Genomic DNA, 72089 nt, shown 5'->3' on the forward strand with positions numbered 1-72089 from the left:
GTATTCAGAAATATCTTTAATATTTTGTGAAAGATGTTATTTATGATGGCATGATTTACAAATATAGAAATGGTTCCAAAAATTGTGGTACCTATATACAATGGAATATGATGCAGCCATTAGAAAGGACAAAATAATGGTATTTGCAGGGGAATGGATGGAACTAGAGCAAATCATTTTGAGCAAGGTAAGCCAAGAGCAAAGAGACAAATATCACATGGTCTCCCTGATATGTGGATGCTAAAGCCAAAAGGCAAGGAGATATGACAAAGTAAACAGGACTTGAGAACAAAGGACTTTCACTCATTTTGTCGTATCATTGCTAAATGACTCCATGCTCTTGACCACATATATATATATATATATATATATATATATATATATATATATATATGGGTACAACTGAGGGAAGCTAGGAGGAGGACACAGAATCAGAGGGAAAGGGGAAAACATACAACAGAGGAGCCCATCAGCTGCACTGAGCTAAGCAATCCAAAGACAGTGATGGGAGAGAGAATGAAAGGGAAAGAGGGAACAGCTAACACTAAGCAAAAGGAAAGAAATGTAAATATCACCTGATGTGGAAGAAATAGTTCTATTGTCAAAGCTCATAGAATTCAAAAATTTTATAGAACATGATGACAATTTGCTTTGTGACTTTGTGACTTTAAGTATCACTATTCAACAATACTGTGAAATATGTGAACTTTATTTAATCACCTAACCTCAATAAAAAAAAAACCTTAAAAAAAGATAACATGGAAATTAATTCTTTTGTTAAGCATGGTAACGAAACCTTTATTTGCAAGCCCTAAGTACAACATAATGAACAAAGTAATAAACTGCTGGAACATGAACAAAAAGATACAGGAAACTAGTTCTATATCAAGAAATAAGAATTGATTACAAATCCATAGATGAGTGTATTATTGTGCATAAAATATGTGGCTACTAAAAATCATATGAAGTATTTTTACCTATGTAAGATAGATTGCAATAAAATGACTGTTGTGTAAATACCATGGATAAAGCATCATATTGTGAGTATAAGACATTCAAATATAAACTAATGGAGGGATGAAATAGAGTGATGTCCAAAACATTTATACAAGGGTAAAACTGGTATTTTTCCATCAAATAAATAAAGTTATGTATATTTTATTTTTCAATTACTATTATCCTTTGTTTGGCTAGCATGGATTCATTTGGAAATGAGTAAAAGTAGAAGCCATTTTAAATATAAAACATATATATTAGAGCATGTTATTATGTGGATTTGAAAACAACTTATTTACTTAATAAATGTAATTAAGTTTGTGAAATCGTTGGTTAATTCTGCAATAAGGGCATGATATAGGGCTAAATTTAGCGAATGAACTCTAAGTCTTAAAAGGACCAACGTGTGAAGAATATTCTATCTGGATCCACAGGAGATAAAAAGCAGCTAATGAATGCTGCCCAGTAATCTTCCCCAAAAGAGAAGTATTTGCCTTCTCCAAATGATATGCATACTCATTTGTCATGAAATTTCCCTTCTGTGTTTTCTAAAGTGTTAACGATGGAGGCATATTTTATAGGCAGTTTTTCTTCCTTTATACAATGATAGTCTCAACTTTTGCCTATTATAAATAACTTTGAAAATAACAACACATAATTATTTTATAAGAACATTAAAGCATTACGGACAAGAAATTGAGTAATGTATATATGGAAGAAGGTTGTAGATTTTGTAACAATGATAGTTACCACTTTCATGATACCATTTTGTTCTGGCTTCAGAGGAACAGTTTAAGCCATAATTAGGATTTGTGAGCAGATTTAATGCATAGCATATTCTAATTGTTATGATTTGAGTACAAAATGTGCCCTATAGGTTTATGTGTTGTGTCACAACTAACAGAATGATTTTGGAAATTGGTGAAAACTGGCTTATACCTGTACCCATCCTTGCCCCACACTCTGCTTCCTGTCTGGCCATGAAATGAAAAACCTCTCTCCAGACTCTTACCACCATAATGCTCTGCCTCACCAAAGTCAAAAATAAACAGATAAACTAGAGTCTGAAACTGAGAGCCAAAATAAACCCTTCTCCCCTTAAGTTGTTTCTGTCAGAAATTTTGTAACAGCAATGACAGAACTAAATAATACAGTGGTACCCAAATTAATAAACTCAGAGATGAGAATGGAAACATCACCACGGAAACAACCAAGATTCAGAACATTATAAGGGAATACTTCTCAAAACTTTATGCTAATAAGTTTGAGAACTTGACAGAAATGGACCTTTTCCTAGCAAATATTGACATGCCAAAACTAAACCAAGATGAGTTAAACCAGCTTAACAGGCCCATATCAAGCATTGAAATAGAAACAGCAATAAGAGACCTCCCAGCTAAGAAAAGTCCAGGACCAGATGGTTTTACAGCGGAATTTTACAAGGCCTTCAAAGCAGAGCTCACACCAATACTCCTCCAACTCTTCAATGAAATTGAAAGAGAAAGCTCACTACCGAACACATTCTATGAAGCCATCATAACCCTCATCCCAAAACCAGGCAGGGACTCATCAAAGAAAGAGAACTATAGACCCATTTCTTTGATGAACATTGATGCAAAACTTCTCAACAAAATTTTGGCCAATCGACTTCAACAATTCATCCAAAAAATCATACACCATGATCAAACAGGATTCATTTCAGGCATGCAAAGCTGGTTCAATATACGCAAATCAATTAATATTATTCATCACATCAACAGGAGCAAGAATAAGAACCACATGGTTATCTCAATAGATGCAGAAAAAGCATTTGACAAGATCCAACACCCCTTTATGATGAAGGTTCTGGAAAAATTAGGAATCCATGGAACATTCCTCAATACAAGAAAGGCTGTATATGACAAACCTACAGCCAGCATTATACTCAATGGTGAAAAACTAAAGCCATTTCCTCTTAACTCAGGAACAAGACAAGGATGCCCACTCTCTCCACTTCTCTTCAATCTAGTATTAGAATGCCTAGCTACAGCAATAAGACAAGATGCAGACATAAAGGGGATCCAAATAGGGAAAGAAGAAATAAAACTCTCCCTCTTTGCAGATGACATGATCTTGTATTTAAAGAATCCCATAGACTCCACTCCCAAATTACTCAAGCTGATTCAAAACTTTGGCAAAGTAGCAGGTTATAAAATTAACCCCCAAAAATCAATGGCTTTTCTATATGCCAACAATGAGAAAAGTGTGGCTGAAATTAGGAAAGCAACTCCATTTGTAATGGCCCCACAAAAAATAAAATACCTAGGAATTAACTTAACCAAAGAAGTGAAGGACCTCTATGATGAAAACTTTAAAATCTTGAAAAAGGAAATCAACACAGAACTTAAAAAATGGCAAAACCTCCCATGCTCCTGGATTGGCAAGATTAACATTTTGAAAATGGGAATACTTCCCAAGGCTATCTACAAATTCAACGCGATACCTATCAAAATTCCACCCTCATTCTTCAAGGAAATAGAAGAGGCAATCCAAAAATTCATATGGAACAATAAAAGACCCCGAATAGCAAAAACGCTCCTCAATGGAAAGAACACTGCTGGAGGAATATCAATACCAAATTTCAAACTCTACTATAAAGCCATAGTAATCAAAACAGCTTGGTATTGGCATAAGAACAGACCTCAGGACCAATGGAATAGAATTGAAAACCCAGAAATGAACCTACAGACCTATAGCCATCTAATTTTCGATAAGGAAGCTAAAACAATAGAATGGAAGAAAGACAGCCTCTTCAGTAAATGGTGCTGGCAAAATTGGTTAACTACATGTAGAAAACTAAAGCTAGATCCTTATATACCACCCTGCACCAGAATCAACTCCAAATGGATCAAAGACCTTGAACTCAAAGCAGACACTCTGAAAACATTACAGGATGGAATAGGAGAAACCCTAGGTCTCCTTGGCTCAGGTCGAAATTTTCTGAATAGAGACCCGGAAGCACAACAAATCAAAGAAAGGTTGGACAAATGGGATTGCGTAAGATTGCAGAGCTTCTTCAGGGCAAATGACATAGCTGGCAAGATCAATAGAAAGCCCACCGATTGGGAGAAGATCTTTACTAGCCATACAACGGACAAGGGTCTCATATCTAAAATATACTTGGAACTCAAAAAAATTAAACCACCCAACAACAAATCCTCAAAGAAACAACTGCCCAATAAATAAGTGGGCGAAAGACTTAAAGAGAAGCTTCTCTGAAGAAGAAAGAAGGATGGCCAATAGACACATGAAGAAATGTTCAACATCCCTAGCCATAAAAGAAATGCAAATCAAAACAACATTGAGATATCACCTCACTCCAGTTAGAACAGCAAAAATCAAGAACTCTAACAACAACAGATGCTGGAGGGGATGTGGACAGAAAGGAACCTTACTTCATTGTTGGTGGGAATGTAAACTTGTTCAACCACTTTGGAAAGCAGTATGGAGGTTCCTCAAAAGACTTCACATAGATCTCCCCTATGATCCATCAATCCCACTTTTGGGCATTTACCCAAATGTTTACAAACAAGACCACACTAAAGCTACCAGCACAACTATGTTTATTGCAGCATTATTTACCATAGCTAAGATATGGAACCAACCCAGATGCCCCTCAGTAGATGAATGGATCAAGAAAATGTGGTATATATACACAATGGAATTCTATGCCTCCATCAGAAAGAATGACATTTCCCCATTTGTTAGGAAATGGAAAGGTTTGGAAAAAATTATATTAAGTGAAGAAAGCCAGGCCCAAAGAAGCATAGGTTCCATAGTTTCCCTTATTTGCAATATCTAGTATAGGTATGAGTCAAGCGGAAAAGGTCAGATAATGTGATGTTAGGAAAATGAACCCTTAAATATGTATTTTAATGTTTTCGTTTCTTTCATGCATGTGTTTCTAACGCATTTATAAGATTATTTCTTTGTTGCTTTGTATGTCCCTCCCCCACAGTGTAACCCCCGCTTTCACTATATTTGATGTCAGTATAACATGTGGAGGAGATGGGGACAAACAAGTCGTTTAAGGATTCAGGTGGACCTGTTGCAACAATGAGAAGTACAAAATGTCATGTCAAAACCAGCTTTACAATGTCGGTGTGGGGGGGGGAGGGGGGTATAATTGGGTGGGGGGAGGGGGGTAAAATTGGGTGGGGGGAGGGGGGAGGCGGGGAAGGGAAGTGAAGGGTAAACAAAGGAGGAGGCTGCAATGCTTGGTAAGAAATGTATGCATTATCCTGCCCATGTAATTGTAGCCCCTCTGTACAGTATGTTCTCAAATAAAATAAAATACAATTAAAAAAAATAATACTTGGTCCCAGTTTTCAGTGCCTACTCCATTCATCCGTCAGGCAGATGAGAGTCTGCTGTGTCAGCATTGTGCTGAGGTGTAATAGAGAACAGCTATCACCTGCAAGGAATTCACAGTCTTACTGAAGAACAGAGGATTTCCTTTTGATGTCTTCTGATGTACAGAGGGGTTACAATTACATAAAGAAGGTAATGAGTACATTTCTTGTCAAACTTGTTACCCCATCCCTCAGTGTCTCCCTCTTTCCCTTTCCCCCATCCCCCCAAGTTGTACAGATCATTTCCAACATAGTCTCTTGTGGATATCACTGTTTTTACTATCAGTGAGCCACCTCCCTTCTCAGCATATTACTATGGACTTTTTTTTATTATTATTTGCTTGTTTGCTTCTTTATACCATGGTTCCTTGTACTAAAATTAAAAAAACAAATAGACAAGTATTACAAGATTATCAGGGCAAAGAACAATTTGTGAATTGGAGCATGCAACATGAAAACACATTCAGAAGGCTCTGTTTGGAGCTAGGTATGAGAATATTTACAGATAGCAAAGTAAAAGTGAAGTAGGAGAATAGATGTACTGGTTGCAGCCTGGCATTTGCTTTGTGGGACACACGCTCTTGATGGACACTCAGCTCCTTACAAATATATCCTCAAATAAATTTTGGCTTAATAACTTAGGAAATTAGACTATAGTTTTTAACCTAGGATCTCTAACTGGAGATAGACTCAGGCCAATGACTTCCTCCTTATTGAACACTTTGGAAAGAGGTAGAGTATTATAGGATTTCCCATGATTATTCAGAGAGGTCACAGAAAGGTCTCTAGACAGGGCCTTTATAAATCTGAAATGCCTGGCTGGGCATGGTGCTGCATGTCTGTAATCGCAGCACTAAGGAGACTGAAGCACAAGGATCAAGAGTTTGAGGATAGCCTGGGTTACATACTAACACCCTGTCAAATATTAGGTATCTGAGCATCCACAAAGGGCTTTTTGTGGCTGAGCTTCCTCAGAATCCCTTACACTAAGCTAACTCAGACCTCTGTGTCATACATGTTTCTACACTCTGCACAATGTACATATCCCATGAAGAACATCCCAGTGCACTAGGCCCATTTACCCACAGTTTCACTCTGCCCTGCTCCGGAGTACATCCTACAGACGTTCTCCACAGCTCTGGTCACCTAACTTCTAAGTCAATGCTGACAGCAGACCTTTCATTAGGCCATTAACATCAACTTCTTGCCTCCATTTACCCAAACCCCACAGATCCTTGTGAATACTTAGCTTTTTTTTTTCCCTGCCCCTACTGCAAATACTTTGGGATTATTCCTTCTACAAGCCCTTAACGTATGTGGTACTTAGCAAACCACTCTCTTGTCTTTAGTGATTAAAAACAAACAACCAAATATCATTTTCTCCTCTTTACTGTATTCTTTATTTTTTTATCTTTGGAATACCATTGCTGTTCATTTTGTATGGCACTTCCTTTGCTTCTCTCATACCACATTGCTAGGTAATTTTACTTACTGCCACAACATCCATTTCTACTTATATAAAAATCCCAATTCTTAGCATCCCATTTCCTTTATGGAGAGCAGAAAATATTTCTCTCTCTCTATCCATGCTCTAAAGCCATCTAGCTCCACCTTGCCATTTCCCTTAGTGGTATACTCTTTCTCTATGAAACAATGTGCTGTGCTACTTTTAAAAGAACTGGAGGTAAAAGGGTGGAAAAGTGCAGCAGTGGAGTGTACTGGACATTGATGAAAATGAACAATACAACACATGGGTGGAGATGGGAAGGAGGGAATGGGAGAAAATGAGGGAACTGAGGACACTCTAAGAAAGGAAATGCACTTATTACCTGATTCATGTAAGTGTAACCCCTTGTATATCACCTCTAGCATAACAATAAAGTACTTTTTTTAAAGGAGTACCTACTCCCTCTCCCACTCAGAGCTTTCTGATCCTTAGTCATAGCAATGATTTTAGCTATAAATATCTTTCTTCATGTTTTTATATATTGTCTACCACATCTATTAAATTAGACTGCCATCTTCATTAGGATAGCAGTCATGTTCACATCCACTATGAAATCTCTTCTACATAATTTTTAGGACATAAAGGAGACACTTTGTAACTACATTTTTGTGTGTGAGAGCCAGTACTGAGACATGACCTCGGGGACTGAATGCTGTCTCTGAGATATTTTTTTTCTCAAGTCTAGTACTCTATCACTTGAGCCAAAGTTCTACCTCTAGCTTTTTGTTGGTTAATTGAAGATAATAGAATCACACACTTTCTTGACCAAACTGGCTTCAACCCATGGTCCTTTGAACTCAGTCTCCTGAGTTGCTAGGATTATAGACATGAGTCTCTAATACCCTGTTTGTAACTATTTTTAAATAAAAAAGGCACCAACTAACTGACTAACTACCCCCACCCTCTCAGAATGTTCCAGTTGATTATTGGCAAAACTTTGTTTGGTCTTTTCTGAAGCACATGTTAGTTGACCTCTGTAAGGTACATGATTATCTCTATCATCAGACATTCCAGAGTATTTATGCTGCTTTCCTGAGCAGTTGACTATGAGTAGATCAGTTCTGTTTACAGTATTTGAATATATTACTGAAATACAATATTTAGTTTTAAAACAAACTCAAAGAGGTTAATGATCTTCTCCAAGGTCACTACTTAAATTTGAATCAGTCTGACATTAACATTCTAATTGAAACCATGCCAAAGCAATTCTGGCTGATGTAATGAAACTGATTTTCTTATCTGTCAACTTAAATCCTAACTGACATTGTATTTTGCACCTCTGCAAGGAAAGGAAAATGGGAGGGGAAGGATTGCTAGGCAACCAAGGCACCAGGATGTCTTGGTGCAGCATAATCAGTTGGGATCTGGCAAATCTCCCAGTGTTGGAGTAACAGGGATAATTATTTATCTGGTCTTTAATATCTTATCAGATTGCTTTGGCTTTCTAGGCTCATATTAAAATTGTAAACATTAGTTTCAACGTTATATCATAACGTTATATCATAAAATGCAATATACAGTTAAAGATCATTTACAATTTTATCAGCTAATTAATCTATTCACAAATTTATTTATTGATTGGTATTATAGCATCAATCCTAGAAGTATCTTCCAGAATGATCTTTTTTTCAAAGTAATTTTTTTCTGATTTTCAGTTTTATCTCACCTGAATGAGGTCCCATCTAGACAACTAAGCAATCTGACGTATAACCTATAATTCCATTGTTTTAGTGGTAGACTTTAGATTGTAACCATACAGTGTTTCATTCTTAAGGAAAATATGAGATGAGCCATGGAGAATTTTCAAACAGGGGTTCAAGAGCCCATTATGCAATATGTAGACACTCACTGAAAGCATCATATGTTTGAAAGTAAAATAGCTAGGACAGGAGAAATTTACTGAGGCTTTCTTTGAAGAGAACAGGCTGCCTGTTTATATCCTATGCCACACTGAAGAAGGATATATATTTACCTCAAGACTAGTGAAGGGTTTTGATTGACTACTAAAAGAACTAGCTATAGGACCCCTTTACTTATAGGACAAAGTGAACCCATGGCTTATACTTGAAGCATGGCAACTGTGAGCACTTTCTGAAGTGATTTATTATTAGAGACTCAGGGAGATGTGTTTTTAAATATAACTTCTCTGCCCCACTGATAACAGTTCTAGGTATGTAGATCTAGAGACTGTCCAGGGGACATGCAGAGGTGTTATTGTAAATCTTGGGCTGAATGTTCACCTGAAGGGGCAGAAAGATACTTGGGAAAAGATGCCAAAGGTTGTCAAAATTGAACACACAAGAGCTAAGAAAAAGCTTTGCACTGGTTCATACCTGTAACTCTAGCTAATTGGAAGATTGAGAATATTGAGAAGCCAGTTAGAGCCTAGATAGGGCAAAAATAAAATCAGTTCATGAGATCATATTTCAGTAGATAGCCAGAGGAGGGGCTGTTATCCTAGCTACTGGGATGCCCAATGTAAATGGATGGTGCTCAGACTAGAAGTAGAATTCTATCTCAAAAAGAAATTGGCAAAATCAGGGCTGGAGGTGTGACTTAGCGCTAAGAGTGCCTGCCTACCAAGTATGAGGACTGGAGTTCAAACCACAGTACACACACACACACACACACACACACACACACACACACACACACACACACACACACACACACACACACACACACACACACACACACACACACACACACACACACACACACACACACACACAGAGCTGAGAAAGATCATTAAAAGCAAGCTGTAAATTGAATTTCTTTTTACAGTCATTAGAGTCAAGGGAAATATCTCCCAAAAACTCAGAAAAGGCTATGTGAAAGAGAATGCCAGAACTGGAATGAGGCAAAAGAAAGAAGACAACCACAGGCCTTTTCTCATGCCAGCTCTCTGCTGAAGCAGGCCTAGGCATTCAGAGATGAGATTATTACATTGGGCCACATGTTAATTAATTAGTTAATGGAGTCTGTTTTAGCAAACAAAATGAAGGTATACATAAAATGGGTGAAGCCCATCACAGAGTGGAGGAGAACCTAGAGAAAGGGATTGACATTTTGTAAAGCCCCTGGATGTTTTCCAAACAGAAGTGCTCCACTCAGGTTTACTTGCATTGTACCATAATTTCCAACACTTGACAATGAAATTTTCCTGCTTACCAATAATAGATGGGAGTTAAAATTCAAGACATAGAATTCAGTTAGAATGAAACTCAGTGACAAAAATCACAATGATATTTGGGCTCAGTAATATTCATGAGCCTTCATCAAATACAGTTAGGTCTCATTAATTTGAACCAATCATGTGGAACTAATATAGATCTTCTGTGAACGAGACACTTTGGCATACACTGGTACTGCCTGTTGCTTACCAGGTCAGAGCTTCTTTACAAGGGTTAGCAGTGGGTTACAAGTAGGCCCAGGTATGACAGTCAGAGGGCCCTAGTTCCAGTTTTTAATCTACATTGATAAGCTCTTATACTACATCTATTAGTGAGAGTCAGTCATTCTGTTACTCTTAATTTCTACAAAATGCTAGTTCCTTCAAGCCAATTCTTTTTTGTTGTTGTTGAAGCAATTTTATTTTTCTAGAAAAGTATCAGACTTTTTCCATATGTTTCATAACTATAGCTTCATACAAGCCTATGTTTGCTTTGTAGTCATCATCCAATTTTTCTGGCAGTATCATTTTTTATTTCTTTGATGTCCTGTTAGTTTGTTACCCATTTTTATAAATTGTCATGAGATTAATCTAAGCAAGAGGGTAATAAAACTAATGATGATATATAAACTAATAAACTAACAACAAACTGGATATAACTAGTTTCAGTTAATACTGAAATTTTAACTATATTGTTCAACGACTAGCATTATTTACATGTTGGTCTTCAATAATCACAGGTTGGAAAATTACAACTCTTGGATTACCTGTGATTTATTATATATATCTTCAAATTCTTGATCAAATAAATTTGACTGATGATGCTTTCTAAAAAATACCTTTCATTTAATAAAAAAATAAAAAATAAAATAAAAATAAAAAAAAAATAAAAAAATACCTTTCAGCCCAGAGCCGGTGGCTCATGTCTGTCATCCTAGGTACTCAGGAGGCTGAGATCTGAGGATCCCTGTTCAAAGCCAGCCTGGGCAGGAATGTCCATGAGATTCTTATCTCCAATTAACCACCAGAAAACTGGAAGTGGTGCTGTGGCTCAGGTGGTAGAGCATTGGCCTTGAGCTGAAGAGCTGAGGGACAGCACCCAGGCCCAAAGTTCAAGCCCCACAACCGACAAAAAAAGAAAGAAAAGAAAAGAATACCTTTCAATTTTATTCCTTCCAAGATCTGTGTATCTTGTCCAGATATTTCCAAGAATATAACTTCTCCCTGGCTTCATTCCCTCACAGTGCCAAAATGTCTTTCAGAGAAGAATCCACCACTGAAATAAGACTCTGCTCATCCTCATCCAAACTCCTCTGGAATCTTATGCTGTTACATGTGACTACATGATCCTCCCCATCACCAGCCTTATCAGTTCTAGAAACCATATCCAGAAATCCATTGGCCTGCGCTTTTTTTTTGGTCCTTCATTTTTGGTCCTGCCTCATGACTTCTTATTCCCAGTATCAGCTTCACTAAGACTTGATGGAGAGGGATTCAGTTAGAGCTGCTGAGAGGAACTCAGGCAGCAGCAGCAAAATCGCTAGTGATCCCTGCGTTTCTAATTCCTTCAAGCCAATTCTTTAGCTGTATTGCGAGAAGTCAGTCATGTCTGGGCACTTGTGAGGCAGCTCACAGTTTCTCATTTCACTGTGCGTTTAGCATCATCAGCAGGACATCAGGTCTGTGTGGGAAGATGGAGATCAGTTCCAAGGCTTATAGGAATGGAGTCTTACTGTGCTGCTAAATCCTTCTAAAGTGCTCTGATAGGGAGGGAGGCCTGAGTGTTTGCCAATTCCTGTTGTGTAAACATTCCCACCTTTTACTACAGTGATGTTATTAAACAGAACTAGCAGCTTCTGATTCTAATGGGCTTCCTTGACTAAGTACAGCCCAGCAGCAGCAGCATCACACTGGGTTAAGGGCATGATGCTTAGAAGGAAAAATGATTACTCTGGTTATGCATGTATTAAAAAGTGACTAGTAAGGCTTGACTCTTCGATATGAAGTATGAAAACAAAGATTATTCTTTGAATCTTCTTGCCGTGAAACTAGAAAGCCTTTGAAAGCTATAATTTGAAGCTTGATTTCTCCATAGTTTGACCCTTTAATTTAGAAAAATCCCAGTTAAATTGTCTTCTTGCTCTGCTGCAAGAACTGTCTTCCTCAATGCTCTGGCAGTCATGATCTTTGTTTTCTTTGTCTTTTGTCTTTGTCTCAATAATTTCTTTCTGCACTTTCTTGCTTTCTAAGGACACATACGTTACTATTTTTACTCCTATCTTCTGAATTAATGTCATTATTTTACAAGACATAATGTAATGTTTTGCTGACTTGTTTTACTACAAGGATGGCTCGTGCAACTGTACACATTGGCTAAAGATACTTTTGTTAAATACAAGATTGTCATTCTTTTACAGTTTGTTTTTTGCACAACCATTTACTGTGGTTACCATGACATTATAATACATATGTTCATAAGCCACATGAAAGTGTCTTGGCAATGAAAGTTGGACATGAATCTCTGACTTACATGATTTGGTAGCAAAGAGAAAAAGATAAGCTCTGTTAGGATCTTAGACTAAAACTGTGTATTCTGTGCATTTGCTTCCTTTGTACCATTCTGCTTATCTACTTAGGTTGCCTTAGATAATTTCAGAATCATGCAATAATATCTTTAGCAACCTCCTACCTGATAAAAGCAGTGCCTCCTCAATGATCCATTGCCTCTTCAGGGCCACACTCCCAGTAAGTGGCATAGTTGTGGTTGGTCTCCCACTCTAAAGTTCATGGCTGTTGGGTTGTAACACATATCAGAGTGTATGAAAACCCAGATTCTCTCAATAGAGCATCTGCCAAATAAATTGGAACTACTCCTACTCAAGCAGTCATCAGTAAGTTGACTTACAAGCTTTTTCAAGCTGAGTTTTGTTGTTGTTTTTTCCTTGACTCTTTTCTCTAAAGAAAGAATTATGTTGAGGCAGCTGACATTTTAGAAAGACTCAATGTGGTTTCTGTTTTGTTGTTTTGTTTTGTTTTTTAATCACAGTGAAAGTTACATTCAGTTACTGATAGTGACAGAGCTGTACAGACATAATGGACACAGAAAGTGGTCTGCATGTTTTCAAAGAACATTCTTATGAGAATAAGGCCTCTCTCTAAAGCAACAGTCTAGAGATGTTTTTCCTGGGCTAAGGGAGAACAGAGCTTCATTTCCCACTCCAGATACCTATAAAATTGTAGTACACATAAACTAAATTTATTAACCAATACTGGTTAAAATAACAATTCCACTTTGAAGTGTGTGACATAATCTTCTCTACTCTTAGGGAGACATAGTGCCTCATATTATTTGAAACAAAGCAACACACACACACACACACACACACACACACACAAACACACACACACACACACACACACACACACACACACACACACACACACACACACACGATAAAAACCAAAGTATTAAATGTTGAGACTGCTAAAACATGAAAGAGAATTTTATGTTTACTAACATCTAATGTGGACATTGAGCTTTACTCCCTTAGCCAATCAGTTTAATTTTTAATATTTTTGTGCTGGTACTATGGCTTGAACTCAGGGCCCAGGCATTATCTTATAGCTTTGCCCCTCAAGGCTGGCACTCTACCAGTTTAGCACAGCTCCACACAGGTTTGTGTTGGTTAACTAGAGATAATAATCTCACAGAGTTTTCTCCCCAGGCTGGCTTCTAATGGTGGTTGTAAGACCTCAGCTTCTTAGATTGCTAGGATTATACCAGTACCAGTACAGTTTTATTTTATTTTTATTTATTTTTCGGGGGGTCTGGTTGTGGGGCCTGAACTCTGGGCCTAGGCGCTGTCCCTCAGCTCTTCAGCTGAAGTCCAGTGCTTTACCACTTGAGCCATAGTGCCACTTCCGGCTTTTTTCTTTTTGCTTATGTGGTGTTGGGGAATCGAACCCAGGGCCTCAGGCATGCAAGGCAAGCGCTCTACCACTGAGCCACCTTCCCAGCTCCCAGTTTTATTTTTAATAGTTCAAAAAAATCTAAGGGAAAAAGAGGCAGTTAATCATTTATCAGTCAATCAGTTGGTAAATTAATCAATATTTTCTACTTATTTAAAACAAGTATGTTAACTATCTCACCACTTATGAGCATGTAAATAAACATTTTATAAATCAGCAATCTTAGTTTTACAATTATCTTCCTGACAAAAAAAAGGTAAAAGGGCAAACAGCTCACAATTAGCATCAAAGCAATTAAGTGACAATGACCACTGTGACACAAGTTCACAAAGGATAAATGGAAGACTTCTCTTAGAAAGTACAAAGAAAAATAAATGTCAATAAAACTCCAAAGCTTCACCTTGCCTGTTGAGTCACAATGGGTTACACTGGCAGAAATGTCAGGGCTTTGACATGTGAAAGAACTAGAAATAATTTTATCTTGACAGTAATGTGAAGTTTTCTTCCAAGACAGGCTAGCAAAGATTGCAGGGAAAGTCAGAAATTTGGGAATCTCAAGGTCATATTCAGCAGAATCTCACTTAATGAAATCACTAAATGTCACTTCAGCTTTGGCTGATGGAGATGAAATAAATTGGCAGCATCTAAAATTTTCTCATCTGACAAGAGTCAGAACAGAGACAAAGCAGTAAGCTTACAAGTTATTCATGACCTGAGGTACTGACTTCTCTTCTGCAACACTCCATGCAAATCTTTCCATACTGAAAAACAGAGTTATAGCTTTGATTTATTTTTCTATGTAGTTTCATCATGTATACTTGAACAGGAAGGGTCCTCTGGGAGCTGTAAGAATAGCTGATCAGTAGAACATACAGTTAGCATACACAGGGACCTGGATTTAGTCTCCACAAAAAAAAAGTATATTTTTACTTCAAAAAGTATACAAGTCTGGGCACCAGTGGTTTATACTTGTAATGCTAGCTACTAGAGATGCTGCAATCTGAGGATCTTGGTTGAAAGCCAGCCCAGAGAGGAAACTCAGAAGACTCTCATCTCCAATTAACTACCCAAAAGCCATGATCCATGTGATAAAGTACCAACCTTCAACAAAGAAACAGATAGTACTTAAGCACTGAGTCTAAGCTTCAGTACCAGCACAAAAACAAAGTATATACAGCTTAATATTTTTAAATGCTATGCTTGTCCTCCTAATAATTTCCCACAGAATAGAAGTATTTATTTAGTATTCTATGTAGATTTGCTAGAAATTATTTCTGATTCTTGTGATCAGTGCATCTAGGATCCAACCACTTTGACTATCCCTGTAAATTGTGCTTGTCTGAGCCACCAGCATTTCAATCCTGGAGAATTATCTCTTTGCTGAAACTTTTATTCGTGGTCTCTCTGCCATGCCTTTTCAACAAATAGACATAGCAACTCTCTTGTTCTTCTAATTTCTAAAATGCATTTTAAAAAGTAGCAAGTTAGACCATGCTCTCAGCCTTTGCTCACACATAAAATTCTCCTGTAAGACTATGATCTGGCTCCTCTTTTCCATTCTCTCCTTGTTTGTTCTGTTCCAGCCATAAAAGCCTGGTCCAGCCATAGGTTTTTGCACTGAATTTTCTTTCTGCTTAAATATTTCCACCCCCTTTTCCCTCAGATAATAGCTACTTTTATAATCTAGAAGTGTCAAACTTTACTAATACAAACATTTCCCACACATATTTCCCTTAATCTTCTCTGTGTTTCTTCTACAACACTTAGCATCTATTACTCTACTGTACTAGTTATTGCAGTTATTATCTTTTTTGTTATAATGTAAATTACAAAGGGATAGTCTTTGTGTTGATCGCTGTTATATTCTGAGAACTTAGATCAGCCTAGAACTCAGTTTTAACTAAAAAAATATTCATCAGTGAAAGAATTATGGACAATAGAATAAAGATCCACATCACTAGCAAGGCTGGGATAAAAAATATATAACTTTAAAAGCTTATCTTGGAAGACATAATAAAATAAATAACCTTGTAATGATATTTTGAATAAATATTGACACATTTAAGTCTAGTGGTTTCAAACAATGAGGACTACATTTTTAAGTGATGGCACAAATTAGGATGTAATTAAGAAATTTTGCATTGAGAAAGAGTTCATCAAGAGTTGAGTGATTAACCAGATTAGAATTAAAAAAAATATCTCAAAGAAAATAAATATAGTAATTGGAAGTGAACTTTACAGCTTCCGGGTGGGAGGAGTAAGGAAGATTGGGGAGGGAAGGGATAGTGGGGAACAGCAAAGGAGGTGGTAACAATGATGAAAAATGTATTCATTACCTTATTCATGTAACTGTAACCCCTCTGTACAGCATCTTCACAATAAAATAAAATTTAAAAAGACTTTGGAAAATGAATTTCAAAAAAAGAAAAGAAATATAGTAAATAATATTTGAATACTAATTTTACTTTGCAAAGTAACCATTATTTGTTATTGATTAAAGGATTGACACCTGGCAAAACATGTTACAGTATTCACTCTTTCCTGAAAATTATATTAGAATTCCTATTTCATAGGCAAGAAAATTAAGGCTGAGGGAATATGAGGAGTCTTGTACAAGATTATCCAGTTAAGATTATATTTGCACAGATGTGGTCATGTACATTCTGCTCATGTAGACATAGATTAATAACCATAAAGGCCAATGTTCTACTTTTCATGCTTAACTCACTCCCTGAGCATACATGTAATTCTAGTTTCAGTACCTTTATGGCTGCTTATTTATGATTGTCTTCCTTATACCCATGAGAGAGTGTTTTGTTCAAATTTGTTCAGCCTTCCTTACAGCAGTTCACGTATACTAATTTAACACATCTAATGTCATCAGTTATTAAAACGAATGACTTTAAATTATAAAATAAGCAGATGCATATTTCCAAATAATACTTTACCAGATATTTATTGAGAATTTGCAGTGTTCCAGGAACTGTGTCTTAGAAGTATTTATGAGGATAAGATAAATCTGTAATCATTCACTAAACATTTTACCAGTTGTAGACTTCTAATATTTTTTTCCCAGGAAGTCAGATAAATCCTTCTGAAACAGAAGGCTGCTTATCACTTCCCTGGCTCCCTGGCTGTCTGAATGATGGAACACAACTCCTTAGTATGTTGTGTTCAATTTGCTTCATATTCCAACCTTCACTTTTCCTTCTTTGCTCATAGTGAAGAAATTCCTTGTGTGACTTTATTTCCCTGAATAGAAAACTCTTTGTATTGCCTACTATGGATTAGAATATGTTGTTTTAGCTATAAAGCTTTACATATCTTTTATTTCTATCTCCCTTCTTATTAGCATAGATTGTGAAAAATAACGTATCTATCTATATACACATATATAGATATATACTGTATTTAATATATCCATCTCCATAACCTCTCATATTCCTCTCATTCTTATCTTCCTGCCTTCTGCTGATCTCCCTCTTTTTCTAAAATAGATCCCTTTCAACTTCCGTGTCTTTTTAAAACAATATAAATTCCATATATGAAAGAAAACATGTGATGTTTGCTTAAGTCTGGTTGATTTCAGTTAGTGTGATAATCTCCAGTATAATATATTTTCCTGAAAATGACATTACTTCATTTATATTTCTTTTTGAATAAAACTTTACTAATTATATTATATGCATATTTTCTTGATTCATATATCTGGAGATGAATACCCAGGCCAATTCAATGAATTGGCTAATGTGAATAGTGCCTCCATAAAGATGATATACAAGAAAATCTATTGGGTGTTGACTTAATGACTTTTGGGTTTATACTCAAAATCAGGTGACAGCTTATTCTCTCATTTTGTAGACTGTCCTTTAACTCTAGCAATTGTTTACTGTGCAGAAGCTTTTGAACTTTATGCAATCCCAGTTGTCCATTTTTAATGTTATTTCCTGAGCTATTGTGGTCCCATTTAGAAAGCATTGTCTCTTTTTTTATCTTCAAGAAGTTTTTTTTTTATGTTTTATCCCAGAAGATTCATGTCTTTCAATGATTTGGAGATTTTTTTGATTAAAATACTTTATCCTTTTTGAGTTGATTTTTACACATGGTGAAAGAGAGTTTTTTCAATCTTCTATTTATTGAAGAAGTTGCCTTTGTTCCAACGTATATTTTGTCTCTAAGTGGGTATTATATTCTATTTGTCATCACATTTGTTTCAAACAATTATTTTAAAAGAGTTATAAAAATATGTTTTATGTTTATCCACATATTTATCATTTCTGCAGTTCTTCATTTGTTGGTGTAGATCTAAGATTTTATCTGGTATTATATTCTCTTCTGTCTGGATGACTTATTTTAATATTGTTAATCTTGCAAAACTATTGTTCATTATGTCCTAAACTGTTTGTGATTTTGAAAGATATTTTTCTATGTATGATATTTTAGACTGAGAACTTATTCTTCCTTCTAGATGACATTTTTGCCATGCTATGCCTCTGTGTCCTAGCTGGCATTGTATTCAGCGGAAAATACTTTTTCATTCTTATCTTTATTCTTCTGAATTTAGATGTGCATATTTTGTATATTGCCTGAGAGGTTTAGTCTGGGTTCCTATTTTAAGCTAGTTGTCTGTTTTTTAAGCATTTTTTAAGCTGTGTTTCTGTTTTAAGTTGGTTATAATATAATTTATGAGTTTTAATAATATAATTTGAATACTCCTAAGTTTGATTTGCTAATGGGCGTGAGGGAGAAGTGGGGGGGAGAGATGGGAAGGGATGGTAAGGGGAAACAAAGGAGGAGGCAACAATGCTTGATAAGAAATGTACTCATTACCTTGCTCATGCAATTGTAACCCCTCTGTATGGTATTTTCACAATTTAAAAACTGAAGAAAAAGAAAAAATCTATTATTTTGTAAAGTGAACAAATTTGGTTAGTTTTATAGTTAATAAGAAATTTCAAATTTTATTTCAAATACTCCATTGTCGTATTAGAAAATCATTCATACAAATTGATATATACATTTTGTTGTTTGACAATGTTTCCTAAATAATGAAATTTCATTTTCTATGTTTCCATGATTATTTCTAGAATTTTGAAAGTAGACCATTAAATATGTATGCATATAATATTAGTGTAAAAATTGTGTACAGAGGTGCTACAGTCATGTAAGTCAGATAATGAGTACATTTCTTTTAACAGTGTCACCCCTTCCCTCACTCTCTCCCAGTTTTCCCCTCCTATCTCCACCCATGAGTTTTACAGTTTATTTTTAAGATAGTTTCTAGTGACTATCACTGACAAATCTGTTCACTCTTTGTCCCACCTTTTCATATTTCCTTCATCTGTTTGCCCACTCAGGGGCTTCTGGGCTTATTCCATATCTTGGCTATGGTAAACAATGCTGCAATGAATATGTCTGTGCTGGTTGCTTTAGTGTGGCATTGTTTGTGGTCTATTGGATAAATGCCCAGAAGTGAAATTGCTTTTCATAGGTAAGTTTTATGTTTAGTTTTTAAAGAAACCTCTGTAGTGCTTTGCAGAGTTGTTGAACAAATTTGCATTCCTACCAACAGTCTAGTAGCTTTCCCTTTCATCCACATCCCCACCAGCATCTGTAACTGTTACATTTTTTGATAGTGGTCATTCTTACTGGGGTTAGGTAGAATCTCAATGTTATTTTGATTTGCAACTCTTTCTTCTGTGTTTGTGTGTGTGTGTGTGTGTGTGTGTGTGTGTGTGTGTGTGTGTGTGTGTGTGTGTGTGTGTGTGTGTTTTGGTCATGGGGCTTGAACTCTGGGCCTGGGCATTGTGCCTCAGCATTTCAGCTCAAGGAGAATGCTCTACCACAGCACCACTTCCAGTTTTCTGGTTGGTAATTGGAGATAAGAGTCTCATGGTCTTTCCTGCCTGTGCTGGCTTTGAACATTGATCCTCAGTTCTCAGCCTCTTGTGTAGCTAGTATTATAGGCATGAGCCACTGGAGCCTGGTAATTTGCAACTCTTTTATGGCCAGACATGTTGAAAATTTCTTCATGGGTCTATTGGTCATTCTTACTTCATCTGAGAAATCTCTAAGTCCTTGTTCTATTTATTTATTTATATATTTATATTATTAATTGGGGATTTAGTTGGGGGCGGCTGATTTTTTGAGTTCCAAATATATTTTAGATATGAGGCCTTTATCAGATGCACAGATGGCAAAAAAATATTTTCCCATTTTGTGAGCTTTCCATTTATCTTGTTAGCTAAGTCCTTTATCATGCAGAAACTCGTCAGTTTGATGCAATCCCATTTATCCAGTCTTTGATTGTGAAATTTCCACCCATGCATTGGAGCAATAGTGTTTCTCCTAATCCTTCTTATAATATTTTCATGAGATTTGGCCTTACATTGAGGTTTTTGATACATTTTGAATTGATTCTGAAGCACGGAGATATATACTGATCTAGCTTCAGTTTTCTGCATGTGTTTAGTCAATTTTGCCAGCCAATGTTGAAGAGACTTTTTCTTCTACCCTGTGTTTTGGCTCCCTTATTAAAATATTAGGTAGCTACAAGTCTGTAGGTTCATTTTTGAGTCTTCTATTATGTTCCATTGGTCCTCAGGCCTATTCTTTTTTTTTTTTTTTGCCAGTCATGGGGCCTGAACTCTGGGCCTGGGCACTGTCCCTCAGCTCTTGAGCTCAAGGCTAGCACTCTACCACTGGAGCCACGGTACCACTTCCGGCTTTTTCTGCTTATGTGGTGCTGAGGAATTGAACCCAGGACCTCATGAATGCGACGCGAGCGCTCTACCACTGAGCCACCTTCCCAGCCCCTCAGGCCTATTCTTGTGCCAGTACAAAACTGTTTTTACTATTATGGCTTTGTAATAGAGTGTAAAGTTTGCTATTATTATTCCTCCAACACTGGTTTTCCTGATAAGAATTGTATTTTCTAGTTGGGGTCTTTTATTATTCCATATCAAGTTTTGGAATGTTTTCTCAACCTCTTTGAAGGATATTGTTGAATTTCCCCCTTTCCTCTGGTCAAACCACAATGGAATAAAATTAGAATTCAACAGCAAAAACTATCATGGAAAATTATCTAACTCTTGGAGATTGGACAACACATTGTTGAATGAACAGAGGAGCCATTGAAGAGATTAGAAGGGAAATTCAGACTTTTATGGAATTTAATGAACACAAAATACCAATTCCTTTGGGACACAGCAAACGCAATATTTAGAGGAAAATTTATAGCTCTAAGGGCCTAAATAAACAAATTTGAGAAATCTCAAATCAATACCTTAATGATGCACCTCAGGTTCCTTAAAAAACAGGAAAGAGTCAACCCCAAAATAAGAGATGGAAAAAAATAATCAAAGTAAAAAAACCAAATAAGGACCCATCAAAGAAAGACAACTATACACTCATCTCTTTGATGAACATCAATACAAAACTTCTCAATAAAATTCTGGCCAACTGGGTTCAACAACTAACCAAATAATAAAATAATAATAATAATAATAATATAATGATAATAATAATTCATACATGGTGATCAAATGGGATTCATTCCAGGGATGAAAAGCTGGTTCAATGTAAGATTAGAAAGGAAAATGAACCCTTAGATATGTATTTAAATGTTTTTTTTTTCTTTCATGCATTTGTTTCTAATTCATTTATAAGATTATTTCTTTGTTGCTTTGTATGTCCCTCCCCCACAGTATAACCCCTGCTTTCACTGTATTTGATGTAGGTATAATTTGTGGCGGTGAAGGGGAAAAACAAGTCATTTAAATAAGGATACAGGTGGACCCTTTGCAACAATGAGAAGTACAAGTTGTCATGTCGAAAACGAACTTTACAACTTTGGTGGGGGGATGGGGAGAGGATTGGGTCGGGGAGGGAGGCTTGGAAGGGATGGGAATGGGAAATAAAGAGGAGGCGACAATGCTTGATAAGAAATGTACTCATTATCTTGCCCATGTAATTGTAACCCTCTGTACAGTTTTTTCACAATAAAAAAAATAAAAATAAAAAAATAAAGAGAAAAGATGTATTTTAGTTTAGAATTGTGGAAATTCAAGTCCACAAGAGGATGTACTCAATGCTTTCCAGACTAGTGGACTGCTGGATTGATGTGGTAATGAGAAAATATAGATAAACAAAATTTCTCATCTCATAGCCAGGAAACAAAAGAGAACAAGAAAAAGTGTCAGGAACCACAATCTTCTTAAAACAACAACAAAAAAAAAAAAACAAAAAAACAAAAAAAATGCCTCTAATGATTTAAATGCACCACCTGGTGAAGTTCCATCACTTTCTAATAGGGCCAAGCTGGAGACCATGTGTTTTTATTGTATTGTATTGTATTTATCTTTCACATTCACTATTTTATTTCAATTGCTTAGGGTAACATTTAGTACTTGACAAATGGGAATTGAATAGTAATCAACAAACAACAAATATTTAAGGTTAATAAATTAACATAATTTATATTTAGCCAAATTGAATGAAGTTTTTCACTAGACTAGACATGCCTATTTTAAGTAAAATTTTACTTTTACTATTTTTTTGTAAGTGCATCAGGAAGGAAAGACCACCAGACTGCTACCTAGAATTTTTCCCATTCAAGCCCTTAATCATGTGACTATATAAAAGTCTCAAATTAGCTCAGGTTAATTTCATGAATTATCAGCAGAATAAAAGTGATTGCTTGATTCTCTAAGCTGTTTTATATCCAAAATGTTATGGTTGTTCTTTTCTTATCACTTAAATCTATTTTAATATACAACTTTTTTAATGCCATTACTAAGACTTGAACTCATGGCCAGGGTGCTATCCTTTAGCATTTTCACAAAAGGCTGGCACTCTACGATTTGATCCACAGCCCCACTTTCAGCCTTTTGGCAATTAATTGTAAATAAGAGGTTCACAGACTTTTCTGCCCAGCCTGGCTTCAAACTGGAGCCTGCTCAGCATTCCCTGCCATGGTCCAGAGTAAGGTCTTCAATACAGAATAGCTTGAGTGGTTTTACCTGTCCTGATGAACTGTCATCATGGAAATGTCTAAGGCTCCTCAGGTGTAATGTAGACATTATTCTCAGGAATCACAACTTTAATACAATTACCCCTAAATAATGCAGTTAGGAAGATGCAGGAGAGTCTTGACTAGAGATAAACACAAAAGGGTAATTAGAGAAAAGAGTTTTGGACTAAACCAAACTAAATGTATATAATTGTCTGTAAATGGTCTCTAGAAAAATCTTTATATAGCTAGGAACAGGGGGCTCAGGTCTCTAATTCTACCTACTGAGGAGGCTGCAGTTTGAAGCCAGTCTTGGCAGAAAGTCCATGTGTTTTTAATATATGCACATTGGGGGACATTTATTATCTGAATAATTAACACTGGATTTTAATACTGTATTGTTTTATTCTGAAAATACTTATAGTAATTTACTCTCACTTTGAAATTTAAGTTATTTTGAAATTTTAAGTTTTTGAAAATTAAGTTATTTTATTTTTCTAATTTAATAAATTCTCATCAAAATGATGCATGGTTTGGGTAAGATGCCTTATTAGCATCTTCTTAATTTTAATGAGTATGCCAATGATAATGATAATACTAATAATGATCATTACAGTAAAGATTATTTTATACCAATCAAAACAAAGTAAGTAGAGCTAAATGATATTTAAATAAGAAAAATAGGCATCTACTTAATTTTAATAGAATATTGGGAAGTGGGTTAGGTGTAATTCTGTACCTCTTGACTTTGGGTCTTGTCTGTCACATGACATTTTAAAAAAGTCTTAGAAAGTCTTGGATGATGGGTTGAATTTCTTGGTTCACTGTCACCATATCATGCCCCAGTAGTGCTCTGGTTTAGTGAGGTTAGGAGGTATGTACAATAGACTAGACCCACTCTCTACAATGGCAGAGCTCCTGAAGGCTCTACAGTCTGAAGAAGACCTGTGCCAGACAGACCACACAGTGTGAGGACAAATACTAGACAATTTATGCCACTGAGTTTTGAGATAGTTTATTATACCAAATGGTAATGAATACAGTTATCTCCTTCAAAGTTTTTCTTGCTTATTCCTTCATAAAATCAATATTTACTAAGCACTTACTCTATATTACAGTGAGAAAATGTTCTCAGGCTATAATAGGTAAACAGGATAAAAAGCAATACCTTCTCTTATGTTCTAAGTAGAACATTTTCATGCCAGTATTAAGTTTGAACTTAAGGCCTTGTATTCTTTCTTGGCTATTGTGCTCAAGGCTGGTGCTCTACCATTTAAGCTATACTTCCACCTTCAGCTTTTTGCTGGTTAATTAGATATGAGTCTCTGAAAACTTTCCATCTAGCATGGCTTGAAACTTCATTCTTCATATCTCAGCATCCTGAGTAGCTAATATTACAGGCATGAGCCACCAGCATCTGGCTTCTAAATGTAATTTTTAACAACACAGCATGGCTCAGTATAGAATCTTAACCTGCAGTGATAGAATTTACAACAAGCTGGACTGTTAGAATTTATATATGCTTACATTCTGAAAGAAAGGGTTGAAAAATGTTGGACATGGATTGCCTAGGAAAATTTGAATAACCTTTTGGATATAATATTAGATTTTGCTTAGACATATGAGAGTATAAGTTTAGATAATACCCAGCTGTGACTGGTTTGATTGGATCTTGTATAGATGTGTATATTCTATACAAATATATATATATATATATATATATATATATACATACATACAATGTAAATAAAATAGGTAAATGCATATAACATATAAAATATAAGCAGAGTTGGAAAATATTTCATATTAAGGTAATAAATGAACCCAAAACTAAAAACAAACAGTTCTCCATAGAATATCTGTTCTCCATAGTTGCTTTCAAGATTATATGTCCAGTCCTGCAATGTGCTCTCCAGTTAAAATTATATCAGGAATGATGGAAATTTGCCAGATTGGGAACTAAATATAATTAAAGCAAGCTGTTTCTTGTTTCTACAGTATGAATCTTCAGATTAATTGCATGATAATTGCCAATACTCCTAATTTCCTCAAATATAACAACAAGAAAAAAACCCTTCAGAGGTAATATACAAAGCTTGCCACTCCCCTACCTTATCCAGGATACCAGAAACCTATGATGGCCTACATTTATGCTTCATCTATGGCCATGTTTGTCAGTGATATATTTTTGTCAGTTGAAATCACAGCCCAGTTACCCAGAACTCAGGAAAATACAGGCCTTTTGTTTAAAACATAGAAAAACGGTGTTTGTCTTTCTTCTGAAGACTAGTCTTGCTGGACTTTTTACTATGACTTTTATATGCTCTTTAGAGCTAAGTCTGCTTGGGAATAGGTTACTCACCAGCTCAGTGCACACTGCTATACATTTCTAAGTTCCTCTTTTTTGTTTTTGTACATTTTTTTATTGTAAAAATGCTGTACTGAGTGTACTGAGGGGTCACAGTTACAGGAGCAAGGTAATGAGTATATTTCCTGTCTAGCATTGTGGCTAGCATTGTTTTCCCCCTACCATCCTTTCCCTCCCACCTCCACAACTACCGCCCCCCACACCTCCCGCCAAAGTTGTGAAGTTCGTTTTCAACATAGTGTTTTGTATATCTCATTGTTACAATCGTCAACCTGTATCCTTATTTAAGCATTTTGTTTTTTACCTTCCCCTCCCCAAATTAGAGAAGTGTATATACAAGATTCAGGGCAATGACATCAAATACAGTGAAACAGGGGTTATACCGTGGGGGAGGAACATACAACGCCACAAAAAAATCGCATGGTACATTATAAATACTTTAGAAACAATAGCAAGAAAGAAAAAAGATATTTGTGTCCCTATCTTGGGGTTCATTTTGCTTAACATCATCTTATATGGTCATCTGTGCATAGCTTTTGGCCTTTTCTGCTCTATGTAGCCCTCCCCTCCTCCATAAATACTCAGGTCCCTATTGGAAATGGAAGGCAGCAGCTGTTTTCTGTTTTTGAGGAGCAGGTGGTCAAAGTCCTGTACCAGGGAGACAGAAAAAAAAAACATGACTGTCAGTAGAAAGTGAAACTTCTAAACCTGTGCAATTTTGCTATTGACCAAATGTGTCACTGTACCATAGCTGTCACTCACCGATCACAAATTTAAAGGCAAGATGGTTCCGAATTTTAAGAAAGAAGCAAGGCATTTAACCCTAAGAAAGGATCCACTCTGCCAGTTCAGCATTGTGTGAGATGGATGATCGAAGGACCTGTGGGGTAGGCTTGGGCTTCTATTGTAGAGCCCTAGCAAGATAACCACCATTTTCTGCATAAAAACTCCAATTTGAGACAAGGCCTATTTCCAGCATATGAGCTTAGGTCCCTGAAATGACCACAGATGTCCCACTTGCACCCTACCCGATAAGTTAGCAACAGCCAATAAGCTAGAAAGTGGAAAGTCCCCAGAGCCCTGAGACCCCAAGCGTTGCATTGCCAGCATATTTTTTTTTTGTGGTTTAGCTTGCTGCCCTATCTAATGAGACTGTTATGAGACTGTTATAAAACGCTGACTAAATGTCTGCTAAAATTGGTAAAGAATAAACAATTGGACTAACCAGTAAGAATGTGACAAAACTTACTAACCCTTAGCTATCCAATTGTTAGCCAATCACGTAACTGCTGAGTTGGAAACCCCCTTCCCACAGCTTTACTTGTGATAAAAACCCTGCCCACTCCATAAAGCGGGGCTCTCAACTCTGACCCGCTGGCTCCGTGAAGGTTGGGAGTCCAGGCTACAGCTTGCAATAAATGACTCGCCTGTCCAGCTGCCAGAGATGAAGACAGGTCCACATTTATTTAGACTGGAATCATAGATCCCTGGCTTTTGTCTGAAGGTGAAGATCAAGATTGGGACTTTGTGCCTGACATCCAGAGATCCAATCTCCAGTCTTTGCTGTTCCTTCACCACTGGATAAAATTAAACAGAGGCTGCTGGTTCCCATTTGTACCTTCTTCTGAATAATAGTACCAAAAATTTCTGTGCTTACAGGAATTGTAATAAGAATCATCTCTACTGTGTTAAGGGCTATAACTCAGAGCAAATGATATCTCGTTCTCCAGGATGCTCACCTCAACAGAGAGTGTCCAAATTTTGTGAAAACATTAAGGGCATGATGTCGCTGAAGTCCTTAGCTTCAACCTCACAGCCACTTATAAAGCTTGTTTGTCTTCTTTGAGGGCAGTACTATGATCTGAATATTTATGTCCTTCCAAAATTTGTTATATTGAAATTTTATCTCCAAAATGATTGTATTAAGATGTGGAGCTTTTAGAAAGAAAGTAGGTAAGGAATACACCATCTTGTGGATGAAATTGGTAGCTTTGCAAAAGAGGCAGAAGGAGCTACACACTGGTGGCTCACAACTATACTCATAGCTACTCAAGAGCTGAGATCTGAAGAAGACAGTGTGAAGCCAGCTTGAGCAGGAAAGTCTTTGATGTTCAGTTAAAAAGCTGTAAGTAGAGGTGTGGCTTAAGTGGTAGTGATCCAGCATGATGCAAAAAAGCTAAGGGACAGTATTCAGGCCCTGAGTTCAAGCCCCAGTATTAGAGAGATTGTGGAGGGAGAGGGAAAGAAAGAGGGGGAGAGGGAGAGAAAGAGGAGGAGGGAGGGAGAAGAAGAGAAACAGTGAGAGAGAGAGAGAGAGAGAGAGAGAGAGAATTTGAAAGGTGTTTTTCCTTCTGCAATGTGAGGGTTCAACAAAAAGGCACTTACAAGGTGATGGAGAACCCTCCATAGATACCAAATAAGCATTTTGAACTTCCTAGTCTCTAGATCTGTGAGCAATGTGTTTCTGATGTTTATAAATTACCCATGGTAAGTATTTTGTTATACTACCTGGAATGGTGAGTCAAAGCTAGAAATGACTCTCAGTCAATCACTTCACAAAAGAATTAATTCAGGCCAGGAAACTTCAGTCATATCAGACATTGTAGGATGCTTTTTCTTTGTTTGAATGCAGCAATCTGCTATATCTACCTATGTGGTAGTGGAGTTTCTAGGGGCAGATATGGAAGACGTTATTAGTGTTTCCCCTGGCCCACAAGTTCTGACACCATTCAGCTCTGCGGAGGCTTACTGCATGGAATGATAGGAAGATGCTTTTGCAGCCAAAGGTTTGCAGCCTGATAACACATATCTCAAAAGCCCTGTCCATGACAAGGGATGATAAAAATTTACCTCTGATGAACAATTCTTCATTCATCCATGAACATATCAGTGAGTCAGCCATTCTTTTTGTCTTAAAAGCTTTAATCACTTTGTAAAGAGTCTGGTAATTGTGTAGCAAGTTTGGATTTCAAACTTCAATAAAACAGAACCACTTTTGATCTTTGCATCTTGATACATGCATACAAGTAACGTTTAGGATTATTGCATCTTCTCCTTGGGAGCCATGTCTTTGATAAGTTCACCATGCTTGCATTTTTGCTAAATGGCATTGTCCTGATTTTACTTCAACAGTACAAACTCTTTAGTAACAAGAGGTTTAACTTCCATAAATTTGCAAGCAGCCACATAATAAAATGCAACTCCCTATTTTTAGCCTGGTATTACAGAATTTTATTTTAGAACCTTACATACTATCTAAAGACTAAGGACCACATGTAATAGATGAATAATAAACTTTCACACTTAGTCATCTGGAGTATCTCAAATATACTCAGAATGATTATGAGCACTCAATTTTGTGTAAGAACTCAATTTTCCTAGTCAGAAATTCTATTAGGATGTGTCTATCCAGATACAAATGCATATTCACATCTTGATAAAATGTGTTTCATGGCATCACAGTATTTCCAATGATAGTCCAGCACCAGCTGTGGATTCCACGCCCACTACTTTTCTGTAACATTTACATCCATTATTTGTCAACACTTGGAAGAACATGAAAAGCAGACTTATACAAGATCTTCTAGTAACTCCCAAGTGTATGAAAATTAAACACAGAATTCTTCATCATGCTGTGCCTTAAGGAAGATACTAGTTTTCAACAAGGTTGCCTGTGCACTACAGGATATTTAGCTTTCATTCTTAGATCCTACCACCAAAATGCAAGTAGCCTGCCTCTCTCTGGCTGTGTTGAAATGTCCTTTGTTTTTGTATACTTTTTCCCAAACCATTTCCAGAGAAGCAATGCCTCCAGCTGAGAAACCCTGGTTTATTATGTTGTCTAGCTCTCTTCAGACCACACATTTCTTGCAATATCTTGCTTGAAGCTATATTATGATTTGAATCTTTCCAAGATGACAAAAATCTGTAGCATAATCCCAGAAGACTTTGTTGTATGCAAAATTCTAAGTTTTTACAGGGTTCTCAGAGACTTACAGGCCTTTGGTTCCTACTAAAAAGTAATGTCAAAAACTCTGCCTTGCCAGGCACTGGTGGCTCATGCCTGTAATCCTAGCTACTCAGCAAGCTGAGATCTGAGGATCACAGTTCAAAGCCAGCCTGGGCCGGCAAGTCCGAGAGAATTTTATCTCCAATTAACCACTAGAAAAACAAAAGTGGTGCAGTGGCTCAAATGGTAGAGCACTAGCCTTGAGCTGAAAAGCTGAGGGACAACATCCAAGCCCAGAGTTCAAGCCCCACGATGGATAAAACTAAAACAAAAAGAAAAATAAAAACTCTGCCTTTTTTCACCCTTTGCCTGAAGGAGGAAAGAGTCAGAGAGTGAAATGTTAGGAGGCTGGATCAGCGGCACTGCTTACTCTGCTAGTTTTTCCTATAAAAACCACATGTCTTTCAGACAAGGGCCACTGGCAACACCTCAGAGATAAATAAGGAATGATTATATTCAAGAAAGAAATTATTAGTTGGTGATAAAATGTCAGCTACAATCTCCTTATTTAAAAAAATAGATATATTTCTTTCTCATATGGAGAAACTCAACCTGAAAAACTAAGAAACAAACACTAGAAACAATATTCTTATGTTCTTTTAATATATATGTATATATACATATATGCAGTTTGTCATTTAGAAAAGAACTTTCTTAAGAAGAGTAATCATAACTATATTTTTTTCTAAGCTACCATGATTAAGATACTAGGAATCTGAGGACTTAAACACAGCATCAAAAGTTCTGGGATCAAGTTTAAATAGAACCAGTTCCTTCTGAGAATTCTGGAGGGTTTTTGTTGTTGTGTTTGATTGTTGTGGCAATCTTTGGCATTTCTTGGCGTGGCTACTCACTCTGCCTTCTACCCTCATGTTGATGAGATTTCCCATGTGAATCTTTGGGCCTGTGTTCTACTTTCTTACAATGGAGCAGGGGCCCACTCTATCCCTATATGACCTCTTACCTAATTGTATCTGAAATACTTCTCCAAATAAGAATATAGTCTCAGTGCTGGAGATTATGATTCAATCATGAATTTTAACAGCACAGACGAGCTATCTATTCGACCAATCTCTTCCATGGAGAAATTAAACCATGGTACCATGAAATCTCAGATTTAATTTAGGAAGATTTCTTGGATTCTTGTGATTCTAGTTTAAATGTTTCCCACAGAGATATTCGAGTCATTTACTCCCTAAGCCCAGGAAATTTCAAATTGGTCCATCTCACAGACTGTGGAATGGTCTTCATTTCCAGCAATAACTGGTGAAAATATTTCTAGAATATTACAGATAGTTCATCCAAAACATATTTGTTCCTTTTGCATTCAATAATATATATCTTAAAATAAACACCACAGGATATAATCCTTTGAATTTATGTTAAACATTTTAAGTCTTGAAAATAGATTATGACAGTATGCTTTCTCTATTCTAAACAGAGAATTGATTTTAAAAAACCTCTGTGTTTATAATGCTTTCCTACAATGTCGTGTAAATAAAATATTTAGTAAATCTTTCCTAATATGTATTCTTTGGTTATCTTAAAATCAAATTATTTGACAGAATGAGGGATTTAATCTAAAAGAAATCACTTAGAAACAGGATGGAGAGTTTTTCAATGTAAATATTATCTGAAAATGCTGTAAGAATGAACATTACAATAGCAAAAGGAGAAAGAAAGGAAAAACTAAGACAATCAGGTAATTTTTAGATCTCAGGTGCTAGGGAAAATCTATTTAATAAATAAGAATGTCACTGAGCATTGCATTCTGACTTGTTCTTGCAGTGACTGCCAAATGGATTTACTTGGCTCCAAACTCAATTTTGAAAAGTAAAATTGATGAGTCCATTACTGAAATGTGTGAGCAAAGAGGCTGGGAGAGCAAGAGATGAATGTACTGTTAGGATATTTGGATAGGTGTAGAGCCATGGTAGGAAACATCCAGAAGAGTGGTATGTCTCTCATGCTACAAAAAGAGTTGTCAGACTAAACATCAAATTTGTTCAGTGGAGAAAACCAAGTGCTCTTCTGGAAAGTTGCTTACATTCACTTCATCATTCTAGGAAATCCAGACCATGGAAAATTCTGAAACTCAGAAAACACTTCTTGACAAAATGTAAGAAAAAAACAGAGTTTAGGCTTTCATTATAACCTGGATTCTACTCACATTGAAACAATATACTAAAGAAGAACTCCCCAATCTCAAGGCTTACATATAAGGAAAGATTCCTAAATTTCCAGTCTCTTAGCTTCATTGCCAATCCATCTTGTTAGGCTTCCAGTACAGGCCATGAATTGCCAGACTTTTCTTATTAACAGCAATCAACTCTACTACTTTATTAACTCTACTAACATTGAGAGATTCAGAACATTAAATGTTAGAGATTTAGAGGTTACATTAACATTAAACTTAGCTTTGTTTACTGCCAATAAACTAAATCTCACATGTTATCAAAAACCAGGACATCTCACCTGATGTTTTTTCTACTACAATGCACACCCTTTGTCAGCTTCATGGGCATGTTTCTACCATATAAAAACTAAATCATACCTTCCAGAAGAACATATGGTTCATTCTTGTTTGATCAATTAGTTCAATAAAATTTGTTGAAAGATGCTTAAACATGCACACACACAAGCATCTGTCTGTCTGTCTGTCAGTTGGCCGGTAGATCTATTCACCATCTTTTTTTTGGGGGGGGAGGTCCGGTCGTGGGGCTTGAACTCTTGGCCTGGGCGCTGTCCCTCAGCTCTTCAGCTCAAGGCTAGTACTCTACTACTTGAGCCACAGAGCCACTTCTGGCTTTTTTCTTTTTGCTTATGTGGTGCTGAGGAATCGAACCCGGGGCCTCATGCATGCAAGGCAAGCGCTCTACCACTGAGCCACCTTCCCAGCCCCCAGTATCTACCATCTTTTTTGGAATTGGAATCCATGAAAAAATATTTCCTTTCCTCTGATTACAAAAATCCAGCTGAGCAAGTCAAAAAGCTAGGACAATCAATATTGCAACTCAGCAACTGAAACACAAGTGAAAAATATCTGTTATTCATAATCTAAGTGACATTTGATTTATCTTTGTAAAATATTAATCATAAAATTAATAGGAATCATATTCCTACTGGTTTCTATGATTGTTAATATTTCTGGAAGTAGTATCATAAGATATAAATATCCTTGAGTTTAATAAAATAGCAGCACAGTAGATATGGCGAACCTATATATAGCCAGCATTCTACTTAATGGTGAAAAGTTAAAACCATTTCCTCTAAAAATCTGGAATTAGACAAGGATGTCCACTCTCCACTCCTCTTCAATATATGATTAGAATTCCTAGCCAGACCAATTACACAGGAGACAAACATGAAGGGGATCCAATTAGGGAAAGAAGAAGTAAAACATTTTTTCTTTGCAGATGACATGATCCTATATTTAAGGAAACCCTCTAGACTCCTCTCCCAAGTTATTTGAACTGATTTGAGAGTTTGGCAAAGTAGCAGGGATCTAAAATTAACCCACAAAAATCTACCTTTCTGTATGCCAACAATTAGAGCAAGGCTGAAGCAACTTCTTTTTTATATGTTTTTTATTGTAAAAATACTGTATAGAGGGGTTACAGTTACATGAGCAAGGTAATGAGTATATTTCCTTTTTTTTTTTTTTTTTTTTGGTGGGTCGTGGGGCTTGAATCTGGATCTGGGTGCTGTCCCTGAACTCTCAGCTCAAGGCGAGCACTCTACCACTTTAGCCACAGCGCCACTTCCGGTGTTCTAGTGGTTTATTGGAGATAAGAGTCTCTAGGACTTTCCTGCCCAGGCTGGCTTTGAACCAGGATCCTCAGATCTCAGCCTCCTGAATAGCTAGGATTATAGGCATGAGCCACCAGGCTTATATTTCTTATCAAGCATTGTTGCCTCCTCCTTTGTTTTGCCCCTACCATCCCTTCCCTCCCACCCTCTCAACTACATTCCTTTTGCAATAGCTTCAAAAACTACCTAGTAACACTTAATCAAAGAAGTGAAGGACCTCTATGATGAAAACTTTAAAACCTGAAAAAGGAAATTAAAGCAGATTTAAGGAAGTTGCAAAACCATCCATGCTCTTGGATTGGGAGGATTAGCATGCTGAAAATGGAGATACTGCCAAAAGCTATCTACAAATTCAATGCAATACCCATCAGTATCTCAACAACATTCTTTAATGAAATAGAGGAAGCAAACCAAAAAGTCATATAAAATAATAGAATACCCCAAATAGCAAAAACAATCATTAGCAGGAAAAACAGCGCTGGAGGAATATCAATACCAAACTTCAAACTCTATTATAAAGCTGTAATTATAAAAACTATAAAAACAGCATGGTTACTGACAGATTAACAGGCCTAAGGACCAATGAAATAGAATTTAAGACCCCGGCCTATGGCCACTTAATCTTTGATAAGGAAGCCAAAATTATCAGATGGAAGAAAGACAGTCTTTTCAACAGATGGTGCTGGCAGAATTGGCTATGTACATGTAGAAAACTGAAGTTAGATCCTTATATATCACCCTGCACCAGAATCAATTCCAAATGGATCAAAGACCTAATGGTAAGAGCAGATTCCCTGAAAATATTATAGGAATGGATAGGGTTAAACTAGGGCTCCTTGGCACAGGTGGAAACAATCCTAAATAAAGATCCAGAAACAACAAATTGAAGAAAGGCTTGAATATGGGATTGCATTAAACTGCTCAGCTTCTTCATGGCAAAGGACATAGCTAGCAAGATAAACAGAAAGACCACAGACTGGAAGAAGATCTTTACTAGGTATACCACATACAAGGGCCTCGTCTCTAAAATATACTTAAAGCCCCCAAAATTACCCCCAATAACAAATCCCCAAAGAAACAACTACCTCATTAATAAATGGGCTAAAGAATTAAAAAGAGACTTCTCTGGAGCAGAAACAAGAATAGCAAATAGACACATAAAGAAATGGTCAACATCTCTGGCCATAAAAGAAATTCAAATCAAAACAACATTGAGATTCTACCTTACCCCAGTAAGAATGGCCATTATCAAGAAAACCAATAATAGATGCTGGTGGGGATGTGGCCAAAGGTGAATGCTGGGGTATAAACTTGTTCAACCACTCTGGAAAGCAATATGGAGGTTCCTCAAAAGATTAATCATAGAGCTCCCCTATGACCTAGCAATGCCACTCCTGGGCATTTACCCCAATGATTACAAACAAGGCCACACTAAAGCCACCAGTACAACTATGTTCATTGAAACATTATTTACCATAGCTAAGATATGGAATCAACTCAGATGCCTCTCAGTAGATGAATGGATCAAGAAAATGTGATAGATAATCTCTGCTAGGACTGTCCTAGACATACATTAATTATTGCAAATGAGGGAAGCCATGGAGTTAATGTTTCTCTGGCTCTTGCTTACTTCACTTAATATGATTTTTTTCCAAGTCTTTCTATTTCCTTATGCATGGGGTGATGCATTCTTTCTGATGTTCTTTCAGAGAACTCCATTGTGTGTGTGTATACATGCACACATGCATGCACACACACACACATCTTTATATACTATACATACATACATATATATAATAATTGTGGAAAATAAGGGAAAACATGGGATCTATATTTCTTTAGGACTGACTTCACATAGTATAATTTTTTTCCTAGCTATAGTGAATAATGCTGTGATAAACATAGTTGTGTTGGTAGCTTTAGTATGACCTTGTTTGTGATTGTTTGGATTAATGCCCAGAGTGGGATTCCTGGGTCATAGGGAAGCTCTATGTGTAGTCTTTTGAGTAACACCCATACTTCTTTCCAGAGTGGTTGAACAAGTTTACACTCCCACCAAAAGTGTAGTAGAGATCCCTTTTAGCCACATCCCCTCCAGTATCTGTTGTTATTAGATTTCTTGATTATAGCCATTCTAACTGGGGAGAGGTGGAATCTCAGTGTGTTTTTGATTTGCATTTTTTTTTTAAATTGTATTTTATTTTATTTGAGAACATACTGTACAAAGGGGCTACAATTACATGGGCAGGATAATGGATACATTTCTTACCAAGCATTGCAGCCTCCTCCTTTGTTTACCCTTCACATCCCTTCCCCGCCTCCCCCCTCCCCCCACCCAATTTTACCCCCCTCCCCCCACCCAATTATACCCCCCTCCCCCCCCCACACCGGCATTGTAAAGCTGGTTTTGACATGACATTTTGTACTTCTCATTGTTGCAACAGGTCCACCTGAATCCTTAAACGACTTGTTTGTCCCCATCTACTCCACATGTTATACTGACATCAAATATAGTGAAAACGGGGGTTACACTGTGGGGGAGGGACATACAAAGCAACAAAGAAATAATCTTATAAATGCATTAGAAATACATGCATGAAAGAAACGAAAACATTAAAATACATATTTAAGGGTTCATTTTCCTAGCATCACATTATCTGACCTTTTCGGCTTGACTCATACCTATACTAGATATTGCAAATAAGGGAAACCATGGGACCTATGCTTCTTTGGGCCTGGCTTACTTCACTTAATATAATTTTTTCCAAACCTTTCCATTTCCTAACAAATGGGGAAATGTCATTCTTTCTGATGGAGGCATAGAATTCCATTGTGTATATATACCACATTTTCTTGATCCATTCATCTACTGAGGGGCATCTGGGTTGGTTCCATATCTTAGCTATGGTAAGTAATGCTGCAATAAACATAGTTGTGCTGGTAGCTTTAGTGTGGTCTTGTTTGTAAACATTTGGGTAAATGCCCAAAAGTGGGATTGCTGGATCATAGGGGAGATCTATGTGAAGTCTTTTGAGGAACCTCCATACTGCTTTCCAAAGTGGTTGAACAAGTTTACATTCCCACCAACAATGAAGTAGGGTTCCTTTCTGTCCACATCCCCTCCAGCATCTGTTGTTATTGGAGTTCTTGATTTTTGCTGTTCTAACTGGAGTGAGGTGATATCTCAATGTTGTTTTGATTTGCATTTCTTTTATGGCTAGGGATGTTGAACATTTCTTCATGTGTCTATTGGCCATCCTTCTTTCTTCTTCAGAGAAGCTTCTCTTTAAGTCTTTCGCCCACTTATTTATTGGGCAGTTGTTTCTTTGAGGATTTGTTGTTGGGTGGTTTAATTTTTTGAGTTCCAAGTATATTTTAGATATGAGACCCTTGTCCGTTGTATGGCTAGTAAAGATCTTCTCCCAATCGGTGGGTTTTCTATTGATCTTGCCAGCTATGTCATTTGCCCTGCAGAAGCTCTGCAATCTTATGCAATCCCATTTGTCCAACCTTTCTTTGATTTGTTGTGCTTCCGGGTCTCTATTCAGAAAATTTCGACCTGAGCCAAGGAGACCTAGGGTTTCTCCTATTCCATCCTGTAATGTTTTCAGAGTGTCTGCTTTGAGTTCAAGGTCTTTGATCCATTTGGAGTTGATTCTGGTGCAGGGTGATATATAAGGATCTAGCTTTAGTTTTCTACATGTAGTTAACCAATTTTGCCAGCACCATTTACTGAAGAGGCTGTCTTTCTTCCATTCTATTGTTTTAGCTTCCTTATCGAAGATTAGGTGGCTATAGGTCTGTAGGTTCATTTCTGGGTTTTCAATTCTATTCCATTGGTCCTGAGGTCTGTTCTTATGCCAATACCAAGCTGTTTTGATTACTATGGCTTTATAGTAGAGTTTGAAATTTGGTATTGATATTCCTCCAGCAGTGTTCTTTCCGTTGAGGAGCGTTTTTGCTATTCGGGGTCTTTTATTGTTCCATATGAATTTTTGGATTGCCTCCTCTATTTCCTTGAAGAATGAGGGTGGAATTTTGATAGGTATTTTTTTTATGGCCAGAGAACTTGAACATTTCTTCATGTGTATTGGACATTCTTATTTTTCTTCAGATAAGTTTCTCTTCAGTTCTTTAGCCCACTTATTAATGGAGTGGTTGTTTCTTTGAGGATTTGTTTTGGGGGATTTTTTTCAGTTCTAAGTATATTTTAGATATGAAACCCTTGTCCATTGTATAGCTAGTGAAGATCTCCCAATCCATGGGCTTTCTATTGGTTTTACCTGCTATGTCCTTTGCCATCAAAATCCATGCAGTTTAATGCAAATCCATTTGTCCAACCTATCTTTGATTTGTTGTGTTTCTGGGTCTTTATTAAGAAAATTTTGGCCTGTGCTAAGGATCCCTAGAATTTCTCCTATTCTTTCCTGTAATGTGTTCTGGGTGTCTTCTTTTACTTTGGGGCCTTTGATCCATTTGGAATTGATTCTGGTGGAAGGAGATATATAAGGATCTAACTTTAGTTTTCTACAAGTGTTTAACCAATTTTGCCAACACCATTTACCAAAGAGGTTGTCTTTCTTCCACACTATATTTTGGCTTCCTTATCGAAGATTAGGTGGCCATAGGTCTGCAAGTTCATTTCTGGGTCTTCAGTTTAATTCCATGTGTCTTCAGGTTTGTTCTTGTGCCAGTACCAAGATGTTTTTATAACTACGGCTCTATAATAGAGTTTTTTTTTTACATCTATATTTTATTGTAAAAATACTACACAGAGGGGTTACAGTTACATGAGTAGGACAATCATTATATTTCCTATCCAGCATTGTTACCTCCTCCTTGGTTTTTCCCCTACCATCCCTTCCTTCCCCACCTCCCCAACTCCTCCCCATCCTCACCCCCCCCCAGAAATTGTAAAGCTTGTTCTTAACATAGTGTCTTGTACATCTTATTGTTACAATGAGTCAACCTGTATCCTTATTTAAGCATTTTGTTATATCTCTTCCCCTCCCCAAATTATAAAAATGTATATACAGGATGCAGGATACCAGAATCAGATACAGACCAAGTGTTTTTTTCTTTCTTGCTATTGTTTTTAACATACTTATAATGAACTATGTGATTCTCTTGTTTTTTGTATGTTCTTCCCCCATGGTATAATAGAGTTTGAAGTGTGTGTGTGCGTGTGTGCGTGTGTGTGTGTGTGTGTGTGTGTGTGTGTGTGTGTGTGTGTGTGTGTGTGTGTGTGTGTGTGTGTACTGTTTGCAGTTTTTTCTTGGTCTTTCATTTTTTTCTTGTCTGGTTTATTCCCCATGGTCACTGTTTCTGATATTAGTATTGTCTTATAAATAAGTTTATCCGATTTGGTGAAAGAAAACAGAAATCACATAAATGATGGGGCAAAGTGTGAACCAATGCAAGAGCAATACTCACTAGACATCATGTTGGAAATGAACTTTACAACTAGTGGTGGGGGGAAGAGAGCCAGGGGGGCAAGGAAAGTGAGAGAAAACACAGGAGTGGGTAACACTGTTGGGAAAAAAATGCACTCATTACCTTACTTATGTAACTGTAAACCCTCTATACATCACCTTTACAACAAAATAAAAATTAAAGAAAATTGGCCCCCTACAAAATAATGGCAGCCCAAAACAAAATAATAAAGGTATACCAGAAGTTACTTTTCTTTTTCTTTTTTTCTTTCTTTTTTTGTGTGGCAGATTTAGGGATTGGACTCTGGGCCTGGGCAACTGTCCCTAAACTCTTCAGCTGAAATGCTCTACCACTTGAGTCATATTCATTTTTTTGTGGTTAAGTGGAGATAAGAGTTTCACGGACTTTCCTGCCCAGGCTCACTTTGAACTGTGATCCTTAGATCTCAGCCTCCTGTGTAGCTAGGATTACAGGCATAAGCCACCAGTGTCTGGCTCACAGAAGTTAATTTTCTAAAAGGATTCATTTCAATTTGCTCAGCAACTATATGTAACCTGCAAGCTTTACTATTACAGAAGTGCAGCAAAATTCTATGCAAGAAGAATTATGGCTAACATTCCAGCATCATGGACATATTTTCACCTATTTTTACAGAGATGATACTGCTGATCAACATATAATTGTGAATGACCAAGGTAAATAATGAATAGTAAAGAGTATCCTGTTCGGGGTTAATAAGCCAATACATAATATAATTTTAGCTGGAAATTTGAAATTGTTAAGTCAGAATTTTGAGGCAATTGCTAGTTGGATATTGAATGCTATTGGATGGGTTTTATTGGATAAGGGTTGAAGCAGGTTTATGTTTATAATGTTTTGCAACTAGGCAAGATTCCTGTTGTTAAGAATCTTCTAAATTTTTTTTTGTCAAGGTGTTGTACACAGGGGTTACAGTTACATAAGTAAGGTAATATGTACATTTCTTTCAAATTTGTTACCACTCTTCCATTTTTCTTCTACTTTCTCTCCCCCCCATCTCCTCCCAAAATTGTACAGATCATTTCCAACATATTGTCTTATGAAATTGCTGTTACATTAGTTCCTCCCTTGTCCTTTGCCTCAACATTCTGTTGTTCCTCTAGTTTATCACAGCATTATTCACCATAGCTAAGATATGGAACCAACCCAGATGCTCCTCAGTATATGAATGGATCAAGAAAATGTGATTATATATATATATATATATATATATATATACATATACATATATGAATTCTATGCTTCCATAAGGAGGAATAACACCACCCATTTGTTAAGAAATGTAAAGACTTGGAAAAAATCATGTTAAGTGAAGTAAGCCAGACCTAAAGAAACATAGGTCCATGGTTTCCCTTATTGCAATAATTAGTGTGCATCTAGGATAATCTTAGCAGATGAGCAGAATAGCTCAGTAGATATGTACATATGCCTATAGAAGATGGTGCTAAGTAAAATGAACTCCAAGACATGGACATAAGAGGTTTTTCTTTATTGTTGTTGTTTTTAATGTACTATGTGATTTCTTGTTTCTTTTGTGTGTTCTTCCCTCTATGGTTTATATCCTATTGTCTCTGTATTTGTTACCCTGGTTTTGTTATTAAGAATCTTTAATAACCTTAAGAAGCATGAAGATGCCTACTCTGCACTCAGATCTGTGTCTTAGGCAGAACAATAGCTTTCCTGCTTGCCTGTTTGGATAGTGTGGGCAACTATCCCTACTCAACAGTCAAGCACATACATCAACTCACTCTGAACTGGATTAAGATACACAGAATTTTAGCACTGAACAGTGATGTTCCTTGGAAATAGAAATATATGAACACTTGGTTATAAGGCCAGTTGGAATCCTAAAAATGCATAGAGAGATGGTGGATACAGTAATGTAGGAACACGAATGGAGCAAAAAGGAGAGATGCCTGAGATCCTACTATATAAACTGCATACTCTGCCCTTATGTTCTGGAATAGCCTCATCCTTGCTCTATGGAATCTCCATGGTAAAGTTTTAGGTTTAGATAACTGAAATGAAACTTCTATATATGTGTGTCAGGTAGAAACAAAGAGCTCCACTTAAGGAACCTGGAATAGAAAATCACTATTAGTTTACTGTAAATACCACTATTTTGGGAGAGATTTCAGAAGATGATGGAATAAACTGAAGTTGCTTATGCATATTTGGTTGGCATTTCCAGGATGTAATTAAAACATACACACTGTCCTCCTATGTGTGGAGTTGTGAACAAATTAGAAGCAACAGGAAGCTCAACATGCTGTCAACCTCTGCTTGCAGCACTCTTATAAAGGCTTTATCCAGAGCAGCTGGGAAACAACTGGGACACAAAGGGATTAGTGAATATTCCTGAACTTTAGCTGCTGCCAAGGTGAATCTTCACAAATCCTGATTATGTTTATTTAAGTAAAACATCTGCCAATAGACAAAGATATGTTTATAGTAATGGCTGTTCTATGGCTTCTGTTCTATGAATAATGATAATGCTGACAGCTTGGCATATTGTCTTGCCCCTGGTGATTTTGTTGTGTTCTCTCTCATCATTCTTATTAATTAAAAAGCTGTTTAAAGTCAACTTTACTGTGCTACTGAGATTGTCAGTAGCCATAGTAATAAAAAAGCCCTATTTGTTTCTTTTCCTGTTGGAAAATGGTTGATGAGGGCAAGGGAAGCTCTCAGGAAGCAACTAACTTTGCTGACATAAATAAAGGAGCATTTCTTTCCAGAGTTTATACACTGACCAGTGAAGAACCAGTGGAAAACTGTGGGAACAGTCTCTAAATCCTCACAGAGATAACCAGCCTATATATTAATTGTCTTAGTTTTCCAGTATTTCAGATGAAGACAACATTGTCAATTTTCTGCAGATAAAACTACTAGGGGACACATTTAAATATACATAGTATTTCCTCAGTCATGTTGTTTTCATTATTCTCCCCATATCTGTATAAATGAAAATGGTCTACAAGAAATATAGAACCTAAGGTCCATTATCTCTCCATTCTATGAAGGTTTCTTTTTATCTTAGGTTGATTAAAATCTAAGCACAGATTAAGTCTCACACAGTTTTGAAGACTAAAATTGGGAAGTCAAGGTATTGGCAGGCTCAAATTCCCTCAAACACTTATACTGGAGGGTGTTTTCTAGAATCTGGTTCATTGTCCTGGGCTTGTCCAAGCACAGTCCTTATGCCTGCCACTACCTTCATGTCCTCTTCCTTTCCTGTCAGTGGTTTAAAGTTGTCTTTTCATAAGGATACTCGCTATACTGGAGTATGAGTCCACTCTCTTCCAGCATGACCTCATTTGAAATGATTACAGCAATCACTGTGTTTTGAAATAAAGTCAAACTCTGAAGAAATGTGGAAAGGACTTCAAAATATCATTTGGTTTGGAAGGGTCACCCTTTAGCCCATTCTATTTAGCATCTAAGAAAATAAACCATTAAAATACAGAACATCAATACATCTGCAGAAAATAGGGAGATGAAAAGATAAGGAAAAAAATCCAAGCCAGGCACCAGTGCCTCATGCTCTAGCTACTCAGGAGACAGATATATAACAATCATGGTTCAAAGCCAGCCCAGGCAGGAAAGTCTGTTAGACGCTTATCTCTAATAAACTACTCAGAAAAAGCATGAAGTGGGGATGTGACTCAGTGGGAAAGTGCTAGCTTTGAGCAAAAGAAGCTCAGGGACAGTGCCCAGGCCCAGAGATTAAACCCCAGGATAAAAAAAAAAAATCCATGGAAACAAATGCCCTACAATAGGGGAGTGGATCCAGAAAATGTGGTACCTATCCTCAATGGAATTTTACACCACTATTAGAAAGAATAAGGTTATGTTATTTACAGAGAAATGATTGGACTCTAGGCATTCACAGTGAGACTAAAGGAGGATATTCTTAGAAGAGGAATACAAAGGCATAATGCCTATGTGCCTTTGATTATATAAGGTAATATTTATTGAAATGAACTTCAACAAATGGAAACAAGAGGTTTTTTCTTTGTTGTTGCTTTTCTTTTCTTTTCTTTTACTCTTTTTGATAGAGTATTTGTCTTTGGCGAGTAAGGGGGCACAGAAATGGAGGCACATCCCCACCAGCATTTGTTATAGATAGTTTTCATTACAATGACCATTCTAATTGGGATGAAGTAGAATCTCAATGTTGTTTTGATTTGCATTTCTTTTACAGAGATATTGAACATTTCTTCATGTGTCTATTGGTCATTCTTACTTCTTCCCTTGAGAAGTCTTTCTTTAACTCTTTAGCCAATTTTATTGATTGGGTTGTTGAGTTTTAAAGGGAATTTTACTACACTGTCGGTGGGAATGTAAACTTGTTCAACCACTCTGGAAAGCAGTGTGGAGGTTCCTCAAAACACTAAACATGGAGCTGGGATATAGCAATCCCATTTCTGGGTACTTACCCAGTAGAACACAAACAAGGCCACACTAAAGTGATCTGAACAGTGATGTTCATTGCAGCTGTTTACCATAGCCAAACTATGGGAATCAACCCAGATCCCTTCAGTGAATGAATGGATCACAAAAATGTGGTATATGTACACCATGGAATTCTACTCATCCATCACAAAGAATGATAGTGTACAATTCGTAAGGAAATGCAAAGACTTGCAAAAAATTATATTAAGTGAAGTAAGCCAGATCCAAAGAAATATAGGTTGTATGGTTTCCCTCATTTGTGGTAGGTAAAATGTGCCTATACATCTATAAGTAAACAAACTGATTACACACACACACACACACACACACACACACACACACATACACACAGAGGAAATGAGTTGTTAGGAATACAGGTGTGAGCCATCATGCTCATGCTTCATATTTTTTTTCTTTAAACAGTTTGTTCAGTGTCTCAAAAAATTGGCTAAAACATTTTCAGGGAATGCACTAAATTAATTAATCAGATGAGGAAGACACCTTTCCAATATTGGATGATATTAGTCATGAACATTTGTTCATCTCTCTATTTGAAATTATTTTATAGATTTGGATAAAATTGTTAACATGTTTTTTCTTATTTGTTCATTGCATATTAAAATATACCTGATAGATATGTGTATAACATGTATAAACTGGAAGTGGCGTTGTAGCTAGAGCACTAGCCTTGAGCTGAAGAGCTGAGGGACAGCGCCCAGGCCCAGAGTTCAAGCCCCACGACCAACAAAGAAAGAAAGAAAGAAAGAAAACATATGTATAAACTGCAAAGTGTCTCAAGGTGGTCATAACCATGTGAGTCATCATCTGGATCATGCACAGGGACGTTAGCAACATTCTAGAAGCTTTCTTCATGGGCCATCCTAATAATCTCACCCAAATTTGATCCCAAATGTTCTAGCTTAATATTATCTGTTATTGTATTTTATATAATGGAAGTATATACTGTACCTTTTCTTTTGTTTTTCATCATTTACCAATATGCTGTGATGTTTAGTACAATGTGGGTAAAAGTTGTTAACTGATTTATGGTATTGTTGGGAGCCAAAAGTTGAGTCTCTCTGCATGATAAGCTTGACTATCTCACTGGAACATCTTTTGAGGCTATTTACAGAATCTGGTCTTTTCATCCTGCCCCAAACAAAGACCAGGTAGGTGCTATGGACCACCTTTTCACATTGCCCTAAGCAAACATCTTGCAGCTGCTACGGCCAATGAAAAAGCTTCCTTATTCTAAGCATATAAATACCTCTGTGTGAAAAATAAAATTTGGAAGCTTGATCAGAATCCTTGTCTTGCTGTCCTTCTTTGTGTCTCTTGTCCCTTCATTCCTTCTCGCTTAGGTTCATTGCCCTTTACGTCCTGCGAGTTGGGACATGGTATAACAGTGTAATTTTGTCTCCGTTTTTCTATTTGTACACTTGAATTGTTTGAGAATATTCTAAAACATGTTCTGTTTCTTTTTTGTACGTTTCTTTATTATAAAAATGCTATACAGAGGGGTTACAGTTACATGAGCAAGGTAATACATACATTTTTTTTGTCAGTCATGGGGCTTGAATTCTGGGCCTGGGCACTGTCTCTCAGCTCTTCATCTCAAGGCTAACACTACCACTTGAGCCATAGTGCCACTTACAGTTTTCTGAATGGTTAATTGGAGATAAAAGTCTCATGGACTTTCTTGCCTGGGCTGGATTTGAACCTCAATCCTCAACTCTCAGCCTCCTGAGTAGCTAGGATTACACTCATGAGCCACCATGCCCAGCCTGTGTTTATTCTTAATACGTATTTTTGGTAGCAATGCATTGAGGAGGGAAATTGCTGGGACAAAAATGCATTGATTAATACATTCAGCTATAAATACAGCCAGCTCTTTCTCCTAGCAATGGTAACAATTTATTTTTCCAAACAATAAGGAAGAATCCCTTTGTCCCATCTTTTCACCAACTCAGGTTATGGCTAACTCAGGTTGTGTCCTTTTTACTAATTACAATTGGTATTGTTTGGCCACTTTATTGAGGCATATCCACTTTGACTACTTGCCTAGTGTGTTACTTGCCAAGATTCAAACACTTTCAAGTTAATAGTTTGTTTTGGAAAGTAATAAGTCATCTGGAGGAGAAAACCTGAAGCTGCTCATCAACTCTCAATCACTAGATTCAGCATTCCTTAATGCTATTCTAATTATATTGTTCTTCCATATTTACATGCATGCACACACACACATACAGCATTTTTCTGTATAGTAAACATAACTCCTTTAGAGATTTGAGAATACATGAAGCCCTCAATTATCTGAAATATACTGTTTTTTTCACAGCTGTAAATATGTTTTACCATTGTGATCATTTTTCATATATTTGATATTCACACAGTGAGAATTTTTCAATGTCATTATTTCCAAATTTGAGTGAAATTGGAATTTGAAAGGGAATTGAGAATCTTTGAATAATGTATCATTAAAATTAGTTATTAGGAATAGGATCCTTTTTATTCATTCATTTAAATTGAGATACATAGTAAAACATTTTTCTTATATTTTCTAGCACTTCAAAACTTCCTCCTGCTCATGGAACCATAGCACAGAGGCCACTGGGCCCATTTTGTGACCCTGCCACTAACAGGAACTCTGTGTTTTCTGTGGTCATGGAATCCCTTGCATACAACTCTCATCATTTGTCTCTGATTGATATCTTTTTAATCTTAACGCAAAATTTTCATCTTTGTTGTTTACAAAATTAATTCCTCTGGATAATTTTGGTATAATTGAACCCTCCTAGCATCTGTATTAATACATTTGGAAACTTTGGATTATTTTAATGAAGTCTTGGAATTAGCACTGGAGCACTCAAAGGCCCCAGGAAATTCTGATGGCAAGTGATTGAAGGACAGTATTTTTAAAATGCTATATACCCAGCACCCCTGGCTCTTGCCTAAAATCCTAGCTGCTTAAGAGGTTGAGATTTGAAGGATAAAAGTTTGAAGCCACCTGGGCAGAAAAAAATCCACAAGACTCCAACCCCAGTTAACCAGAAAAAGCAGGACTCTATGGCTCAAGTGTTAGAGCACAAGCCAAGTAAGTATACTGCACTGGATTGGAATCCAGGTAATACAAAGATAGTGTTGCAGAATAATGCTTGAGTTAATACCAAGGTGTCTGTCTTCCTGAGTCCTTGATGTCTTTTTGCATAAGTCTATGAAGTGGGCTGCTGAAATGGAAGTGCATGAATTATACTAGCCATGATAACTTAAATCAAATATAATTCTCATAGGCGTTTTTCTTGCTTTGATCTGAAATATATTAAAATGGTATATTAGCTAAGAATTAGGAATTTCAAGGAAGATTGCTTAGCCAGTCATGAAATAAACTAATAATAGAATCTAACAAGAAAATATACAATGTACTATAACCCTGTGGCCTTTTATATTTAAAGGTAGAAAACAAAACTGTCCCTTATATAGGGCTTAAATAGTGCTTGGGCTTCAGGGAGAAGGAAGATGGCACAGGCTAAGGTGTTATACACAGCAAGCCAAATTTGCCTTGCTAGGTGGATGAAATCTTCCAGATGATAATGAGCTATGGTCAATTATAGTCCAAATATCAAATTTCCAGCTATCCTACCTGTGGAAAACCCTTTATAAATATGTATGGGGTACAGAAATATATCTGTACATTTGCAGTTTACTTTTCTAATATAGCCTAGTAGAGATTTAATTTTATACAAAAGGACTTTTTATGGTTTGTAGAATTATGTAGCTTCTCTGAATAATTAATTTAAGTATACCTAAAATGTACATATTTAGGTTGGGTCTTTTTCACTTTCTAATAAAAAGAGGCAAGAGTGGTTTCAGAGCTCTTCCTGTTGAACTATTTCTCATGCACTATGAATTAGCAGAACCAGGTCATGCCACCTTCCTCTCTGCTGGGGATATTAAGACTCTCAAGAAAGCAAACTGAATCACATGAGTTTCTATTCTTCATAAAATCTTTAACTTTTCACCCAGCTCTTTTGGCTGCTGAAAAAATTTATATTTCTGTGGTAAGCTGCACAGGCCTTTGAGAAGTAGAATTTTCCTTTCCCACACAGTTTACTATTAATAGTCCTGTTTTAATTGGATAGAACTTTCATTTTCATTTTTTCTGTTGAGAAAACCAATCTGTGCTAGTTGTAGAAATAATTATCCAACATGAAGCTTATAAAGCCTATTAAAATAATCCTTCCACAAAGTCAAAAGCTGGACAGGATTAGCTTTCCAAGAGAGAGACAGTTGTTTACACTCAACGGTTCTGCAATCCAGCAAATCTGCAAGATTTATTTTTCACATAAATTCAGCTATTTCATTTCCCTCTGCGACTCAGAACACTAAACTAATGAAATGATTTTAGATTGCTTGATAATCTCATGTTAGAAAGTCAGGAATTAGACCATGTGAAAATGGGAGCACAGAAAAAGGAGAAAATTCAAATTTTTACCTCAATTTTCTAATATTTATTTAGATATCTTTCCCCTAACATCTTATGAGATTCAACAATAAAAACAGAATAGAGCATTCCAGAGAATAGAGAAATCAACATTGCCTGCAAAGAAATAAATTTGAAGGCTTTTATTGTCTCTAAAAGTTCTTGATTTATATCAGAATTGTAAATGGAACCATAGTAATAAATTTGGTTAGCTAAGTTTTGAAGCTTCCAAAGAACCATGAAAGGCAAGATAATAAAAGAAACTTTGAAAATATTCTGAATATTTCTTTAGGTAACTCCAGTTGACTCTGAGGATGTATTTTTAACTATAAAAGTGATTGAATTTCATACTGTTATAAATGTATCTCATACTTTATAAACGTATTTAAAATATGTAACATATTTTTAAATAGCAAAACATAATATATTATACTAAGGAAATAATTGCTTGTGACCAGAGAAAATGATCTCTAGGCATACTGAAGACCTTTAGTAAATCAGTTCATTTCTAAGAGCATCCATTGCTGTGTTATCAAAATGAAAAGAATTATTGAAAGTAGAAGGCTGGAATAAAATCACCAAGCAAACAGCCCCTACAAATAGGCTGGAGTAGAAATCCTAATATCAGATAAAATAGACTTCAAATTAAAATAAATGAAAAGAGATAAAGAAGGACACTACATACTAATAAAAGGATCTCTCCCATAGGAAGATATAACAATTCTAAATAACTATTCATCAAAAATCAGAGCACCCAAATTTTCCAAGAAATTACTTAACCTAAAACCACACATAGATCCAAAGCCATTGATTGTTGGTGACTTTAACACACCACTTTTTGCTGATCAACTCAGCAAAAATGCAACAGAGAAATATCCTATCTAAATAACTGTATAGACCAACTAGACTTAACAGACATCTACAGAATATTTCACCCATTAGCAACAGAGTACACATACTTCTCAACAGCACATGGAATATTCTCCAAAACAGATCATGTTTTAGGTCACAAAGCAAATCTTCCAAACACAGACACATTGAAATTATACCCTGCATTCTCTCAGACCAGAAGGGAATAAAATTCGAATTCAAAACCAAATGCCACCAACGAAAATCCTGTAACACATGGAGGCTGAACCGGGTCATGGAAGAGATTAGAAAGGAAATTCAAATGTTCATGATATTTAACAAAAATGAACACACAAATTACCAGCTCCTTGGGACACAATAAAGGTAGTACTCAGAGGAAAATTCATAGCGCTGAGTTCTTACATCAACAAATTCGAGAGATCTCAAACTAACAATTCAATGATTCACTTGAAGCTCCTTGAAAAAGAGCAACAAGCCAAACCCCCATCCAGTAGACAGAACAAAATGAATTAGAGTAAAAAAAAAATAGAAAAAAATCAACAAAACAAATAGTTGGCTCTTTGAAAAAAATTAACAAAATTGACATACCCTTAGCAAATCTTACCAGAATAAGAGGAGAACACACCCAAATAAACAAACTCAGAGGTGAGAATGAAAGCATCACTTCAAAACAACCAAGATTCACAACATTATAAGGGAATCTTCTCAAACCTTTATGCTAATAAGTTTGAGAATCTGGATGAAATGGAAGAATTTCTAGCCCAAACTATGATATACCCAAACTAAACCAAGGTGAGTTAAACCAACTTAAAAGACCCATATCAATCATCAAAATAAAATCAGCAATAAGACCTCCCATCCAAACAAAGCCCAGGAACAGATGGTTCACAGCTGAATTCTACAAGGCCTTCAAAGCAGAACTCATACCAATACTCCTCCAACTCTTCAGTGAAATTGAAAGTGAAATTTCAGTACCAAACTGCTATCTACAAATTCAATGCAATACCCCAAGAACAGTGCTGGAGGAATAACAATACTCTACTACAAGTCCATAGTAATCAAAACAGCTTGGTACTGGCAAAAGAACAGACCTGAAGACCAATGGAATAGAACTGAAGATTCCAGAAATGAACCTGTAGACCTATGGCCACCTAATCTTTGATAAAGGAGCCAAAAAAATAGTGTGGAAGAAAGACAGCCTCTTCAGCAAATGTTGCTGGCAAAATTCGATAAACATCTGTAGAAAACTTAAGTTAGATCCTTACCCTGTACCAGAACCAACTCCAAATGGATCAAAGACCTCAATGTAAAAGCAGACACCCTAAAAACATTACAGAAATACATAGGAGAAACTCTAGGGCTCCTCAGCACAGTCCAAAATTTTCTTAATAAAGACCCAAAAACACAACAAATCAAAGAAAGGTTGGACAAATGGGATTGCATGAAACTTCACTGGCTATACAACAGACAAGGCCTCATGAATAAAATATACTTAGAATTTGAAAAATTAAATCTTCCAAAAACAAATCCTCAAAGAAACAACCGCCTTGTTAACAAGTGGCCTAAACACTTAAAAGAGAGACTTCTTTAAGGAAGAAATAAGAATGACCAATAGACACATAAAGAAATGCTCAACTTCTTTGGCCATAAAAGAAATGCAAATCAAAACAACATTGAGATACCACCTCACCCCAATTAGATTGGCTATAATCAAGAAATCTAATAGCAACAGATGCCAGGGGAGATGTGGCCAAAAGGGAACCCTACTGCATTGTTGGTGGGAGTGTAAACTTGATCAAACACTCTGAAAAGAAATATGGAGCTTCCTCAAAAGACTCCATATAGAGCTCCCCTATGACCCAGAAATCCCACTTCTGGGCATTTATCCAAATGAAAACAAACAAGGCCATACCAAACCTACCAGCAGAACTATGTTTATTGCAGCATTATTCACCATAACTAAGATATAGAACCAACACAGATACCCCTCAGTAGATGACTGGATCAAGAAAATGTGATACAGACACAGACACAGACACACACACACACACACACACACACACACACACACACACACGCACGCACACACACACACACACACACACACACTGGAATTCTATGCTTCCATCAGAAAGAATGACACTGCCTCATTTGTTAGGAAATGGAAAGACTCGGAAAAAAATCATATTAAGTGAAGTAAGCCTGTCCCAAAGAAATTTAGATCTCATGGTTTCCCTCATTTGCAATAGTTGGTATATGTATAGGATAATTTTATCAGATGAGCAGAAAAAGCTCAAAAGGTATATTCATATGACCATATAAGATGATGCCAAGTGAAATGAATCCCAAGATATGAACAAAAGAGGTCTTTCTTTGTTGTTTTTAATGTACTATGTGTATTTTTGTTTCCTTTGTATGTTCTTCCCCTGTTGTCACTGTACCTGATTTTGGAACCTTATATCCTGTATATACATTTGTCTAATCTTGGGATGGGAAAGGGAATAACAAAACAGTGAAACAAAGACACAGGATGACCCATTGTAACAATGATACCCACAAGACAGTATATTGGAAATGATATTTACAACTTCGGGTGAAGGGGTGGGTGAGGATGAATGTGGGAGGTGGGGGAGGGAAGGGATAGTGGGAGAACAACAAGGGAAATGGTAACAATGCTCAACAAGTAATGTACTTACTGCCTTACTCATGCAACTGTAACCCCTTTGTACAACATCTTTACAATAGAATAAAATTTTAAAAACTAAATAAATGAAAAGAATGATCTAAGCTTGATGTCACACACCTGTAATAACAGCACTCAGGAGGAAGAGGCAAGAGGATTTCAAGTTCCATTCCAGTATGTATCTCATACTGGAATTTGAGACCTTGTCAGAAAAGAAAGGAAGGAGAGGACAAAGGAGAGGAGAGGAGAGAAGAAAGGAGAGGAGAGGACAGGACAGGACAGGACAGGACAGGACCGGGCAGGACAGGACAGGACAGGAAGAAATGAAGGGAGAACCGAAGTTAGTTGGGCTAAATTCTAAATTAAGTGCTGCTTATTTGGTATATGATTTTGACTTCAGAATAACAATGAGACACTTAACAGCCTGAGAAAGTGTGAGTGCATGTACATTTCCCCAGAACATGATCTATAACTTCTTGTCATACAGCTCCAAAGCTAGAATCACCCCAAGGCCCCAACTTCTCTGAGATCCTCACTAAGATTTGGGTGACTTCCAAGGCTACTTATGTCATGAGTAAGAGATTGACTTTTAAAATAAATAAACTTACTTTCCACTGATTATTTTTTTAAAAACTCAAAATTACCTGTTAACATTCAAAAATACTTCACTACATATAAGACAAACAAAAGAATTGATTTTTCCCAATTGGCATATTCTATAAATCAGTTATCCTGAAGTCCCTGAAACACTTTTGTGGTCTAAAAAGATGACCCAGTTTAATTAAAAAAGAAATTTTACATGAAGACATAATATCCATTAAAATGAAAACCTTGTTTTCACATTAATGGTGTTTGTCCTGAAGAACAGAAGAGAGTAACCCAGAAGCAGGTGGGCTATGTTCACATTTGTTATGTAAGAAGAGGAGAAAACTGTTGGCTTAATGAGAGAGTCATTTTCAGTTAAGTGCATGGGAGGACATTTTTTCCATTGAAACAAAGGCACAATGATGAAATACTAAAGCTGTCAAAATAAAAGTTGCTGTAGCAATAATGTTGGATTTTAATCTTTGTATGTACATAAAGGAAGAGTACAGAGATGGGGTAGACATAAAATCAGGAGAGGTAGCTATTGACAAAATGGGGAGATGGCTGGCATATGTTGGAAAGACTTTTGGGGAGTTAACTCATGTGGTGAGATGCAGACTTTAGACCCATAATAAATTCAACCACTGAGTTTCAATTCCTGTGATATACATATTTCTGATAGGACATCTTGGAACTAATCTATTTCTTATGAAGTTTCTCCAGTTCTTTAGAATCTTGAAGAGAAACAATCATTTGGTGAGGAGGGTGATACTAGAACTTGAGCTCAGGTTCTCAAGCTTGGCTTTATCATTCACAGCTGGACCTTTACTACTTGAATATCAACTTTAGTTTCAGCTTTTCACTGGTTAATTGGATATAAGATTATCAATGATTTGTCTGCCTGGAATGGCTTCAAGCATTGATTCTTCAGACCTTAGCCTCCTGAGTAGCTAGGATCATAGACATGAGCCACTGGTGCCTGACTTTTGTTTGTTTTTATCCTGTTTATCTAGTTTGCTTAAAGAGGAAGAAGGGGAAGTAGGTAAAGAGGGAGAGCTAGAACAAGAAGGAAAAAAAGGAAGAAAGAAAGGAAGGAAGGGAGGAAGGAAGGAAGGAAGGAAGGAAGGAAGGAAGGAAGGAAGGAAGGAAGGAAGGAAGGAAGGAAGGAGGGAGAGAGGGAAGCTGGAAGGAAGAAGAAGAAGGAGGAGGAGGAGAAGGAGGAGGAGGGTAGGAAGAGGAGAGAAGAGGAGGAGGGGGAGAGAAGAGGAGGAGGAGGATGACGAAGGAGGAGGAAGACAAGAACAAGAACAAGTCAAATGGTGTAGAAATGAAGAGAATATTTCCTCTGGTAGATTCAAATGACTTGAATCAAAAATGATACCCAGAAATGTTGGGGAAAAAGTGTAACACTTCAAACTAGACAAAACAAGTCTCATGACTATGTATATGCCATAATAATAATAATAATTCAAATGTTGAGCCACGCACCAGTTTTCATATGGGTAATCCTAGTTATTCAGGAGGCTGAGATCTGAGGATCATGGTTCAAAGTCAGACAAGGTAGGAAAGTCCATGAGATTCTATGTCAAAGTAACCACTAGAATGCCAAAATTAGAGCTATGGCCTAAGTGGTTCAGCTCTATCCTTGAGGAAAAACAACAATAAGAACTCTAAAACAGCATCCAAGTCCTGAGTTCAAGATCCCAAGATTGGTGCATATACACACAGAATAATAATAATAATGTACATGCTTTCTAGAAAAGAGAGGCTGAAGGAATCCCAAAGTTGATACTAGAAGAACATGTTAATGTTAGAAGTTATAGATAACTGGAGTATAAGCAACTGAAAGCCTTTGGAAGTGTTTTCATTCATCTTCTCCCAATGTGCACACTGGAGATTCAAGGAACTGAATTTGGGGGCAAAATAAAACACAAGATGGAGGATTTTCAAAACATGTTGACTGTGTGTAAAAGTTTATGGAGAATGATAATTGATTAAGAGTCATTATATTTTTATAAACTGATTTCTTTTTTTTTTTTTTTTTTGGTCGACCATGGGGCTTGAACTCTGGGCCTGGGCGCTGTCCTTCAGCTCTTCAGCTCAAGGCAAGCGCTCTACCACTTGAGCTACAGCGCCACTTCCGGTTTTCTGGTGGTTGATTGGAGATAGGAGTCTCACGGTCTCTCCTGCCCAGGCTGGCTTTGAACCGCGATCCTCAGATCTCAGCCTCCTGAGTAGCTAGGATTACAGGCATGAGCACCAGCGCCTGGCTAAACTGATTTCTTGAGTGGCATCCCCCATGTATGACTAAAGATAATAAAAAATAAATATTAAAATGATAATCAGAATGGAATATTCTTAAACTTAGAGAAAGTCAATAGTAAAATTGGGGATGGTAAGATCACAGAACTCTATCCTCCCTAACTATTTAGGTGGCTGGGGAAAGTTTGCTAAATTTTGGGATTGGCCTGATTTTCAGATCTTTAAGAACTGAAACAAGCTTGGAGAACTGAAAAAAAAAAAGTAAGTCTTGTTCAATTGGGTGAAATAGCAAGAAAATGAAATAAAAATTTGAAGTTGGAGAAAAATAATCTCAAAAGAGATTCTTGAACATATGCTTAAATTACGTGAATAGCCAGAGATTTTGTGCCTGTAATTTATCTTTTGTATATAAATTTCATCCCACATTTCTTCCCCTTGAAATAAAAATAGTCATACACATGACCCAATGAGACCTGTCAAGTATTTCAGTGAGCCCAGGGAAGGAAGGACACCTTCATAGGAGAGAAAGGAGAAAGATACTAACATCTGGGCCCTAAACCCACAAGGGACTAACATAACTTTGTACGTTTCAGCACTCCATAAATGTCACAATAATGCAGTAAGGAAAGCGAGTTACAGATGTCCTATGTTTCCAAAGCAAATATATGCAAAGCTTCTGTCATGAGAACTCAGCCAGAGGAAATGGCCTTGGGAACATGTTGTAGAGCATCAATCAAAGACAAATGGACCCCAGATTTATAAGACTCTAAATCTGAGGGAACAGAAAAAATTCAACTGTAATTTCTTTGCACGAGAGAACAGGCTTGCAGATTTCGCAAACTACATCTAAGATGATGATTTAAAGTTTTCTATTTCCTACATCTTTCTACAATCACAGGAAAATTCATTATTTTGGGAGATAGTGATCCTATTTAGTCTCATTTTCTCAAGGGAAAAAATGACCTTAGGACACATAGTGAAAAGAGGCATGTGGTTCTTGATTTCAGTGCTCTGCAATCACTGGCCTTGCAGTGTTCTTGATTATCTAGGTTTGCCTCCCACCTCCTCAACTCCTTCCTCATTTATGACCTTCCTACTTAGCCAAATGTGGAAGAATATGAATCTGTATCAACCAGAACACATACTTAGAATTATTCTGTTGGCTATTTCCTGCCAACAGTGCAAGATAAATAAATGGAAGAAATTCTTGAGATATATGTGAGTTTTTGCAATGGCCTGGCTGGTGACATACTGAATTCCACATCCACAGAGATATTTATAAAGTCCTTGGATGACCACTGAGCAGGAAGTAGCGAAGACATTTCTTGCATTGAGTAAGAAGTTTGTTGGGGACATTACAGACTTTGTCTGATCATATTATCTAATCAGAGGACCAAACAGTGAAGGAGCAGAGACATAGCTCAACCTTTGGAGACTATGGTATAGATGGATTACTGAAAGCAACAAAATAAACAAATACAGAATTCATAAATTAAGTAGCTCATGTCCAGAAAATGTCCAGATTTCTTAAATCAGGAAAGCAAGCTTATTCACAATGCCAAAGAAGTCCAAATACAGGAGGAATTTAGAATTTTTGTTTTTGGCAGACTAATCCAAGATAGGGGCAAGCTACAAAATCTTGGGGGGAAATGTGAAGTGTCCTGCTGATTCTGGCTTTGTGAGGAAGTCACATGAAAAACAAGCCAGATTGGTGACTGTCTGTGGCTCTTAGAGAAGGTAAAAGTTGGAATCTGAAGGTGAAGATTTGGTATTTTCAATAATAATCACGGTTAGTTTGCAGAATCCTAAAATTGCCAGAAAACTTGCCTTGTTCCAGCAGAAGAGAAACAGACCAGAGAGAAAGAAAAGCAAGGAATGAGGGGAGAATAGAGTTATATAAGGCTTTGAGGTAGAAATGGACATTTTGGTTGGGTTGTATAGATCCCTTAAGGAGTTAGGATTTTAATTTTGTAAAGAAAGTCATGAGACTTTGGGCCTGAGAAGTAATCACTGAGGTAAAAAGAATATAGATAATATGAGATCATCTCTCTTTCAGATTATCCTAGCCCAGAAATGAGGAAAGTGAAAACAAGGGCCTCAATCATGTTTCCAGGAGGGTGACTAACATCATAATTCATATCCTTCATATCCTATGATTAGTGTAGTCTTAGTTATACATCTCAGGTTGGGAATAGATTAGGCCTCATTGGGGCATTGCCATGGGAAAAGGGAACAATTGAACTGTTATTCCCTAAGAAGCCAGGGAAGTCCCTCAGGTGTGGAGGGGTACATGGAAAGGGGTAAAATTGAGGAATTGGAACCAGACCAAATCCCATGGAATAAGTCAGCCTGGGGAAGGATATAAAGAACCATGAATCCAGGAAGAATGGATCTTAAGAGGAAATAAGCAAGACAGGGCAGCCTGAAGTTCTTACAGTTCAAGATGCCATTGGTATTTTTGTACCTGCCTGACTTGTTCAGTACCCAGGACAGCAGGAAAGTTGCATATGGAAAAGGCTCTGAAGTTTTGGAAGCAATAAACAGGGATATTGCAATGTGGGGCGGGGGGAGGATTTGGGGGAACAAAAATTGCAAAGCTTTATTTTAAAGAAAATGAGACTTACTGAGCTGCCATTCTTACAGATTATGCAACCAAACATTTCGTCAGGAGTCATCTTGAAAGCCAGACACTACCTTCAAACATACTTTCTTTTCTTATGGAAACCTCAGGGCGCTTTTGTAAGACCTGTACATAAAAATACTGACGTGAACAAACACTTCTCATTTCCTTAGAAACAAGTCTTTCCTAGGTCTCTGATTCCTGGTTCTCAAGTCAAATTTCCTCTAAAAAAATGAATATTTTACATCAACTGTGATTTTTTAGTAGGTATCAGTTTAATGGTAAAGATCTTGTCAAATTTTTTTTGCTGATGATACCACCATTACAAAGCATAGATTTCCAAGATAACTACAGTATTTTTTCTGCTTTTGATCATGATGAAGCCTCAAAAATTCATATGAGGGGCTGGGAAGGTGGCTCAGTGGTAGAGTGCTTGCCTTGCATGCATGAGGCCCTGGATTTGATTCCTCAGCATCACATAAGCAAAACAAGCTGGAAGTGGTGCTGTGGCTCAAGTGGTAGAGTGCTAGCCTTGAGCTGAAGAGCTGAGGGACAGTGCCCGGTCCCAGAATTTAGCCCCCATGACCAAAAACAAATTCATATGAAATATTCTATATACAAAAATTAGACAATAAAATCCTCTTTTAAATCACTTAAGAATATTAAAATATTACAAAGCACTGTGCATATGCTTTTATAGAAAAATAATAAAACCAATCTAATCATGCCTCAATTGTCACTACAAAAATTGAGGATATTTGCAATAGGCATTGAAAAGAAAAGATTCTACAGTACAAATGTTCAATTTCATGTAGTAAAATTATTTGAGCATTCTTATTTATCAATAGTAAATTATATTTAAAATAATTTAAAATGCTAGAATATAAATAATGAACTAGAAATATGTTCTGCATGTCTGATTTTGTATGTGTGAAAAGGGCTTATTATTCAGGTAGAGAGGGCTTATTATGTAGCCAAGACTAGACCAAAACCCATATTTTCCTACCTGATCCTACCTAAGCTGAGCTTTATAACCACGTGTCACCACAACCAACTAAATGATTTTCCTTCTTTTTTTTTCTTTTTGCCTTGTTTCTTTTATTTTTCCTTTGACAGTACAAGGGTCTAAATTCAAGCCTGTGTCTTTGCTTGGATTGCCGGCTTAGCTGCTGCTCTATCACGTAAGACATGCCTCCAGCCAGGCTTTTTACTGGTTAATTGAAGATGGATTTAAATAGATTATTTTTGCCCACGTTGGTTTTGATCGGTTATTCTCCCAATATTAACCTCCAGAGTCACTGGATTACAGGCATAAAGCCACTGCTGCACAACTGGTTCTTAATAAATACTTTCTTTAAGTGTATAGCTGTATTTGGGGGCAAGTTAGAACTCTCTGCTTTCTCATCCATCAGAAGGAAAAGTATGGGTTTGGACACAGAGTCATTGGGGGAAGATTTTACCATAGTAAAAGATTCCAGAGTGAAAATAGCTCATGGTAATGCTTGTAAGTGCTACCTATGTTATTATTAATTATAATTATGTAACAGGAGTAAATCATTATTTTGGCAGTGCTGGGCTTGAACTTAGGACCTTATGCTTGTCAGGCAATGGCTCTATACTTGATTTAGGTCCTCAGCTATTTTTTCCTTTTATTATTTTTCAAGTAGGGTCTCTCATTTATGTCTGGACTGTTCTAGGCCATGATTATCCTATTTGTACTTCCTGTGCAGCTGAGATGACAATGGCATGCTGCTTTGCCCCACTCTTTATAAATTGAGATAGAGTCTTAGGAACATTTTGCCAACAATAGCCTCAAACCATGACCCTCCTGTTCTTTACCTCCCAAGTAGCTAGAATTATAGGCATGAACCACTGTGCCCAACTAAGATCAAATGAATTTTGATCATTGTTATCATACCGAATTTGTGCATATAGCTTTTGTTCTTGTCTTAAATCTTTCTGTGACTGATTGTATGCAATAATTGCTGCATCACATTTTTAACTACATTTTGCTGAAAGCAGATTTCTTTTGAGTGTACAACTTTCTTGTTGGCTATTATTATTATTATTATTAGGCCATTCACAGCAATTTGTGACTGGGTATCTGTACATGTGTATATGTGTGTATGTGTGTGTGCATGTGTGCATGTGTGCATCTGTATCTGTAGGAACTCCATTTATTTCTGTCATAAACAGAGTTCTGGTGAGAAGATACTAGAAAGTATAAATAAAAAGTGAGCACTGATAAGTATTTGCTAATATCATTGCATTGTTTTTCCACAAAGGAGAAAAAGCCTAGACGAAATGAACAAAGATACTGAAGTTTGCTATTTATCTTTCACTACTTCTATAGGGCATGCTCTGTTTACTACACAAGCTTACAATTATATAACTCATTTGTGGTTTGTCAAGCCCAAAGTTGTTTCTTTTGTATTAATAGAGGAAATATATTACAAATCATAATGCATAATTGCCCAAATTTTAATCCTTGCCCTTCTTATTTTTTGGCCCTGGGTAGAATATTTAAAATTTCTGGGCATCTGCTTCCTCACCTATAAAGATGGTGATAATAGGAAATGCTATACAAGGAGTGTTGTCAGGAAATGAGTCAGTATGTATAAAGTTCTGAGAATAGTGCTCATACCTGTGAAGGCCTAGTGCCATTTATTTTATTTCATCCCATGCTTTAGCCTAGTTCACTACCTTTCTTAACTATATAAAAAAATATTGGCCAGATGCCAGTGGCTGAGATCTGAGGATCAAGGTTAAATAAAGCCAGTCTAGACAGGAAAGTCCATGAGCTTCTTATTTCCAATTAACCACCACAAAACTGGAAGTGGCACTGAGGCTCAAAGTGGTAGAGTGCTAGCTTTGAGTGTTAAAGCTCAGGGACAGCATCCAGTCCCTGAGTTTAAGTCCCATGACAAAAATAAAATGTGTCTAGTCTGGTAAATTACTTACTTTTCAAGACAAAATATATATTTTTATTGTGAATATACCATATAGAGGGGTTATAATTACATGGGCAAGATAATGAGTACATTTCTTATCAAGCATTGTTGCCTCCTCCTTTGTTTCTCCTTCCCATCCCTTCTCATCTCCCACCTCCCCTAACCCTCACCAACCACTCCCCGACCCACAGCCAAAGTTGTAAAGTTCATTTTTTGACATAAGACTTGTACATAGTTGATGTTAGGTGAAATGAATGCCAAAATATTTTTATTATCTCCAGAACCTTTATCTGTTCTTTATATGAGAATTTAACGTATCTATTCTTTTCTTAGATTTTATTTTGTTATAAATGGACAGAGGTACATATATACGGGTACATAAGTCAGGTATGGTATATTTCTTTTTGGACAATGTTACCCTTCCCTCCCTGTCTCCCAGTTTTTCCTGCCATCCCCATCACAAGTTGTATAGTTCATTTTCAACATAGTGTCTAGTAAGTACCACTGCTGGATTTGTTATTGTTCCTCCATTTTTTTGGGGGGGGGCGGTCGTGGGGCCTGAACTCTGGGCCTGGGTGCTGTCCCTCAGCTCTTCAGCTCAAGGCTAGCACTCTATTACTTGTGCCACAGCTCCACTTCCGGCTTTTTTCTTTTTGCTTATGTGGTGCTGAGGAATCAAACCCAGGGCCTTGAGCATGCAAGGCAAGCGCTCTACCACTGAGCCACCTTCTCAGCCCGTTGTTCCTCCATTTCTGTGCCTCCCTTTATACTTCCAAAAACTTATAAATGAGCAAAAAGAACAAAAAGAAAAGAAAACAAAAAACAGGAAAAAATAACATTGTGTTTCTATTTCCTGGAATTCATTTCAATAAATATGATTTTGTATGATCATATGCACACAGGCATTTTGCATTTCTGTTCCTCTCCTAAGAGTTCCTCTCCTTTGCTCTCACTATGTGTGAGAGACCTGTACAAATTATTATGTCCCAATATGTTTTAGATCTAGCTTCTGCATATGAGAGAAAACATGTGCTGTTTGTCTCTCTGAAATTGGCTTACCTCACTTAACATGATTTGTCCTAAGTCCATCCATCTCCTTGCAAATGACATAATATTATTCTTTTTAATGGCTGTGTAAAATTACAGTGTGTATAGGTACCACATTTTTTGATCCACTCATCTATTGTAGGACATCTGGAGCTATTTCTACAACTTGGGTATTGTGAATATCGCAGCAGTGTTTATGGATGGGCAAGTTTCTTTACAGTTCCTTCTTTGTGATGTTCTGGGTAGATGGCCAGCATATCTATTCTTGATGTGAGAATTTAACCATTTGATACATTTTCTTATAATGAGGAAACCATTTGTTTCCAGGATACTACTTACTCTACTAACTCCAGGCTAAAAAGGAAATAAGAGATTGCTCTGGAGTTGCAGAGAGCAGGGTAAAAGAGAACATGCAGGCACTTACTGTAGAATGGTAGTTGGCTACAAATGGGAATTTTTACTCATTATTTTGATTCCAATATTGTTCACACACACATACACACACGTGCGCGCACACTCACATACACACACACACACACACACACACACACACACACACACACAGCCTTGCTCAAAGCAGCAGTTGAAATGAAGTTGTTATATTCAAGTTTATTCTTCGGAAGTTTTCCTGAACCACTCATCCACAATTTATATTTACTTATGTAACACTTAACTGTTCACCTCACCCTAAATATTCAGAAGACACTTCAAATTAATTTGCTGTACTTCCACTGAAAATACCTCATCTCTGGCATGGTCTGTCCCCTTACAGTGTCTCTTCCTCACTACCTGTACCCATATTCTAGGGTCTTGCAGATTTCAAATCTTCAGCCCAAAGCCACATCATTTGTAGTTCTAAGTGCAGATCTAAGTTTAAAGACAGTAAATTTTCCAATTCTCCTATTGAGTAGAGCTTTGTGATTTCTTCAGTTTTGCTTCTGTTATCTTAGTTTGTATACATTTTACATGATGTACAAATTAACCAATTCATGAAGAGTATAAAGTAATTTAAATGCTAAAGAATATGGTATTCAGAAATCAGTGTTAACCCAGAGTTCAAGCCCCACAACTGCCAAAAAAATATCAGTGTAAGTGGTAAAGTAAATTCAAACTTATATAAGTAAATTTTATTTGCTGTATTTGCTCACTAATAAATGCTATATGACAATGATATTTGCTGCAATACTGAGTTGATCAAGATTATATGATCTTACATAGTCCCTTGCATTTCCTTTATCTTCTCCTGTATGCTTTGATAGTATAAAGTACCAAGACAGAAATAAAACTAAGTAATATTCTACAATGTCAATCAAAGGATATTCATAAAACATTATTGTATAAAGACAAAAATTATATCTCTATTTAACAGTTTATAGGCATTTCAAAACCTAAGCAAACCCCAACAAGTAAAATTTATATCAAAAATAAAATAAATGAAAAAGCACTGTCCTGACCCTTATTTAAATCATCAATGAGAACTTTGGGCCAAGAATAGCTTTTCATTTACTGTGCACCAAAATAAGATACAGTGAACAAGTTTTATTATGTTTATTATTTTTATATTAACCACACATAACTAAAGACAAAGCATAGTGTAATTGCTGTCTATCTTTGTCACAAATGAACTTTACTGTTTCTTTAATAAGATTGTAGCCGTGTTCTTAGCTCTCTTCATTCTCTGGCCTTTTGTTGTTTTCTTGTTGTTGTTAATGCTGTTGCTGCTGTTTAGTGGAAATATTAGCCCTATATGCAACTGCAGCTTTAAAGGACACAGATTTCTAAGTCTTCTTTTTCAGCTACTGAGAAATGTGAAAAACTCAAGTGCTTAAATTTCTCTTTACATTTACAAAAAAAATGTAAATATTCAGATGAGCATGATAATGCACTCCTGTAATCTCAGCATGGGGAAACAGAGACAGAAGTATGGTTAGTTAAGGACTACATAGAAAGCTGTTATATTAAGAATAAAATGGGTTGAGGTGAAGTAGTTCATGCCCATGATCCCAGCTACATCGGAAACATGTCAAAAGATTGAAGTCTAAAGACCAGCCCTGGTAAAAACAAGAAATCCTATCTGTAAAACATAATAAAGCTGGGGGCTTGGCTCAAGTGGTACAAGATCTGCCTAGCAAGTATAAGGCCCCTGATTCAAAACCCTAGTACTGTCAAAAATCTGAGAAAGAAAAAAGATTTAGGCATAGTGTAAGAATAAAATAAAACAAAATTAAATTAATGTATTTTTAATCTGATGTAGATGTGGTTTGCAGTAAGCGGAAGGGTGGGGTGTGTGTGTGTGTGTGTGTGTGTGTGTGTGTGTGTGTGTGTGTGTGTGTGTGTGAGAGAGAGAGAGAGAATGGTAGTTGGTTACAAATGGGAATATTTACTCATAATTTTGATTCCAATATTGTTCAAACACACATACACTTACACACACACACACACACACACACACACACACACACACACACACACACACACACAGAGCCTTGCTCAAAGCAGCAGTTGAAATGAAGTTGTTTTATTCAAGTTTATTTTTCAGAAGTTTCCCTGGACCACTCATCCACAATTTACATTTACTTATGTAACACTTAACTGTTCATCTCACCCTAAATGTTCAAAAAACACTTCAAATTAATTTGTTGTACTTCCACTGAAAATACCTCATCTTTTGCATGGTCTGTCTCCTTACAGTGTCTCTTCCTCACTATGTGTGTGTGTGTGTGTGTGTGTGTGTGTGTGTGTGTGTGAGAGAGAGAGAGAGAGAGAGAGAGAGAGAGAGAGAGAGAGAGAGAGAGAGAGAGAGAGAGAACATGTGTGTAGCATGCCTATCTAACTTGAGGGCTAGACATTCAGTGCAATTCTTCTGTGTCACTTACAACTGGAAAATAATCTCAAATTAGTTTAAACAGAATTCAGGTTACTGTATATAGTGACTTAAGAATCCCAAGTTTGCCTCCCATAGCTCCTAACATGAAGCAAACAGATTATCAGCCTGTTGCCTCCAGTAAGGACACCAAGTCAAAAGATCAAAAGAAATTTTCTTAAATCACACACTCTGAGGCAGAATATTGGGTCATACATCAGTAGACAGTCTAATTCTTTCCCTATCTTCCATGCAAGTACCTTGTTTTGGAAGCAATGCCATTTGACTTTGTATGAATCATCAATAAAAGTGCCTAAAACCTAGAAGATGATAAAGTCTTGAAATTTTATGTAAATCATAGCCCAGAAAATAATAAGTACAACTTTGTCAAGCAATGAAAAAGTTGGCAGTTGTTCCTTTCCTTTTAAGGGCTTTCTTACTGGAGGTCACATTCTGGTTCTAGTAGAGATTCAAAAGAGCTTGTACTTATACAACTTCATTTCTGCTCAGAAGAACTATAGAATCATTCTGAGAATGCCAAGTCAAGCAAGATTTAGTGAGGTGGTGAGGAGAGGATGCCTATGTGTTAGTAGAAAGACTGGATGTAATAAAGTGGAGTCACTGGTCAGGAACACATTCAAGCCCTACTTCTCCTAGAAGGTGCCATTCTACAGAGAGACTCATCTTCCTCCTGTTGGCGCCTTTAAAACCTTATCAAATTATGGTCTTCAGGAAAAGTAGAGGAAACAATTGTGAGCAAATGCTCTGCTGGAGCATTTCCAAACCTGAGATGGTAGCACTTGGGTAGTTCTTACATTACATTAATATCAAGGCTTATTAGGAAATGAATCTAGGTTCAGGTCTGCTTGAGTGTTTGGATATATACCCACCTAGGTGAATATATGGACTCTTATTCAGTAGAACAATATATCCAAGGCATACAAGAGTGAATGTTTACTTTGGGTAAGGTTTCTATACATGGATTTTTTGAGCAATTCTAAGCATCTAATATATATGAGAAATCACATTCATTCTCCTGTGGTCAGCTGAAAATAAGGTAGGTATCATTTCTGACCTTAACTGGATGTTCTAACATACTGAAAATCTTTTTGAGATATCTATGCAAGGTATTATCCTCCATCAGCTTTAATTGGGGGCACTTTTTGGCAGAGACAGAGGAGAGAGTGACTGGTCTCAAGTTGCCTCAAAATTGGCACTGTTGCTTCTACCATATTCTACTAAAATCAAGTCATAAACCCACATCAAACTCAACATATGTATAACTAGACTGTTTATTAAAAATCAAAAATAATCACACTGAAGAGAATATGGAAATGGAGGAAAAAGAAGTTGCGTTCATTTTATAGCTGAGAACCTGATGAGCAGCCGGAGATGCATGCATCTTCTGAGAAACACCTACACATGGCCAAGCTGGACAGAGATGCAATTAACTAAGCTGAACGTATGTGCTTGAAGCACTGATGTGTTCTCTCATTCCTACTGATCACTATAGTACCCAGCATATTCTCTAATTCATGGCTTTTCTTTCTAGCACAATAATCTGTTTTTTTTTTATGTACAGTATTAGTCAGCTTACTGTTACTACAACAAAGAGCTGAAAAGAACAACTTGAAGAGAAAAAAAATTGGTTTAGCTCATTGTTTCAAAAGTTCCAGTCCATGATCAGCCTATTGTTTTTAAGACTACGGTAAAGCAATACATCATAATAGGAGCAGGTGGTGGAGCAAAACTTCTCACTTCATGGCTGAGAGTTGGAATATGAAGAAGGATCTAGAGTCCCAATTCTGCCTTTGAGGTCATGCACCCAATGACCTAACTTCCTTTCCCTGGATCCACTCCTTAGGAGCTTTGCCACCTCCCAATTGCACCAAGCATGAGAAAAGCCTTTAACATAGGAGCCTTTGATGGACTTTTATACAAACTATTTTTACAAAGGAAAATTAAACATCCCTAGAAATAGGAGACAGGGGATGTGAGGGCTATCTGGCTGGGACATCTGTCACCCCATTGATGGCCAGGGTTGATTCAGCTGATCTGGCTGATCTGGCTGGCTAGGCGGGTGTCCCTTCCTCCCTCACCACTCCAGATGCCTCCCTCCCAAAGCTGCGTGCTTGGTCGAAGAAGACGACCATCCCCGGAAGAGGAGGACCAGTCTTTGGTCAAGGGTATAGGAGTAGCTGCCCTCCCCTGCTAGAACCTCCAAACAAGCTCTCAAGAAATAGGAGACAGGTACTCCCCCAACAGAACAGAGTTCAGCCCTGACAGCACAAACAGCCAGAGCTGCTTTGTGAGGATCATCAGTTCCCATTTTTCAGAGTGACCTACAGAATTGAACACACATTTTTCCATGCAACTTAAATTGCTGAAACAGTATTTTTTGTCTTTTTATGGTTATATTACAGGTGTTCCATGTACAATATGACATTCAATAGAAAATTACCCAGGTGAATATGAGCATTTGCAGAAGAAAATGTAGATAATTTCCACCAAGTCCAAAAACAAATTAAATCCCATGACTTGGACAAGTTAAGCAATACTTATTTTAAAGTGATAAATAAGTACCCTAAGATGATAGAAGAGCAGAGCATCTTCACACCCTACAGAACACTTTCTAACTAAGTTTAATCAGAGTTCGATAGTTTGTAAATGCAATCTCACTCAACAACAGACTTTTATTAGTCATTGACTATGAATTTATTAAATAGGCACTTGCAAGATTTGTGTTAGAGACCTCAACACCAGAGCAATTAGAACTGTGGTAGAGAAGATGCAGGATGAAGGACTAGCATCTGCATGCCAGGTAACAGACATGATTTCCCTTGCATATGTAGAAACTCAAGAAATGGTTAAGAACATGCCTGCTGAAATCATGAGCAACCACAATCCTGTATTGTGTCCCTCATGTTGTGACAGAATACAAAAGATGGTATTACTCTGAACAGAACTCAGACCATATACCATGCTGTCTAGCTCTGTCTGGGGAAAACAGAAATAATATAGAGTAAGACAAGCATTGTTGGTGACAATAACATTGGGAGTTGAGAGGGTGTCTTGAAATTAGTCATAAAACTTATGCCTGGAAAAAAATGGCAATACCAACTTTCATCTTTCATTTATCTCTTGAGACTCAAAAAGAGCTGCATTTAACTTATTCTTAGCCTTGTCTGAGAAATAAATGAAGATAATCATTGGCCCTGTCATTTCTGGAGTTCAAACCAGTGTTACTGAATCCCTACTATGCAGGTTTTCCTCCTCCTCCTTTGTGAAGACAGGGAGTAACAGTCATTTCTCTTTCCCCAACCCATTTCCATTGGTGATTGGCTCACATCCACCTTCCTCATGCATAGCCACTTTCTTTATTATTCCTTTGTGTTGGTACTATCATTTTCCTCTCTTCAGAGAGAAGGCCCTGTCTTCTACTAAATACTTTAAAGTAGTATCTATAATTTGATTCAATAGCAGCATATTCACTAGATAGATGTTGGAAATGTACTCTGCAACTGATTGTGGAGGAGAGGAGGAAAAAAAATGGGGAAAAATGAGGGATAGGGTCATACTATACTCAATACCTGACTTATGTAACTGTAACCCCTTTGTACATCACCTTTACATCATAAATAAATAAACAGTATCATACCTGATATCAGACAAAATATTTTTCTAAAATATAAAATTATCCAATTTCTTTTCTGCAAATCAAATCAAAACAAATCAAACAATAACAATAAAAGCAGCAGCTTTTATTGTCTGGAATGCAATTAGGTCTTTCCAATGAATGGAATCAGTGCTGACGTATTTCAATCCCTTGTATTCTACTGTTTTGTGGTGAAATATCAAGAGACAGTGGTGTGAGATGCTTGAGCTTAAGGAAGGCAGGTTGATAGTTGGGAAACACTTGTAACACATTCTTGTCATGTATTTTCTATATATTATTATCTGCTACTTGCAAGAAAAAAATCATTTTACAAGGTAAAATGAAGTTCAGAGAAGAACTGAAACCATTTATCGAATACCTTCCTGCATTAATTTTGAAGAATGGACTGAAACACAACATACATAGATATAAAATGTCTACTTTTACACAACAGCTTTTGAGTGCTCAGAAAGAAACAAAGGAATCTCTACCAGTATTATTGGCAAGATGTTTTAATTAATACACCTAAAATATCCCAACCAATTTTTTTTATTAATTCTGAAAAGTAAAATGTGGGGGAAAATATCAAAACAAAATGGTTGGGGTCTGCTTGAATTCCAGAGATGATTTTGGGCTTTTGTGGGATTTTTTTTCCTCTCCTTCTTTTTATATTCTCCCTTCCTTTCTTTTCATTTTTTGATACATTTTTCCTGGAAAGGGACACTTGTTTGCAGGCCAATATTTACATCTGATTTTTGAATTTATCCACACTAGCTTGGCTTTCAACACTTCTGACCTTGAAATGTTCTTCATGCCCCAGTATCTTTTGCAAAGTTGGTCTGTTAATTTGTAGCTCAAATGCAGAAGCACAGCTTACCCTTGAGACAACATTTGGAGCCATTTCTTAATTTAGGATATGAGTCAGAACCCAACAAAGCCATCTCACAGTTCTACAGTATACAATTCAGTTCTTGGCATCAAGCCAGTAGAACAAACTCTTAAAATAATGAGAAATCATAATTCTTCCAAAATATCATAAAAGTGAAGAAGAAAAGGCCTTAAAACATGTTAAAATTCTTCTTACATTTATAGGCATCAGTGCTTTCAATTACAACACTATACGAGGGACTTTGAGCATTAATCAAAACATTTCCAATAATTAAATCATACTTGCTCATGTTGCCTGACACTTGCTGGCACTAGCAATGCTCTCTCTCCACAGAGGGCCCAAGAAATTGAGGATAATGATCTCCTACTGCTAATCTACTGTAATATATTGTAGGAAGTAAATTGCAGATTTGCCAACACAAAGCAAACAGTTTGAAATGATAGACTGAAGGCAGAGAGATAAAATTTGAGAGAAACGCATGATTGGGTATATTGTCCTAAATCTAGGCCACAAAAACTTCATGGTAGGGGAAATGGGCTAAGGGTGAGGGGTAAGGCTTGTGACAAAGAACATGAGCTATTTTATTATAGGCTTAAGATAAATTACTGTGATGAAGAAGCTCTCAAAACAAAAAGGCAAATGCAATTTCAGGTTTCATTAACAAATGAGTTGGTTGAAAAGAAATGACAGTCTCATCTATTGTTGAGAGCCTCCCTTGCTAAAGGGGCAGCCCTCTGGACAGAGATTGTACCAGCAGGGAAAATTCCCTCCTAGGGAATGATGACAGGAAGTTTAGATGGTTCATCTGTATGAGTGGATTTGACAAGAAAATAAAGGACTACTGCTCTCAAATGTTTGAAATATAGACATCCAAAGAGAGATCTGAATAGCTTTCTGTGATTTCAGCAGAGGCCTAAGGGTCAGAATGGCAGATTGTTATATGTTGCATTTGATCTTTCCCACTATGTTAAAAGTCTGGTCGCTAGCTTTATCCCTTTTGGAAGTAATGGTGCCAAGTAGGAAATCTTTAGGTCATTGGATATGTGACCTTCAATGGGGTTATGGGAAGACTCTTCTTTTCCCTTTCTGTTGTTCCCCAGCCATGAGCTAAATAATGTTGTTCTATTGCATGCTCTGCAAAAGCCTAAAATATCAGAACCAACCAAATATAATCTGAACATTCTATAACTGTGAGCCAAAATACACATCCCTCTTTGTAAGTTGATTCTTTGTTATTTGTTATAATGATAGAAAGCTAATTAAGATTAAAACAAACTTAATTTAACTTAAAATACTAATGAAGTTCTAATGTAAGTCATACATATGTCTGTGTTACCCTCAAAGTATTGTTTCTGGAGCTAAAGGAGGAGATAAACCATAAAGGATGCTTATTATTTATACAAGAATAGACTTATGAGAAGATGAGGTTTACCAACAAAAGCAATGTAAAAATGAAAAACACTTTGGAAAAATCTCAATCATGATGTAGATATAAATATTCTATGACATATGTCAAAGGGTTCATTGAAAGTTATTTTGGGGGGCTGGGAAGGTGGCTCAGTGGTAGAATGCTTACCTTGTATGCATGAGGCCCTGGGTTTGATTCCTCAGCACCACATAAGCAGAAAAAGCTGAAAGTGGTGCTGTGGCTCAAGCGGTAGAAAGTTAGCCTTGAGCTGAAGAGCTCAGGGACAGCACCCAGGCCCAGAGGTCAGGCCCCACAACTGATAAAAGAAAAAGAAAAAAAAGTTATTTTTAGTTCTATGATTTGTACTTAATGAATTTTCATGCTCTTTATAAAGAGACACGTTTCTACTCATTCTTTGCTTTGCTTTTGTAACCTTATTCATGACGCTCAACCATGATCCCCCTCTTTGAGCACCTGCAACTACAACAACACGAAAGCCTGTCTAAATTTCTGGCCCTAAATCATACCAATGTCTGTCTCTGACCTGAATTGTATTATTTTAACACTTTCACTATTTGAATTCCCATGAATCTAGACCAATGAGCTAACTTTATAGAGACAAAGATTCAAGGTATCTTTTCTTCATTTCTGAAAGATTGATGAATAACAATATGTCATCCAAATGTCCTTTTAGGAAGTAGAAAACAAGATGCAAATAAACTATGGATTACCAAAATTCTGGAAATCCACTTTACTTGATAAAATAGAAACAAATATTTATTTTGCTTCTTTTTTTGGGGGGGGGGTCCGGTTGTGGGGCCTGAACTCTGGGCCTGGGCACTGTCCCTCAGCTCTTCAGCTCAAAGCTAGTGCTCTACCACTTGAGCCATAGCACCACTTCTGGCTTTTTTTCTTTTTGCTTATGTGGTGCTGGGGAATCGAACCCAGGGCCTCATCCATGCAAGGCAAGCACTCTACCACTGAGCCACCTTCCCAACTCCCTTTATTTTGCTTTTGAATAAGAGTTGTCAGTGCATTTGTGAAAAAAGTACAATTATAAACATCTTCTAGTTGAAAAAGTTTTCTAGGAAATTTATGTCCAAATGACCTAAGGGTATAGAGGAAATTTCCAGAGACGAAGAGTTTCCTGAAATTTCCTTTTTCCATTCTCTGATTTGAGAAAAATATATAAATGGATAGATAGTTAATAGAAATAGGAAAATAGATGATAGATATGATCACAGAGAGAGATAGACCAATTCATTTTTGAGGTATATCTTCTTTATATCACATTTTGTCATAAATCTCATTTATCTCTCTTCTTCTCTTTCATCCTCCCTTTCTCTTTCTCTTTCAACCAAAGACACTATATTTGACTTCTCCAAGTTGTCTGCTTAGAAAAGTATTAAGATCAGACCCACTTATTTCTAGGAAAACAAATGACACTTAGAAATCTTGGAGAAGATGTTAAAATATGTATATAATCCTTTGTGTATTACAACATGTTCTATTTTTACACGGTAAGCTAATTGTTCCAATAGTTCTCACTCATGCTTAAAAACTGTAAAACAGTTTTGTTTTCACTAGTTTAAAAGGTTTATTTTCCACCAGTGAAAAGAAAGGCTGAATGGCTGCATTTCTAACTCTCAGCATGTTTGGCTGCACAGATTTGCTGCTCTGTTTATCATATGTCAACTAAAAACCTTAGACTGCCAGCTGTGGGCATGGCCAATGGAACATATCCTTCTCTCCGTTAATTTGAGCATTGAAGCATCCCTGAGACTTTCAAGAGAAGTATAATTAATGAGAGGAATTGCTATCAAACAAGTTGTCATCTAAACTACTGAATTCTCTAGGGAATAACTTAGTGAAACCTTCCATTAGTTAAGAAAAGGAACTAATATAGACTGCTTTCTTTTCCAGGAAACTGATACTCATCCACATAGACTGTACAAATGTTACACTGATGACAAAATATTACAATGCTGCCCCCAGCTCTCCACAGGAAAGAGTAAACATTGACGATTACAAATGATGAAAAATACACAGAATTTATCCTTGTCTTTTAATATATTAATATTCAAAGTAATGAGGAAGCTAGAAAGGTAGAAAAAGTCTGTAAAAAGCATCATGAAAATAGAATATATTGTTGAGGTATAGACACACCCAGCATGAAGCAGTGTATACCAGAAAGTAAAAGTTCTATGTTTTTAAATACAGTCTTTGAGCTGGCAGATCCTTAGCATGTGTAAAAACATGGCCATGGATCATGTTTGAATTTTGTTGATGAAATGGAAATATAAAAAGTCAGTATATTGTGGTTCTTTGAAGGCCATTTTTATGAAAATTATTGGGATAATATTATTTGCTGCTTTAAATATGACTTATTGCTGGCTCCAGTTGGCTCGCAACTGTTATTCTAGCTATTCAAGAACCGGAGATCTTAAGAATCGCAGTTTGAAGCCAGCCTGGACAGAAAAGTCTGAGAGTCTCCCTCTCTAATTAACCAGTTTAAAAAAATCAAAAGGCTTTCCTATAGGCCTGGCTCAAGTGGTAGAGTACCAGGAATAAACAAGCAAGCTTACTAAGAGCATGCGGTCCTGTAGTAAGCTCCAATAAC

This window comes from Dipodomys merriami, unplaced genomic scaffold (genome assembly GCF_024711535.1).
Source record: "Dipodomys merriami isolate MVZ:Mamm:240054 unplaced genomic scaffold, mDipMer1.0.p SCAF_9, whole genome shotgun sequence".
NCBI lineage: Eukaryota > Metazoa > Chordata > Mammalia > Rodentia > Heteromyidae > Dipodomys > Dipodomys merriami.